This window comes from Trachypithecus francoisi, unplaced genomic scaffold (genome assembly GCF_009764315.1).
Source record: "Trachypithecus francoisi isolate TF-2019V2 unplaced genomic scaffold, Tfra_2.0 Lachesis_group11, whole genome shotgun sequence".
NCBI classification, from domain to species: domain Eukaryota; kingdom Metazoa; phylum Chordata; class Mammalia; order Primates; family Cercopithecidae; genus Trachypithecus; species Trachypithecus francoisi.
The window spans coordinates 18,995,871-19,067,959 of NW_022681456.1; the positions used below are offsets into that span (position 1 = coordinate 18,995,871).

The 72,089-nt window shown below is 43.6% G+C and overlaps 1 long non-coding RNA gene across 2 annotated transcripts; it reads right to left on the reverse strand.

Annotated features, from left to right (window-relative positions):
* Positions 1-24,061: 24,061 nt before the first annotated feature.
* Positions 24,062-53,877, reverse strand: LOC117089352. 2 transcript variants are annotated; one of them, XR_004439562.1, is made up of 5 exons: positions 53,668-53,877; positions 43,007-43,154; positions 40,043-40,196; positions 35,994-36,317; positions 24,062-24,131 (listed from the first exon to the last, which is right to left on the reverse strand). It is a non-coding gene; the product is annotated as an uncharacterized LOC117089352 (long non-coding RNA). The 2 variants fall into 2 exon arrangements; XR_004439561.1 differs by having other exon boundaries at positions 35,994-36,988.
* Positions 53,878-72,089: the final 18,212 nt, after the last annotated feature.

The following is a 72,089-nucleotide window of genomic DNA, read 5'->3' on the forward strand; positions in this document are numbered from 1 at the left end:
TTTCAACTTTGGTGAATCTGACAATTATTCCAAGTGTCTTGGAGCTCCTCTTCTTGAGGAGTACCTTTGTGGTGGTCTCTGTGTTTCCTGAATTTGAATGTTGGCCTGCCTTGCTAGATTCGGGAAGTTCTCCTGGATAATACCCTGAAGAGTATTTTCCAACTTGGTTCCATTCTCCGCATCACTTTCAGGTACACCACTCAGACATAGATTCAGTCTTTTCACATAGTCCCATATTTTTTGAGGCTTTGTTAGTTTCTTTTTACTCTTTTTTTCTCTAAACTTGCTTCATTTCATTTGATCTTCAATCACTGATACCTTTTCTCCTACTTAATCAAATCAACTACTGAAGCTTGTGCATGTGTCATGTAGTTCTCATGCCAGTTTTCAGCTCCATTAGGTCATTTAAGGACTTCTCTAAACTGGTTATTCTAGTTAGCCATTCGTCTAACCTTTTTGCAAGGTTTTTAGCTTCTTTGCGATGGGTTCAAACATCCTCCTTTAGCTCAGAAGTTTGCTATTACTGATCATCTGAAGCCGCCTTCTCTCAACTTGTCAGTCATTCTCCGTTCAGTTGCTCTGTTGCTGGTGAGGAGCTGCATTTCTTTGGAGAAGAGGTGCTCTGATTTTTAGAATTTTCAGCTTTTCTGCTCTGGTTTCTCCCCATCTTTGTTGTTTTATCTACCTTTGGTCTTTGATGGTGATGCACAGATGGGGTTTTGGTGTGGATGTCCTTTCTGCTTGCTAGTTTTCCTTCTAAGTCAGGACCTTCAGCTGCAGGTCTGTTGGAGTTTGCTGGGAGTCCACTCTAGACCGTTTGCCTTGGGTATCACCAGTGGAGGCTGCAGAATGGAAGATGTTGCTGCCTGATCCTTCCTCTGGAAGCTTCCTCTCAGAGGGGCACCTGGCCATATGAGGTGTCAGTTGCCCCCTACTGGGAGGTGCCTCCCCATTAAACTACTCGGGGATCAGGGACCCCCTTGAGGATGCAATCTGTCAGTTCTCAGATCTCAAACTCCATGCTGGGAAAACCACTACTCTCTTCAAAGCTATCAGACAGGGATGTTTAAGTCTGTGGAAGTTTCTGCTGCCTTTTATTCAGCTATGCCCTGCCCCCAGAGGTGGAGTCTACAGAGGCAGGCAGGCCTCCTTGAGCTGCAGTGGACTCCACCTAGTTCCAGCTCCCTGGCTGCTTTTTTTTTTTTTTTTTATCAAGCCTCAGCAATGGTGGATGCCCCTCCCCCAGCCTCGATGCCACCTCACAGTTCAATCTCAGACTGCTGAGCTAGCAGTGAGCAAGGCTCTGTGGGCGTGGGACCCTCTGAGCCAGGTGTGGGATATAATCTGGTGTGCCGTTTGCTAAGGCTGTTAGAAAAGTGCAGTATTAGGGTGGGAGTGTCCCGATTTTCCAGGTACAGTCTGTCATAGCTTCCCTTTGCTAGAAAAGGTAATTTCCTGACCCCTTGTGCTTTCCCGGGTGAGGTGATGCCCCGCCCTGCTCCATGGGCTGCACCCACTATCTTACAAGCCCCTGTGAGATGAACCTAGTACCTCAGTTGGAAATGCAGAAATCATTGGTCTTCTGGGTCACTCACACTGGGAGCTGCAGACTGGAGCTGTTCCTATTTGGCCATCTTGGAACCTGACCTGCCACTGACCCAAATCCTGACCTTTTAATGTATACCCCCAGAGACTGATTCAGATATAGACCCATGCCTGTGTATTAGACAAATGAGCATAACGATTATGCCTGCTGGTGTCTGGGGCCATGGGTATCTTCAGAAGGCTGAAACCTGCCCAGGAGGACATGGGATGAAGCTGAGGACACCTCTGGGACTTTGATTCTCTAGCTGATGCCTGCTCTCAGGGCTTGACTGGCCCTTTCCCTGTCCTTGCTGCTCGGACTCTGGTGGGCTCAAGCAAGAGGTTCATAGCACCATTAGAACATCCTTCCACATGGAACCCCTAACTGGTAACATCCACTCTCAAATATTGACAGCTCCCACCCCATCGACAGAACTCTGCCTCCCTGTTCTTTTGCATCTTTTGATATCTCCAAGGTCACGTGCAGCCCGTTCCTAGATTTGGGAGCTTCTGAATGACAGGGGATGACAATTCAGATACTTGCCGTCTTGATTCATAAGACAAGCTTAGCTGTCACTCTTGACCATTCAGTGATACTTTTCTGTCAAGATCCTCACCCCAAATACTATCTCCTGGAGCCCCCTCCTTTGGTAGAAACTGGGTTTTAGCTTTATGGACCTAAAGCTGAAACTGCACTTATATGCTTCTCTGGATTCCTCTTGGTCATCTTGACATTGTCTGGGAAGCCTGGGAGCATCATAGAGGCCAATAACAAGCTTTCTAAGGTAGAACTAGCTATTCCAGGTTGGATGGGGTCACATCTGGTCACTCTCAGTCTAGAAGGGTAAGCGACGAAACTTCTTGCTCTATCTTCAATACTCTACATCTATCTTCTGTGCTCATTAAATCCTGACCATACTCTGAAATGCAGGTGTGTCCTTGACATAGAGGCTAAGGAGCTGCAGTTGGCATCTGGGCACAGGGAGGCAGAAGCTCAGAAGGGGTAGTATGTGCCCGAGACTCAACATGGGGGACTGAGCCTCAGGGCCCCACAGTACAGAGAAATGGCTGTTGTAGACTTACCTGAACAGTCCCTCCGGGTCCCCTTATTTCTTAGAAATCTTAAACTTACCTGTCAGGTGAGAAGTAATTTGGCTAGTAAGGGCATGAATGAATATTGACCTGTTTGAGGGACTACGGGGCTCCTATGTACTGTGCCTCTATCACTGGGTACCATTGCTCTTTGAGTTCTCTCCCACTTGTGGAATCCACCTGTGGGTACAGAATTGGCAGAAGCTGCCCGTCAGGTCCCTCACTTATGGTACCACTGTTCAGACTGGATTTCTCCTGCATTGGGTAGAAGGACACCTTGTCCTTGCCACTGTGTCACCTGTGTCACCTGTGTCAGATGGACCAGATGATGAATGTTCATGGACGACTATTCTGGTTTGCCTTTGCTTTGTCAGCATAAATGAAGATCACTTATGAGTAGGAGCCTCTACCTGATGCTCTGGACAATGTCAGTAACAGCAAATAGTACTGTTTAAGGCTATATTTTCATACGGAATGTCAATATGGAACTCTTACAACACTGGGGAGGTGGCTATTTCCTTAAAATGAATGGCATAACGGATAGGTCATAACCTTAATGAAGGCAACATTCTGAGGTGCTTGTGCAAAACTAGGTGGTGTTACACTGTGCACTGGGCCACTGGGTGACCTGTAAACGGTCCTAGGATGACTTAAAATACTGTTGTAGAAGACATCAATCATAGAACAGAAGCTCTTGCCCTCAAGTGAGCCTTACCCATGTCCACTGATTGACTCCTGGTTTTTTATCTATTGTATGCCTCTATCAACTATATCCCTATCTCAGTTTGAAGCAAACAGCAGACCTCAACTTCACGTGTAAATACTATGGTATAACTTTCTGATCTTAATCATAGTACCTTTTGACACATGAAAGAACCCAGCTAATCTTTTTGGCATGAAATAACCTGTAAATAGTCAAAAAGTTACAAGTGTAATTCTTTTGGATGACTCTAAACAGGATCTGAATTGTCCTTATCTGTGGCTGTTCCTATGATGAGTGACCCTTCTAAATCGTAGTCTTCATCTTGTTTCCTGGTTATACTACTTTCTAAACGGTTGATATCCTATAGACCTCACACCCCTACAGTGGCCCCATGTTCCTCTGTTCATGTCCCTCTAAAGATCTGTCTTCACTACCTGTTTCAGCTTTTTCCATTTGAGACTATCTTCTCCATCAAAAACTTGCAGGCCGGGTACAGTGGCTCACTCCTGGAATCCCAGTGCTTTGGGAGGCCAGAATGAGAGGAATGCTTGAGCCTAAGTTCATGATCAGCTTGGGCAATGTAGTTGAAATCTGTCTCCACAAAAAACACCTAGCCAGGTGTGGTGGCATGCACCTGTAGCCCCAGCTACTCAGGAGGCTAAAGGAGGAAGATCACTTGAGCCCGGCCTTGAGGCTGCCCTAAAGCTATGATCATGCCATTGCACTCCAGCCTGGGCAACAGCAGGACCCTGTCTAAAACTTGGAGTAACACAGGGACTCCATTTAGAACCCAAACAATGCTTTCCTATGTATTTGTGGCACTGAGTACTGAGATTAAAATAGGATGAGTCACCAGGGCACCTCCTTTAGCAAAACAATGAGTTAGCTACAGGTTCTTCAGTTGTAGCTGTGAACTTGGCTGTAACCTCAGTGCCCTTCTGACTGTCTCTCTTCCTTCCCTAGATCCTCAATGCAGGAGGCTTACCATTAAATCTGACTCTTAATATTGAACACTTTCTGGCTTTAGATTAAAGGTGAGGAAAGTGCATGTGGAAACAGGAAAGCTGTCTCCCTTGACACGGACCTGATCAGGTACCTGATACCTCTCAGGTGAGCCCCACTTCCAGCTGTGACCCCTGGGAGACACTTGTAGTATCACATACTATCTTGATCCAAATATTTCTGGAGTCAAAAGACAAATAACAGCTGAAGATGCTACTGTAGGGTTTCTCATTTGTTTTCCTTCTTGAGGGTAATGTCTGAGCGGCCCCCAGAATGAAGTCCCTTCCACCTGGGGTCAGGTGGGCAGCCATTAGGTTAGACGTCTTAGCCATCATAAGCTTTTCCAGAGGCATTGCTGGATTGCTCACCACTAGGGCTCTCCCTGAATGACCATCTCTGGATATGGGGGTGTTGCTTTAAAATATGAATACTTAAATGCAATTACAACCAAATCTTTCCAGCATGGCTGGTAGTCCAAGTCTGAGCACCTCTGTAAAGATCCCCATGTAGCCCATCAGAACTGGTTAGCAAGGGGTATTTTGCAATTAGTTCAACCTTACATCAAGTATCCCATCTTATTTCTCTAACTACCATGGACCTGCCATTTGCAACTTCTCAGAGATAAAGAAAGGAACTCTTCTGTTCACAGCAGTCAAGATTCAAAGACTAAACTTATATTCCAACTGCAGATCCCTGAAGACCAACCATTGAGGGAGGCAGGAATCACTCTGTGGAAGAGACAGGTAAAAGAATGCTGTAATGTTCACCCCTCCCAACCATGCAAGATGTAGCACCCATTCTTTGGGATGTTCATCAGACATTACCTCCTCTCCCTGTTGGTGGGGGAGTACATTAGCTCAGGTGCTAAAGTCCTTGTTAGCTTGTCAAGGCAAGGCAAACGTAGGTGACACATCAGATGACTTAGACCTCAATGTGAGGCTGAGGATCTTGCAGTGAAATGAGAAGCACTTAAGGCTTTGTATTGCTTGCTTCTCTAACAATCACATAAGGAAGCCTGAAAGGCCAAACCATGATAGAAGGGCCTGTCTCATTGCAGCCTCAGCTCAAAGGGGAGAACCTTTCTCATGAAAGGCAAAGTCCACCTGGGCTTGTTTGAGCCCAGAGCAGCAGGCTGTGAGGTGAGGCCTTTGCCCAATATGCCAATCCTGGCACTGCCAGAGTCTGATCTTGGCTCATCGTGATTATATGCTCTGAGAATCAGATGATGGGGCCTTGAAATACCAGCTGCCCCACAACCCATGTATTCAAAATGCTTGGTCAGTAAAAGGTCTATCTTTTATTGTATTATCCATATGAATATGGTATAAACAAGGCACACTGACTTTAGTCAGGCGGGGTCTTTACCCCTAACTTGCAAGCACTTATGCCACCTACTAGGAAAGTAGGATCTTAGAAGGTCCACACCAGCTTGTCCCATCTTGTCCCATCTTGTATCTCTTCCTGACCAACTAATCCCAAATACAGAATAACCTATAAGATACAACCTGGAAGATACCCAGTATCCTTCTAAGAGGTGGATAGAACCCTTCTTGGCAGGAATTCCATGGAGGTCATGGGTAGCTCCTGGCATCCTGCCTAGAGGTATATGACAGGGTGTCCCACAGCTGGGGATGCTGAAATTGCCACATTAAGCTGAACAATGTCCCTTTGTCATTCCTTCCCCTGCTTTGTGGCTACTATATGGGATAAGTGAGATTCTTTGTTTTTCCTGTTTTGTTAGATTCTGATAGTGATGGGGCTTACAACCTAGCAGCTTAATTCCATAATCCAGTTCATACTTACCAAAGGCTGTCTAAAGATTTCCTTCCTGTACTCTTGATAAGCATTGTGGACTCAGGGTGGCTCGGGTTCTGATGGCTAAGGAAGAATCTATGACTTGGCACTGGAGAGTTCCTGGTCAAAGGACTGCAGCTATTTAGATGTGTTCAAGATCAGAGCAAGATGAAGGCATCTAGTGAAATGCTACTCTCATAGCTCACATGGATGAGCTGGGTGTTTGGCCAGCCTAGATTTCCAAAACTGAGTTGAGCCAGCATTAATCAGGCTTTGGTGTTGTCTGCTCTTCTATCTAGGCTCTCCCTTTGCCCTATGGCATCAGGTATGGTGGCAACCACATCAGAGTTGCACTAAGCATCCATCCTGAGACTGGTTACTGAGAAACTGACTCTAAAAACCTAGTCTCAAACTCCTGTTGACCCTACAGGCCTCAATCTGAAAGGGCCATCGCTTTCTCTCTCGTCTGTACCTGAGCTACGATTCTATGGTCTGGCGTTCATATGCAGGAAACTTTGCTTTGCACTAGCAAGAATAAGTCTCAATGACCTCGGCATTATTCCTCAGTAACATCAGGGAATTTCTCCATAGGAATAAGCTTCCCTCGAATATGAGGCCATATAGGGTGAGGCTGGGTATCCCTTGCCTGACTCAGCCTCAACCAATTGGTGACATCAGACACTGTCATTCCCCAACTGGTATTCTTCAAAACCTTGATCTGGGTGAACTATGATGTATAAGCGAGAAATACCATATTCCGTCTCTAAGGATCATATTACAGACAAGTGCCTGTTTGCTATAGACAGCCTGGCATGTGTCCAGGTCCACTGGTTTCTTGGGTTGCTTGGGCTCTTGAAAACTGGAACAACTTACTCCTTAAGGAGAGAATTGGGATAGCTGTGAAGACACCTGGGTTTCCACGTGGCTGGTACAGATGTGAACTCACAAGCCTTGACTATCCCCTTCAGTCCTCCATGTTCATCCTTGGTGTCAGCTCCTGAAGCTGTGTGGATTAGGTTGGTACAAAAGTAATTGCAAGTTTTGTGTCATAACTTTCAATGGCAAAACCCACAATTGCTTTTGTACCAACTTAATACTTAACCGACGAAGAGACTCAGTCCAGACATGTAATGGGATAGAAAGAGGTCCATGGGACACAGATAATCTTTCCACATCGAATTCCCAATACAGGGAGCCTGGGAACCTCTGCCTAAGGGTAGAATTTCCTCTTCACATTGAAAGAGACTCTGCCTTCTGTGTCTCTATAGTCAGACCTCCAAGGTCACAAGCAGTCCTGTGGCTTTATCCATGTTTGGAGGTGGAGCTGCTGAACTAATAGGTTATGACACAGCAGACACAGGTCTTCCATTTCCTGCAGGCCAGTGAATTCTCACCTGCCACCATGGCCACTGAGGCAACCAAGAGTTTTCTCTAAAGAACAGGAACTGGGAGACAAAGTTGAGGGGCTTGGGAAAGATTCTTCCTGGATCCTGGAGGAAGCCTTGGAAGCCCAATGGGAAGCCAAGAAGGAACTCTTAGGCCAATCAAAACTGGATCATGAGTGGGAGTTTTATGGCTCATGACCATCAAGCTTAAAGTGTAGGAAATGAAGTATCTTACATTCCTCTCCCTGTTTTTGTTAACTCCTGACCATCTTGTCAAAAACACAGCTGTGTGCTTAGTAAAGAGGCCAATGAGGAACTACACTTGGCATCTGAGTGCAAGCAGAGGTAGTGTCTGCCTGAGACCCCAGCAGGGGAAACTGAGCCTCAGGCCCTGGAGTCCAAAAAAATGCTGCAGACTCATCTGACTGGTTCAGAAGGATCTCTTTGCAGCTCCCTCAGAAAATCTGAACTCCTTCCATAGGTAAGAGTTAGCAAATAGGGGAGTGAATGTGGAAATCTGTCATGGGAGTGCAGGGCTCCAGTGTACACTTCCTAGGGTGTCCTTGTGGGTGCCGTTGCTTCTTGGTTCTTCACCTGGACTCTGGAGTCTTCACTGGGTAAGTAGACTTCAAGGAAACTTGCCAGTTTTGTCAGGCAAGCAGCTTGCTGGTGTCGGCACTGTCCTGGATTAGACTCCCCCTACCCCTGTTGAATAGGGGAATACCTCTTCACAGCCACTGTTGCTTGTGTCAACGGACCTAGTGCTGAATGTCAATGAAGTACTCATCCTAGGTTTGACACTGCTGCTCCCAATGTAAATGCAGACTTCTTGTAATGAGTGGGAACCTCTAGCTGGCCCTTTGGGCACTGATTAGCAAAACCTTCAGAATAATGAAATACATTCATGTAGAAAATATTCGCTGGGGACTTGCATAAAACTACGTGGGCTACAGGACACACTGGTCTTTTGAGTGACTTGGTGTAAGGGTCTCTAGTTAGCTCTTGTTACAGAAAAATCCAGAATATCTTTAGCCTTCAAGCATGACCCATGTTCTACAACTGACTCAGGCAAGTCTTACATGCTTCCCCCCACTGCTATTCTAGCAGTTTTGCAAACACTTGACCTCAAATTTCGGAGGAACACATATGTATGTATGATGTCTCAAGTTACTAAAGACAACACATTGATGAAAATAACCCCATTATAATTAAACCTATGGGTCCTCAAACTTCCAATTCTCAAACATCAGAACTCTTGAGTACACAAATGAGGATCCAAGTGTCATAACATTTGTGACTAGTCAATATGACAAGTGTCCTTTAAATCATAGGGGTTTTCTTTTATCTCGGTCCTATTCCTTCTTTGAAGGATGGTTAGCAATGTGTAGATATGCACAGCTCAGAGGCTTCCTGTTCCTCTGTTCACATGTCCTTCCAAAAGTTCTGTCTCCCAACCGTGAATAATGGAGGATGAATACTGCCTCATACTATTTCCTCCAACCTCCAGAGAAATATGTGATCTTAATTATCACTTAATGCCTCTGTGGCTATTCTACCAAGGTAAAGTGAGAGAAGTAGCTGACATGTAAAAAGATGAACTAAATTGAGATTGGAAGCCTTGCAACGAAACAAAGTTCTCAATAGGCTTTTCTAGTCTGTCCTTAGCTTCTCTAAGAATTCTAGAAGGTAAAGCCAGGTGACAGCAAAAAGGCTGCTGTCCTGATACGGGTTCAGCTCAGAGGAGGGCCTCACTCTTCAAGGTCTATCTGGGCTGGCTTCTGAGCCCAGAGCAGGCAGGCAGGGGAGGCCTATGGCAGTGTCAGGGTTTGTGTATTGGTCAGAGGCGTCTGGCTTCTGTCACTGTGTGGTCTGAGTCAGTGGATAATGGAGCCCTGGGAAGACATATCCCAACTGCCCCATGGGGCCCCGTTTGACTTTATCGGTCAATAAAGGGTCTCTGTTCCCATTGTTCTGTACACATAAGACGTTGTAAGCGGGGGACACTGATTTCAGGTAGAATCTTCATGACCTCTAAGCATTTCTGCCACCTACCAGGAAGGTAGAATCTTACAGGGTGGTCTGTACTAGCTCTCCCAACCACGTCTTTACATTTTTGATCAGTTAACCCACAATGGTGGATAACTTGCAGGACTCTGACGGTGGACTCCTCACTGGTTCCTTGAGTGCAGGCCCTGGTAGAATGCTTTTTGGCAAGAAGTCAATGAAGATGAGCTCTTGGGTGTCCTCTCTGGAGGTGATCTTCTTTCCTCTAACATGGTTCTTCTCCCTGTTTTGTGTCTACTAAGGGGGATAAATGTATGAGATCCTTGGTTTCCTATCTACTTCACTGATGTATGTAATCTAAAATCATCCGCCTACAAACCCCATCCATAGATGTTAGAAAAACTTAATCTCCACTCATGAAGAAAATTCCTAGGTTTCTATTCCTGGAAAACACTGTAGACTTATAAATTGTTTTTAATGTGTTGTGATTTTTGACTTCTAAGTTAGCCTATGTTTGGCAGATGTTCCCTTAACTGGAACTTGGTGAACTTGATCCAAAACCCTATACATTTCATTGCTTTAGGGTGAAACATCCATGTTTTTCTACCATTTTTTCCTTCCCTGGAGGATAAATTAGCCCCTTACCTAAAAGGCATTTTATCACACTTGAGCATTCAAAGAATACATAGATGCTAGCTGAGTTCACTGTTCCAGACAGCAAGTTTGCCCTTTTATTATAATTTTTTATATTTTTACTAAAACTGTTTCCCTAAGAAGTAAATATTCTTACCCAAGAGTGTAAGTTTTGAGCAACAGTTGCCATGTTCCTGCAGAATCAATGGTTCTGTCACTTCCCAAGAAGCTTGAGGACTGAAGGCCAAGAGGGAAGAATCTTACTGTCCTGACTTCAAATTGTAGCATTGGCAGTTGCTATACTTAAGGGCAGATGCTGAACGTGTTCATGACAAAATGAGGACCTCTAGTGAAACAATCATTCTTACCACTTCCATGGATAAGCCTGGGAATTGCCCAGCCAGGGTTTTCTAAACTGTCAGCCTCAATGAGGCTCTAACACCAATGCTTGGCCTCTTAGTTCCAGGTTCTAGTGTTAACCTATAACCTCAGGTGAGATGACCATACCAGAGCATCCATCCTGAGTGTGGTCTCTTGGATGGACATCCACATTCCAGCCCAAATCTCTAGTAATGGACTCTGTAGGTATAGATCTGAAGGGGACATGGCCTTCTGAGACTAAGATGATTCTAAAACCTGGTACTGATATCTTCCCAACTGGAATCTGCTCCTGTAGGCAAGTCAGTGACTCTAACTCTAGGGTAAAACTCATGGAATTTCTCCCTGAAAGTGTTATGGTTCTCAAAGACAAGCCCATATGTAGGAGGAAATCTTGAGGGTTCCTTACCTGACTTGGGCTCATGAGCCAACTGTTCATACTATTCCACCACTTATGTCTATTCCTCACCTTCTGATCTTAACCTCATTTGGGTGAGCTCATGACAACTTCAGAGCTGAAAACAAGATGCTTAACATGCCCCTGACAACTGATCCAGGTATACATCTGTGCTTGTGTATCGCTCAAGTGAGTATGACCTCTTCTATGTCTGGTATCTGGGGCTGCCATCTCCTGAATGTTGGAAGAACCTGTTTGTGGAGACCATGGGATGGAATAGAGGACACCTAAGGCTTTGATTCTCCAGTTGCTCACGTGTGTATGCTGGCTTGACTGGTCCTTCACTATCCTTGATGTACATCCTTGGGGACTCATTCTGGTGTAGTTCAAGCCATGTGTACACCCAAGGAATCAGTTATTCCGGAAAAGGAATGGAACAGGAGCTCCAAGACCACTGGAACTATCCTTCCACATAGAATCCCTAATTGGGAAGAGAACCTAGGAATATGGATGCCCACAGGTTGAAGGTTCCTACCCCACTGACTGAACTCTGCCTCCCTCTTTGAGTCATCTTGTGACCTCTCCAAGGTATAAGCCATCTCATGGCCTTTCCTAGACTTGGAGTGAAAGCTCCTGACTGATGTCTGAGGTACATACAGGTTCCGACTTACTGCCAGACAGACCAAGCTAAGCTACCACGTGTGGCCACTGAGATGTTATTTTCTTTATCATGTAACTGGGAAGGAGGCTCTGGGAGATGCACAATACTGGGGTTGAGAAGGACTTGGACAACAAGGGTTCATCTTGGGTAGAAGGAAGTATACACCTATTATGTTCTAGGCTTTGACTCAGAACAGTTGTTAAAGCTACTCTTACACACTTCTCTGGGTTCTTGCTCATTCTTGGCCCTCTTAGCTCTGTCAGAAGCCTGGGAAAGGCCAAAACTTGCTCAGGAGGAACCATGCTGCTCCAGGTTGGAGGGAGTCATGATTTATGGTTCTTGATATACTACTAGAAGGATAAGCAGTGAATACTTAACTGTGTTTACACAAATTCCCAGCATCTAATTTCTCCCTGCAGACTAAAATCCTGACCATGCCTTCAGAGAAATGCAGTTCTATCAATGCCAAAACTGGCAAGAAACTGCCCTTGACATCTTTGGGATGAGGAGTCTGAGGCTCTAACATGGTAAACTGAACCTCAGGACCCCAACAGTGTGGAGGGGAAGAGCAGCCACAGGCTCATTTAACTTGTCCTCTGCCCCTTACAGTTTTGTGAGAATCTCAACATGTTTCTCCGATGAAGTACTTTGACAGCTGGGGATATGATGGAAATCTGTCTTGGCAGGATACGTTTTCCTTTACAGGTTAACAGCAGATTTAATCAGCAGAAACCTCACAAGCCAGAAGGAATTGGGGCCCTATCTTTAACCTCCTGAAACAAAATTCTCAGCCAAGAATTTTGTATCCAGCAAAACTAAGCTTCATAAAAGAACGAGAGTCTTTTTCAGATAAATGCTGAGAGAATTCACCACTACCAAGCCAGCACTACAAAAACAAAAACAAAAAAAATCCCACCCTATAGCTAGGAAAGGCCACAAAGCTGCTTCTGATCTTGGGGATGCCATAAGAAGATTCCAGAGAAAAGGGAGGCAGAGTTCTGCCAATAGAGTAGTATCCCTCAACCTTGGAACTAAGGGGATTCCTAGAGGACTAGACATTCCCAGGCTCTTACCAAATGAGAATGACACTTCTGTGGCAAGTATAGGTTTTTTTGTTCCCTCTAAGGCCAGAGAAGTCTCGGCCATCACCTCGGCCACCAGGCACGTAAGGGTTTTCTGTTCCTGAAGGATGGGGATCTGGGAGACAATATTAAGTTGGCAGGGACTTTTGTAGCAAGAGTTTACTTAGCTGAAACAAGCGTGTATTATCTAGGTTTTGACTTAATCTGGTAAAGCTGTTATTGTATGCTTTTCCTGGCTTATCCCTTTCTTGGTCTTCCTGGCTCAGTGGTGGGAGGCTGGGAGCCTCAGAGGAGAAGCCTGTAAACTTTCTCAGGTAAGACAGCAGCTATACCAAGTTAGAGGGGGTTATGATTTATCAGTCTAGAAGTGTAAGGGGATAGAACTTTACATCCTCAAATCCCTGCTTTATTGAATCCTGACTGTAGTTTGAGCAACATGCAGCTGTGCTCTGAATGAAGAGGCTATGAAGGAACTATGCTTGGCATCTTTGCACAGGGAGGCTAAGGCTTAGAAGGGCAGAGGGAAGTAAGCATCTCCCTGAGATCCAACCTGGGAAACTGAGCCTCAGACCCCACGGTACAGAGAAGTGCAGTTGCAGGGTCACCTGACCAGTCACCTGGGGTTCCCCTTCCAGTTCCTGAGAAATTCTGAACTCACTTCTTGGGTAAAGATCTGACAACTGGGAGCATAAACATGTAAATCTGTCTTGGAATGCAGAGCTCTTGGAATGGGTGCCGTTGTTCCTTGGTGAGTTCTCCCTGACCTTGACTCACATCTACCTGCAGCTACAGACTTGGTGGGAGCCTCCTGCCATGTAGGACAGGCCTATTTCTGGTGTCTACACTGGTGCTGAGTTGCAAGTTCCCTTCTGGATAGGGGAACTCTGTCATTGCCACTGGGTTACATCAACTAGAAAATGACCCAATGGTGAATGTTACTGAAGTCACCATTCTTGGTTTGCCTCAACTACTCCATGTATATACAGATCCCCTCGTGATTAGCGGGGCCTTGTGTTGATACAATGGAAACTTTCTATTGAAAAACACATAAGGAATTCAGAATTTTGATCAACATCATCTTTCATATAGAAAGGAAACTCTTGTGACAATAATGATGGCTGGACCATGTGGCATGTGCCTCTAGAGATGTTGTATTAGTCTGTTTTCACATTGCTGATACGACATACCTGAGACTGAGTAATCTACAAAGAAAAAGAGGTTTAATTGACTCACAGTTCCACATGGCTGGGGAGGCCTCACAATCATGGTGGGAGGCAAGGAGGAATAAAGGCATGTCTTACATGAAAGCAGGCAAGAGAAGAATGAGAACCAAGTGAAGGGGATTGAACCCTTTATAAAACTAGAAGATCTCATGAGAACTCACTGCCATGAGAACAGTATAGGGGAAACCAACCCCGTGATTCAAATATCTCTACCTGGTTCCACTCTTGACACATGGGGTTATTAAAATTCAAGGTGAGATTTGTGTGGGGGCACAGTGAAATCATATAAAATCCCTTTAAAAAGTACCCAACACGATCTGGAAGTATGAAGACATACCCAGGCAAGTGTTCCACATTGTACTGTATAAGTCCCCTTACCAGAAGTGTTCTCCCAAAAGTCTCAGTCTTCCATTTTCCCCATCATGCATCATTCTGAAGTAAACAATTTGTATGCGTGCTCATAAACAGAGCCATGCTGAGTCTCACTTTTTCAAGGCAATGAAAAACTTCATGGTGAAACCTTATCCCATGAAACTGACAAATTGTTTAAATCCACTTAGTCTCTGAAATGGCCCTAAGGTCATACAGTAAGAATTAATCTAAAACTTAAGAACTTGGTTCAAACTCAAGATCTATACCTGCTTTTCAGCTCAGCTCAGTGAGAAGGTACACTCCAACATGAGACAGCCAAGAGCAAGGGACTCCCCTGCACCCACCCAGCTCCCATTTAGAGGGCTACTTTTCATGGAGGGGCAGAACATAAGGATTTCTTGTACTGCTTCTAGCCTACCTGTTGCTGAGGCTAATCCCATGTGTGCTTGGCTGGAAGGTAGGGCTCTTGTCTTCTATCCAGCTCCCATTTATGGGATAGAGGCTTTATCTTGGGCTAGGTGTTGAGAATTCTAGGGCTCACAAGGCAGGGGTTTCATACCAAGAGGCAAGTTAAGGAAACCTGGAGTTGTTCTTCACCTTTCATCAAACTCTCCTAAAAAGGGATGTCTAGGCTTCCCATTGTTATCCCTAGCACTAGTCACAGCTTGCATTTTTCCTTAGTGTAGAGAGAAATAGAACAACAGAGCTCCAAATCCCTCCTCAAAAGAACTGACTTCATATGCAGTGGTGTGGAGAAGTTCAGACCAAAGGCCACTCGCAAGCACTATGGAGGCTATGGGAAAAAGAGGCATATTAGACACTAATAGCTTCACTGAAGATACAGGCTAACCTGGAGGGCTAGCTCTGAGACAAACCAGAAGACAGCTGAAGGAAGCCCTCTTGGGGTGCGAACTTGCTTCAAACACTGCATGTAGATAACTAGAAGACAGATCAATCATGCTTTTGAAGCAAGGAGGGTTTAGGTACTTGATCAAGTTTTGGATAAACTTGATCTCCAAGGAGATGTCTACTACACAACCGACCATCTTGATTCAGATTAAGTCAAGAACTCAGAAGAGGTAGAATAACTGAGGTTGCTGCTATAGGATTTCTGGTCTTGTCCCCTTGCTTATACCTATGCTTATCAACCCTTTGGAGTAAAGGTTTTGGCTCAACCCCTAGAAGCCAATAGGTAGAGGCCATAAGTTCTTGTTACTGTTGTAAGCTTTCCAGAGGCATTGCTAAACTGTTTACCACTTCAGCTTTCCCGGATGTCTTTTGCCCATTTTTTACAAAGGTTACGAAGGGTAAACTTTGGAAACACATTTGTCTTCGTAGTCTCCACCAAATCTATTTCTATTGGCTCTCAAATAATAGCTGACATAAACTTCTTAAATGCCTGTGTTTCATGATGGGGAAGCAGACTGGTTGGCCATGGAAGTTTTGGGATTAGAGAAACTTGACACTAAGGAAGAACAGCTTTGTTTTCTGATGGTCTTATTGCCTCCTGGAAAAGGAGATCAAGGACTCTATCCTGTTTACATTTCTTAACGTTATTATCCTGATGTACCAACTTATGGATTCTTGGAGATCAGTAAGGGGATTACTCTGGAATGAAAGAAGCAGGGAAATGCTGGAATGTCCCCTTCTCTGAAGATGAAGAAACTTCTCTTGTGGGACCTCTAAGAACAGCTAACATGAGCCCTGATTCTTCTAGTCCTTCCTAATTTATGGTAGTGCAGTTACTATCTAATGTTTTTGTGGTTACCAGGCCAAAGAATGTGAACTAGAGCTGACTTAGCATGAAATGGACTAGCTTCATGATCTGAGTTTAGAAGCATTACAGCAAAACTAAAAGCACTCAACAGGCTTCTTTAGTTATCTCTCCAGAAATAATTGAGGTAGCAGCTTGGAAGGTAAGATGTTAGTAGAAAGCAGCTTTCTTAATGGACCACTATTTCAATAGTTCACTTTATTAAACTAAGTGTACCTGGACTTTGAGCCCAGAACAAAGTCTGAAGCTTGTGGCTGGTGCCAGGTTTTCAGCAACTGATGGGAAGGGTCCAGTTTCTCACTTCATGTTCATCACCAACTCCATCTGCATGACAGCTTGGGCTGCCCTGTAGGTCTCTCACATCAAAACATCCCCATCACTCAAGGTGCTGTGAACACCACCTGTGAACTTGCCTTGCTCCATATGTTCTGACAATCAATCCCACATGGAGGGTATATTATAGATAGCATTTTCTTTTGAGTGGTGTCATGTCCAAGCACTTCTACAGGTCCAGAAGGTAGGATCTTAATATTTACACTAGCCCCTTCCATGCTTCTGTCACATTCTTATGACTGACTAATCCAGAATGTGCAATAACTCAAGACGTCTAACGTGGACTTTTCAAAGTTACTGGTGGTTGACTAAGTGTGACCTTGGTAACATCCCTCATGGGGAGTGGGTGTTTCTTAAGGCATCGTCTAGACACACACATAAGAAGCCCCACTATTGATGAGACAGAGGTTGATAATATAGTTTAACCCCTATCCATTGGAAAGCTGGCTTTTTCCTTTTCTTATGTCTGGGATGAATCTTGATCCTATGGTTTACCTAGTATTTTACCTATTTTCCATAATATTGAAGCTACTTTTAAATAAAATTGACTTGACTTAGATATTGTCATCTTCAAGAAGGCTGGAAGTCCTTAATCCTAGCCAAACATGGCTTCAGGAAAGACTTAATGCCAAAGTATATGCTTGGCATGAATGTGGATATCTGTCTTAAAGAGGGTAGGGCTCCAATCTACATTTCCTTGGGCATCCTTTGGGTGCTATTCCTCAGTAACTCATCCTTCACATTGACTTCAGAATCTCTCTGCATGTGCAGACTTGGTATGAGCTTCCATCCAGGCTTCACTGGGCAGGCCCCTTGATGGTATCAGCACTGTCCTGGGTTGCAGCTTTCCCCTCCCATTGAGTAGGGGAATGCTCTGTCACCGCCATGGGGTCACTTGTGCCTGAAGTCTAATAGTGAATGTCAAAGTGACCAAGTTTGGTGTCAACTTCCCTGATATTGACTCTGTGTCAAGCACAAGAGCCTCCAATTGGCCTATGGATATCCTCTTGGCCAAAATGAAAACAAAATCATTCAGATCTTCTCAAGGTGAGATTTCAGTAAAATAAGTTCTGCAACTCTCTAGAAATACTTCTCCTTGAACCAAGGAATGAAATAGCTGTCTGCAGTCCCCAAGAATGTTGACCTTTCCTGTAGTCCCTGAACCTATGTAAACCAAAACTGTCCTGGCCTTTCAGGTGGCCTGGAAGTTTTGTTTAAACTTAAGTCCTCAGACGTGTCAAACTAGATAGTAGTTATAACTTTCAAATGCCCACAACCAGCAATTACCATTCGTGGCTAGTCTTGTTTTATATGTGCCCCCACCTACTTTTCCTGAGTCGTTTGAAGCCAATGTTAACCCTCAACCTATTCAGATATCTCTAAAGGATTTTTAACCATCATGTAATACTTCAATACCTAAAAAGAAGCTTAACCAGTTTATCACTAGATATAACCCATCAGTTTCCAAACTTCAAAGTGTCATACATGTCTTGACTTGATTTGAATCCTGATTAAAATAAAGTCAAATCCTGATTCAAATAACCTTAAAACATAGTTGGTTGTTACATCTTTTTTCCTTTTGCTACCTTATCTAGTAAGTTGCTACATCTTAAACTGCAGGTTTCTTTTTCTTCCCGTCACATACTTCTCAAAGATGGCTGATTGTCCCACAGACTTGTCCCACTTTGTATATCTTATTGCATGCCCATGCTATCGTCTAAGTTTATTCTACTTTTAAAAACCTGATTTACACTTGCAGAATAAACAGGTCTATCTTTCTCTAACTTTCCTTCTGAGAGCGCCTTTATCCTGGGTCTTGGAGTAGGAATCGCTATGGGGGAGTATCAAGTCAGAACCCAGAGAAGGTAAAGTTGGTTATTCTCCCGTGTCTGTGTGGCACTGAGCATTAGGCTTAGGATAAGCACTCATCAATCACTGGGGCCAACCTTGAACAGATTTGACCTTGTTGAAGATGCTGCAGTGGCAACTGAATCTGGTTGTAGCCTCACCTGAGTGCCTTCATGGCTACTTATATAAGGTTCCTTCTCTATGGAATCTTATCACTAAATCAGATTTCTGAACATTGACAGCACAAATGTTGTCCTTAGTTTGGGGAGTGAAGGACTGCATGTGGGTAACTTCTACAGAAATCTTTCCCTTGATGCTGGGTTGGTCTGGTTACTTGAAAGAGTTATTGGTTCACCTAAAACATCTCCATGGAGACCTGTATCATGTAACACAGGCCATATTCAGCCAAATACTGACTTAACCTCTCAGGCCACTACTGTAGGACTTCAGCACTTTTGCCTTTTCTTGAAGGCAATGTCCGCAGACCCTTGCACTGAAGGGTTCACGAGAAATTGGTGAAGGATTAAACCAAGAGTCCTTGCTGTGTCTTAAGCCTTTCTAGAGGCATTGCTGAACTACTCTTAAGTTTCTTCCTGAATGACTTTCTTGTCCATCTCTAACATGGCAGGGGATTACTTTGAGGACATACATTGGCAATCTCTACATCTGCCTGTCTGTTGGTCTCAACTAACATAGCTGACACCATCTCTTAAAACACCATGTTGACTCATGGGGAGGCAGACTGCTTGGCTATGGGGATTATAGCACTAGAAACCTAACACTTCGAGTAGTCCTGTCTTATGGTCCTAGAGCTACATGAAGGGAGACAGAATTATTCTGTTAACTTAAGTATCTTAAATGCCCAGTTTCCCTCAAGTTCTCAGAGTAAATTCCTAAATACAAATTAGGGTTGGGTTGATCTTATAGAAGATCCAAGGAAACTTTGGAATGTCCACTTGGCCCAATGATGGAGGAAGGCAAAAGTCTAAAACTGAGCCACGTTTTGATTTCTTCTGTCCTTTGAAATACTTTGAACTCCAGTCTACTTACAGGATGCCTTTGGGGATACACTTCCTATCATAATGAGAATGTAGCTCACATATTGGATAAAGTAGAATGTATTCCCTGATGTGTTAGAAATCTTGCAATGAAATTAAAGCATGTTTTCCTAAATTAAGAAACCTAAGTAGCATCCTAGAAAGTAATGTGCCAATAGAAGGGCTGCTATCACTTTTTTCGGATCTGCTTTAATAACCAGTGCCACCAGAAAATAACCAATACTCCCTTGTCAGTAACATGCTCAAGTTGACCAACTATTTGTAAACCTTTTTGTATACAAGTACAGGTGTCTTTTACACTACAGTCATGGGGCTCAGGTGACTGCTATAGATATGACCAGTGTCTACCTCTCCAGAATAAGCAGGGCACAGGAAACCCTTAAGTGGTAATGGGGAAATAGCAGACCCAAATAGCCAACTTTAAGGACCACCTTCCTGATCTCCACTCAAAAGGAGATCCTTATTTCTAACCAGATTACTCACCTCAATTCTGGTTCTTGGTGAGTAGGATGGTTTCCTCTAGAAAAACATAGTTACGTGTGGATGACTTGTTTTTATACTTAAACATAAAAATCTAAATGAAAACCCAAGCAATAAGATTTTTTTTTTTTTAAAAGAGAGATCAACCAGCTTATACTCTGAACTTTGCCTTCAGGCAAGGACATTATGATAGGACTTTTTAGACCTTAGAAACATTTTAGACCTTAGAAGCAGGCCTCAAAACAATCTAATTCCCCTACTGCCTTTTCATTGCCTTTCTCTCCCCAAGGCAGGAATCTTTCCCTGCCTTCCTGTCTTGGAGTTCGCCATAAAAGGAATTATCAGACCTACATTGTCTGATCTATAGGTCACAAGACCCCATCTGAGAAGGGGTCCTGCCCCACACTTTGGAGGAAGGAATGCTACAGAGACATTGGGAAGAATTGGAAAAGTTAGGCCTTGCTGAGTTTCCCTGCTCAGATAATCTTTATAATCTCATTAGGAGACACAATCACATTTCTACATGGTTGTCCATCACGCCCATCTCATGTCTCCAAGAGGACCAGATTTGGGGAGCTTTTAGACAGCTGAACATGTGGAGTTCCCTGCAAAGTGTCCCAGGGGGAGGGCATGGCAGCTTCACACCTCTTCTGCCATACTTAGTCTACGTGTGTCTGTTTCCTTTGTAATCTTTACAAAAGAAACATAAGTTTCCCTGAGTTCCCCAAGGTGCTCTAGCAAATTCACTGAACCCAGTTCATGGTAGATCCCAATTGAAGGCTAGTCAGTTCTGAAGGCCCAGACTTGTGCCTGGTGGGAAGAGGGGGGCAGTCTTTTGGGACTGAGCTTTCAATCTGGATGGGATGCTATCTCCAAGTGGATAGTGTCAATTTAAATTGGATCCTCAGCTGATACCCACTGCAGGACAGAATACTTGGAGAAACCCCTACACACTTGGTTACAGAAGTCTTTTGGGATAAGTATTGAATGTTTTCCCCAACAGAGGCATTTAGACTCGAGCATGGGAAACACAGTAAGAGACCAAGGGCATTTTCTTCAATCTCTGGTTCTCTTTGTCTCTTAACCTGAATGAATTTCTACTGAATGGAAAGTATGACCTCTTAAGAAATAGAACTTCCAAGATAAATCCTAACCTAATCATCAGACCCTCCCCTTTCATCAACCTCAAAAACCCTCCAGATATACCTGTCTGGATAGCTACATCTGGGCAAACATACCTGATTCCATGGAAGCAGGGGTCACTTTTTTCACCCCCATCATCACTAAAAATCACTAGAAAGCTTCAGTGATTAGAGGAAAAAGGTGAATGTGAGATTAAAACATGTTCCCTCCATCCTGGCCAGCTAAAGCAGGAGTTAATAACTGGGTATGAAAAACAGACTTTGACAATTCTACCTTTTACCTAACAGCTACTAGGACAATTGGAAGAGTTGAGAGTAGGATGAAGCGGCAAGACTTTGAAAGGTGGTCCACTTAGCTTCATTATGGAAGGGCTCAATGCTAGCTTCATTGACGTGTGTAAATGAAGGCTTGTGTCACTGAAGAGCTCACAGATGTGACCACAGATGGTCTTCAGTTAACCTTCTCCTGGTCAGTAGCCCAGGGAATGGGGAAGCTTGCCCCATGGGTGACCATGCCAGCAGGGAAGTTAATGGCTGTGGGTTTTGTGAATCTGGCTAGGCATTTGGTATTGTCCAGGACTATCTTGGGATCATAAACCTGAATCAGGCACTAATATCAGTGGCTTAGTCTTTCAATGGCTGCCTCAATGTATTTCAGCCTTCTCTTGCATGGCCTTGGTGCTGAACTTGGGATGACCTTCTGCACCATTCTAGTTACCAAGAATAACCACCTTTGATCCTAATCTATTGCTCCAAAGTATTCACACAATGCAAGACGAAATGGACTACCCTGAGAGGATCTCACTATGTCAGTTCTTCCATATTTCTCTATCAAATTCCCACTGGGCTTTCATGACCTTGGCATGCATCCTCACCATCCTGATGCCCATATACAAATAGATTTCATAGTGAACCTCCTTGATATTCCTGCTGCAGTACATCTACTTTTGCACTGCAGCAATATGAACCTTGAGACCCAGGGAAGTCACTGGAAAGCAAACTAAAGGGATGCCCATCTGCTATGAGAAATACATTCCTGTTCCATTCCAAATCAGGGATGCTGGTTGTTCACCATGTCTTTACCTATTTACAGGTATGCCTTAAACTGACCTTTTATAGATTTTGGGGTATGCTTAGACTTCACAGAACACCAGCTGGCTGGGGTCCTTGTAGGAAGAGTCCCAAAATGGCAGCAGGGATGAGATGTCACTGTTACAGGTTTCAGATTGAAAAGCACTAGAGCCATCAACTCCACTCACTCTATACACTTGGGCCCACTGTCCTGGGGGTGGACCTCACAGCATGATCCTCTTCTGATACCATCAATCCAAACATACATGGCTTGAACTTTCCCACTGTCTTAGTCCATTTTGGCTGCTATAACAGTGTGTTTCAGACTGGGTGACTTAAGACAACTTCTCGTACAGTTCTGGAGACTAGGAAATCTAATGCCAAGGAACCAGATCCAATTGTATGAGAGCTGCTCTGATTCCAAGATGGTGCCCTGTTGTTGTGTCCTCACTCAGTGGACAGAGCAAAAGAGCCAAATCTTGTATGAAGCCCCACTCATGAGGGCCTGAGCCCCCATGGCCAAATCGCTTCTTTAAAGGCTTTACCTCTTAATACTATCACACACTGTCCTTAAGTTTCAATACCCAAATCTTAAATGGGATACGAACTACACCCACCCTGAATCAGGAACACGTTACTTGTTTGACCCATCTGTTCAGGTGGAAACTTGAGGCGGCCATGGTGGAAGGTGTGTTCTAGATGGCAAAAGTGAGGAGAAGCAGCCTGGTATGCTCCTCAGTACTTGATTTCCCTCCCATCTTCAGCTCTTGAAGGGCCGCTATCTAATGAAGCTGCATTCTACCATGTCTCATCTAAGTGTCTTTCTCAAAAGCAAGGTTCATTTGGGCATATTCCTGTGTCTAGAGCAGACAGGTAAAGACTAGGGCAGCACCTACTCTTCACTGATTGGCAGGAAAGGTCTGGTCTTGTTACTACTTGATCACCAGCTCTGAGACAGCTGTTCTTTGGGGCCCCCATATTGAGGAGTGTCATGCTCATTAGGAGACACTATAGACTCATGGGGAAAGGTATCCTCCAGGTTGTATGAGGTTTAGAGGAGGTGTTAGGACAAGTGTGGCATCTGCTTTGCAGGTGGGGGTCTCCACCTTGGTCCCCTCTAAGGCTTGAGGCTACATGTACGGATTGGAAAGCAGGATCTTGAAGGAGACTGATAGAATACTACCCCCACATGGTTTTTTCTAAGACTTAAGTTTTTGAAGAATCCAAAGTCATATCAACTTGACACACTGAAATTGTCTCCTTGTTTTGTTTGAGCTTATCCAACATCTATATAGTATTCCTACCAGAGGGCCTTTCTAGAAGCAATGCATCAGGTTATCTTGTCATAAGTTACACCAAATTTGGTTAGGAGGAGCACTTTCAAGCTTAGCTGTGCTCTCAATGTTTCTCTTTAAGCACTTTTCTCATGATTTTATTAACCTTAGACTACCATTTTTGAAGCTGTCCTGGTTCCTTTATATAAGATAACTTTTGGAAATGAGGACCTGAATATTAAATATAATAGAAAGTTCTATAATTATTTGAAATGCACATTGTCAATAGCAGAAAACCAGAAATACATGAAATGGTAGTTCTTAGCTATGGTGAAGGAAACCTGCATCAAGTCTTTCCAATCTTTTTAATCTTCAGTTCCAAGTATAACATCAAATATTGTTGGCTGATGGAAAGAAATCTGGCTTTCAGATTTCCATACTGAGAGAAGTCTTAGGACCTGGAGAAGATGCCAGCTCCAAAATATGCTTGTGGTAATCATGGCAAGGTGACAGATTCCAGGAATATGGTCAGGCTTTCCTTCTGCAGGCTCCTGGAATGGTCCAGGAATTTTCCCAGCATTCATTTAAGCTGAGTAATCCTAAGCAGAGGACTCCATCCTGCAGTGTTTTGGCTTCCAATTCCAGCCTCAAATGTCACCTAAAGTGATAAGGCAAAAGACTAAGCCATACTAGCTCTGGCTATTACAAATCTGGAAGTTATGAACACACAGCAATCATTCATTCCCAGCTAAACCCTCTTATGTCATGGTCTCTGTAGCTCGGGTCTGGAACTAGGTCTTTGCTACTCAAACTTCATCATTTATCCTGAGAAGAACCATTCCTGTTGAAAGAATCAGGCTGAAGGATGAGTAAGAATGCTTTGTAATTCTGCAGTGCCTCAAATCCACTGCCCAGTATGGTCAGAAGCACTTCCCTATGTTTTTTTCCCTAGAGGGGTAGGATTAAATGAAGTGTGCATGATATTATCACTTCTCTCTTCCAAAATACAGCTCTAGGTTCCTTGACTTAGGATCCAGTGTCTCCTTTGGGAGGGTCAATCCATCTGAAGTCTTAAACTTACACACATTTCCCTACCTTCTACTCTTGTTCACTTTGACCACATGTGGTTTTGCTTAGACTTAGGTCTAGAAACTAGATTATCTTGATTTTGGGCCAGTTAATCACAGAATCAAATACTAGTTCATTCAAAATGTGTGAGTCTTTGCATCTGTTGCTTCGGTATTGGCCACTGGGCATCTGATACCCCAATTGGACCTCATGGAAAATCCCTGAACTGGGCTGAGGGAGCAGTCCTTGACTGTCAATTCTACCGAAATCTAAGACTGACTTAAACCCAAAGCAGTGGTCAGTCTCTTGCTGCGCCTCTAAACTTCTTGGAAGATCTGTAGACAATAGGGGTATGTAAGGAAGGTGCCTGTGAGAAGATTGTCTCCAACATTGCCAGTGGGAAACACATGCCCTTTATCTGCCTAGGCACTTGTCATTTTCACTGGGGACAGATTGTAAAACCTGGGAACTTCAATTCTGGAAACTTCCCAGAGGTCTTCAGTGTGACCTCTTGAGATGGTTACCAATAACTTTTTTATTAAAGTTGGTGTTGGCTCCATTCTGGAACAATTCAACTTATGTCATTGTCCTTAGAATTTTGCTTTGTTTTTGTCTAGATTGTCATAAAAGCAAAGAATGATAGTCTTACCTGAAAAACAAAAAAAAACTAGTCTGTTTCCAAATGGTGGAAGACAGTAGTACTTATAAGGAGAGTTATTGGCCATGTGGTCAGGGAGTCTGATCATATGGAGCTTTGAGCAAGTCAGGATGTTGTCTGAGAACCCTTTGGAAGCCACTGGAAACCAGGAACTTGTTTGGTGTTGAAAGTCTGACTTGTAGAAACTCACGTTGGTTGTTTTGTTTTATTACACTTTAAGTTCTGGGATACATGTGCAGAAAGTGCAGGTTTGTTACATAGGCATACATGTGCCATGGTGGTTTGCTGCACCCAACAACCCATCATCTACATTTAGGTATTTCTCCTAATGCTATCCCTCCCCCAGCTCCCCACCCTCCCCGACAGGCCCCAGTGTGTGATGTTCCCCTCCCTGTGTCCATGTGTTCATTGTTCATTTCCCACTTATGAATGAGAACATGTGGTGTTTGGCTTCCTGTTTGTGTTAGTTTGCTGAGAATGATGGTTTCCGAATTCATCCATGTCCCTGCAAAGGACATAAACTCATCATGTTTTATGGCTACGTAGTCTGTGGTGTACATGTGCCACATTTTCTTTCTCCAGTCTATCATTGATGGGCAATTTGGGTTGGTTCCAAGTCTTTGCTATTGTGAACAGTGCTGCAATAAACATACACGTGCATGAGTTTTTATAGAATGATTTATAATCCTTTGAGTATATACCACGTAATGGGATTGCTGGGTCAAATGGTATTTCTGGTTCTAGATCCTTGAGTCACCACGCTGTCTTCCACAATGGTTGAACTAATTTACACTCCACCAACAGTGTAAAAACATTTCTATTTCTCCACATCCTCTCCAACATCTGTTTCCTGACTTTTTAATGATTGCCATTCTAACTGGTATGAGATGGAATATCATTGTGGTTTTGATTTTCATTTCTCTAATGACCAGTGATGAGCTTTTTTTCATGTTTGGCCACATAAATGTCATCTTTGGAGAAGTGTCTGTTCATATCCTTCATGCTCTTTTTGATGGGGTTTTTCTTGTAAATTTGAGTTCCTTGTAGATTCTGGATATTAGCCGTTTGTCAGATTAAAGACTTAAATGTAAGACCTAAAAACCATAAAAACCCTAGAAGAAAACCTAGACAATACCATTCAGAACATAGGCATGGGCAAAGACTTCATGACTAAAATGCCAAAAGCAATGGCGATGAAAGCCAAAATTGACAAATGGGATCTAATTAAGCAGCTTCTGCACAAAAAAAGAAACTATCATCAGAGTGCAACAGTAACCTACAGAATGGGAGAAAATTTTTGCAATCTATCCATCTGACAAAGGAACTCATGTTTAACAACTAGGCTCTAAGAACACTCAGGCTTATATAAAAACCATATGCTAGAGGTTTTTGCCCTTAATAGTCACCAGTAGCTGAGACCCAGCAAGAGATTAGGATGCTCAGGCTGGTTTCAGAAGAGGGGTTTGTCAGAGCTGGACTCTCAAATAGACTTTCTTGAGATAGCAGGTAAATTTTCAGGGCATCCTCCATTTACCTAACAAATAACTTTCTGGCACTTGAAGCCAGGAAATTCACAGAAGGGTATTAATGGGCAAAGTCAACTGGCACCTATGTGTTGTTCCCAACTGGGGTAGGGACTTGACAAGGCCACATCTTAGCCCAAATTAATCTGGGCTCCATGCTGGGACTGCTGCTTCCCAAGGAGAAAAAGATCAAATTTTCAGTAGATGTCAACTTAGACTGAGTATCTGCCTGGTCTTCACAATATTAAAGCTATTCTGAAAGACTAGAAAGAACTGCTAATGCCATCATTGGATCCAAATCAAGACCTATCTGTATTCTCACTGCAAATAATCCAATAGAATCATGGAAGAACTTTCTGTTACTCAAAAATTAAATGCTTACTATAGATCTGTTCTAGATGCTTCCCATGCTCTTAAGCTATAAACTGGCTGATATGAAAATCCCACTTCTAGAAACTTAAGCTTAGGGCTTAGAATCTGGTGTCACATGATACATGTGAAAGAACCAGGATTTGCACCTGAGTTCAGCTTCCAAGGCCTGTTCTCTACTCTTGGCTGAGATTTCCCTGGCTAATAGGAATCTAGAAATCAGCAAGAAGTTTTTGTACTGAAATTATGTTCCAGTGGCTGTAGGCTTACACCTACTTATTTCAGCAGCTGCAGAAAATGATTCTCGTGATTCTGGGATTTTGTCTATGGTATCTCCAAAACACAAACTCTTGGAGAGACCCTTCTAATGATAGGGACGGGAGCAGAGAAATTCTAGGCAGAAAAGGGGGGTAGGTCTGCAACAAAACCCCACCTGTAAGCTGATAGACCTGAAACTATGGCCCAAAGTGAGACCTTTTGTCCCTGTTTTCCAGCTTGAATGTTGCCTTTTCCTAAACTACCCATGACCTGCCCTGCCCCCATCCTGTGCCTATAAACATCCCAGACTCAGCTGGCAGAGAGAAGTAGCTGGACATCAGGGACTATGGCCAGACATCAGAAGTGGCTTGGCTTCAGAGGGATAGCTTGACGGCATAGCTTCGGAGAAGAATCCAGCCAGAGACAGCCAGATTCCAGGGGAAGATTACCAACCCACCCCATCCCTTTTTCAGCTCCCCTTAGGGGTGTGAGCCACTTTCATTGGCAATAAAATCCCCTGCATTTACCATCCATCAGATCACTCATGCAACCTCATTTTTCCTGGATGTCAGATGAGCTCAGGAGCCACCAATGTGGATACAAAAAGCTGTCAGCTGGCCCTTTGCCCTCTCTGGCAGAGGGCAGCTGCCTTATGTGAAAGAGTGGAGGGCCCATTGAGCTGTTAAAACTTAAGACCTTCCACAGACGGCAGACCTAAAAGAGCACTGTAACACACCCCCTGGGGCTTCAGAAGTCACAGGCACCCTGCCTGGATGCTGCTGCAGGGCCAGAGCCAAGTTCTCTCCTGCCAGTCAGTGCTCAAAAGTGCTCGCTCTGGCTCCTGCACCCTCTCACCTGCACTCCCCCTCCCATGAGGGGTGGAATGCAGTGAGTCTGAGTGACTGGAGTGTGATCCTGCTCACACCGAGGCTGCCAGTCAATTCCAGTGCTCATGCACTTCAATCCCCACCTTGTTCACTTGCATGCTCCTTCCTTCGAGGAGTTGTGGCAGAATGAGTAAACAAGACACCCCTGTTAGTCCCACGAAGGGGTCAGGGAAGTATCCTGCTTCGATAACCATGATCTAGGGAGGAAAGTCCTCATAGTCACTCTAAGCAATGGTAAACCCAACCTTGAGTTCAAATTACTGATGAGAACTTAACACTCATGGAGCCCAGTTTGATAGGCAAGACTCATGGGTGAGACTTTTAGTAACTTGCCAAGATTGAGCCTATGTGTTAGGAGTTGAAAAGAAATTGGTAGTCGAATCAAAAACCTGAGTCTCATTCAAAGCTTTCCATTATCGCTTATCCTTTTACCTTTAGTTTCAACAGTCACTTCAATACAAAACAGACAAAAGAAGCATACAAATGTGGCAAAACAACCAAAACTATCACAACAGCTGGAACTGTGGCGATATTTTGGCACCCAAACTGCTTTTAAATGTCCTGTGTCTCCGTAAGCCTGCTGCAGTTCTTGGTATCATTCTTAGATCCACCAAACCTTGCCCAAGTCATCTTCTGACAAACATCCTGACCTTGCCTACTCAATTGTGTGGTCACTCCTGTTTGGTAACTGTATATGTAAATCTTTAATGGAAAACTTCAAAAATCACTTAAGCTGCCAATCCAGCAACATCCTTTGGGATCTGGGAGGACTGTGTTGCATTCTGCTTCAGATTAATTCAGTGGAGAACTCTGCAGGGGAAGTCTTACCTGTGGATTTCGGGGAGTGATGTCCTATTGCAACAGTCTTGAGCAAAATTTAGATGACCTGTGAGAGCTCTTAGCAACAACCAAACTCAAGGGCAGCTGAACTTGCTTTGGGAAGATACCTAAGAACCACTGCCCATCTTCCTCCAGGTGGCTCAGTCTCACAGGCAGCTCATGCCTGGTGTCCAGGGCCATGGCGAACACCTTACATTGTTCCTTAAAGCATTCAGCTACTGCCTCAAAGGGGCTGAGCATCTTGATTTGGTGGCTGAGGTTGTCTGCCAGCTCCCACTGACCCTAGCTGAGGCCTGTGCTTCAGCTTTTTTCTGTAGCTTCTTTCTACATACTGCTCTGCTTTTGAACTAAGCAAGATTGTTCTCCTTTACAGTCAGCAGAGTTGATAGTAATTGGGACTCTACTTCTATCACTCTTTGAACAAACTTGGGCTCTCTGAGGGGCAAAAACGATGTGGACTTGGTTTCGACATTGTCTTTTCTAAGTGGAGTCTTTCTGACCACAGTTACCATGAATGGCTGAGCCAGGTCTAGGGAGTGGGGGCTGGGCTGTGCCCTAGACTGCAGGTCAGGCTTTCTGAACCCATTGCCATCAGCTCTGCTTTCCTGGAGCAGGTTGTATTTCCTTTCGCCTTCAGATAGCTTCCCACTCTGTGGTGCTTTTGTGTGGTGTTTCTTTTTTAGGCAGTCTGTTGCCCAGGCTGGAATGCAGTGGCATGCTTACTGAGCCTCAACCTCTGAAGCTCAAGTCATGCTCACCTAAGCCTCTTGAGAAGCTGAGACTGCAGGCATACACACACCTATGTCTGGCTAACTTTAGATGGTCTTTAGTATATCAGGTGTAGGAGTCTTTTGTGTTCTTATACTGTGAATATCAAGATTCAACTACTCTTCCACTTTGTACTCTTTTCACTTTCATTTTGGCACCACTAGGATCATTGGGACAAGCTGCAGAAGGCTACCAGCTTCCCAAGAAATACAACTTCCTGCCTGCTACTCCAAGTAGTAGGGACCTCTACCCCCTCACTTGTGGGTTGGGCCATATTGCAGAGCTGCAGGAGGAACGGCCATGGGCTAAATGGGTGCGTCCCCCCACCCTAAGATGGCTTATAGAGAATGTAGCGCTGAACTTCAGTTCATCTGTCTTGAATTTCAGAGACATCAGTCTTGTTCAGTGAATTCTTGCTCATCAACTCTTAAGAACTTATCTAGAATATGAATCGGAGTTGGCCTGTAGATGAGAAGCTTGGAAAGAATCTTTTGACCCAAGATGACACCAGCCCTTCCTGAATGGGGCCTTCTCTTCTACTGAGTGCCCACGTAGAAGACATGGACAAAACCTAACTGCTCTTGTGCATGTAAGACTTGATCAGCAGTGTTCAGGCAGAGTCATGAGTTTTCATAAAGAACTCAGAACTAGATGCTGTAGGCTTTTCAACCATGCATAGGAAATCTTAACAGTTGAGTCCTCAAATAGAGGTTCTTGTTTTGTGCTAGCCTACAAAATCTCAGGAGACGTCAATGTCTCTGGGACTTATGTTGAAGCCATGTGGCATGATAGGCTCTGGTTGCCTAAAATAGATTGGATTGACACTCTGACTAATGCCTTCATGAGTGCCAAAGTAATGAGACTACTGTTGTCAAGACATTAAAATGACTTCCCGGCCAGGCGCGGTGGCTCAAGCCTGTAATCCCAGCACTTTGGGAGGCCGAGACGGGCGGATCACGAGGTCAGGAGATCGAGACCATCCTGGCTAACACGGTGAAACTCCGTCTCTACTAAAAATACAAAAACTAGCCGGGTGAGGTGGCGGGCGCCTGTAGTCCCAGCTACTCGGGAGGCTGAGGCAGGAGAATGGTGTAAACCCGGGAGGCGGAGCTTGCAGTGAGCTGAGATCCGGCCACTGCACTCCAGTCCGGGCGACAGAGCGAGACTCCGCCTCAAAAAAAATAAAAAATAAAAAAAAATAAAATGACTTCCCTCACCTTAAAAACAAACAAACAAACAAAAACCCATACCTTGAAATTTCCAAAGGTATGCCTTAGTAGTTTTTCTTAGAAACAAATAGGCTGGATATTGTGGCTCATGCCTGTGATCAGTGCTTTAGGAGGCTGAGGTGAGAGGATCACTGAAGACCAGGAATTTGAGACCAGCCTGGGCAGTGTAGTAAGACCCCATCTCTACAAAACACACACATGTTCAAAAATACCAGCGTAGGCTGGAAGCAGTGGCTCATGCCTGTAATCCCACCACTTTGGGAGGTCAAGCCAAATGGGTCACCTTGAGATTGGGAGTTCAACACCAGCCTGGCCAACATGGCAAAACCCTATCTCTACTAAAAATACAAAAATTATCTGGGCGTGGCGGCACATGCCTGTGATCTCAGTTCCTCACGAGGCTGAGGCAGGAGAATTGCTTGAACCCAGGAGGCAGTTCTTAGTGATCTGAGATTGTGCCACTGCACTCCAGCCTGGGCAACAGAGGGAGACTGTCTCAAAAAAAAAAAAAAAAAAATCAGTGTAGACAGTAAAAGGCAATAGTATATTCTTGTGGCTAAGTACCCCTCTCATTGAAACCTAAGGCCCAGTTGAGCCTTTTCCAGAGCAGGCAGTTGAGCAGGATTGGTGGCAATGCCTAGGCCTCACCAACTGGCAGGAAGGGGCCCCAAGTTTCCCTTTCCTAGAATGAGAGGCTTTGAAGGAGCAGAGTCCTGGCTGGAACTTCAGTTACTTGGTGGAGTCTTTATGTGCAGAATAGTTCCAGCCTTCACAGAAACTCCAAAGCCTACAGGGAAAAGCAAACCCAAATTCCAGGTACTATATAAGGTGAGTACAGGAATGGTTCCTGTCTTCAGGAGGGAGCTCAGCACCTGGATCCTCTCCATGCCCTTGGACCACTTGCTCGTGTCCAAGTCTGTAATGAAGTCAAGATTTGTGATGGGTGGTGTATCAGTTTATTAGAAGTCAACATCTGTGGAAAGGGGAAAGGAGGCTGTATTGCACAGAAGATGCCAAGCCATGATGCAGTCCTGATGAAGCCTTGGCCTCCCTGTAGGGAGCTCTAGAGCAATAATTTTTCCAGTACTGTTCCGGGGCAAGATGGTGGAGCCTCTGTGCTCTCACCCCTTCTAGTCACTGAATGTACGTGCAGCTTTGGTATATGTCCTTTGTGTTGTAGTCATAGATATGCTGCCCAGTCTCCCATCTTAGAAGTCTGTTGGGCTTCACAGGCTTTTATTGGATACATCACAACCTCTGCATCCTCCATGTTCTGAACTATCCAAGACTTCTGAAGGAACCAAAGAAATCTGGGAAAGACAGAGCTGAAGGTACACTTCCCGGGTCCATATAGAAGTGGTGCAATTAAGGAAGAGTTCTTCTTTCAGAAGGGACTTCTACTTGGGTTATCTCCAAATGCCTTTAGAACATGTTGGCATTGGGAGGCAGCATTGTCTTGAAAGGAACTGGGTCAGTGACGAAAAGCTTAAATATCTTTCTATGCAGTATTACCCCAGTAACATGGTTTCTTATCACTCACATCCAGGAAGTGTATCTATAGCCACATCTCTAAAGTTCTATACTGGGAATCTCCCTTAACCTCCACAAGATGTACCTGATAGTGACCCAGACCCTGATCTTCGAGCAACTCCAACCATTGCCTGACAAAGACGAGGAAATCAAGGGCAAAGATTCAACGTTCTCCCTGGGTGTGAAAGTATCAAGTGGTGCCCCCAGTGACTCATGAAAACTCCAGACACCCTTTTCCATGCCCTCATGATATAACAACTCATGCCTCATAAGCAGATTTTGCTGCGCGTGCAGGTATAACTCCTGCCTGCCAGTCTACTGGCAGAAACCTGGTCACTGCTATGGGTTGAACATCCCTTATTCAAAATGCTTGGGAACAGAAGTATCTTCAGGGTATTTTGGATTTGAGTATTTGCATTCACATGAGAGATCTTGGGTGGGACAAGTCTAAAAACAATTTCATGTACACCTTCACCTGATGGTTACTTTATGATATTTGTGCTTGAAACAAAGTTTATACCAAACCATCAAAGCAAAGGTGTCACTATCTCAGCCACCCATATGGACAACCTATAGTTTAGCATCACCATCATTCTTGACTTTGAGTTTATATGCCACTGATAAGCAATCACAATAGCATCACCAGAATACCTGCATCAGCTATTAAACAGAAGTGGGCTTTCAGTCTACCTATGATGCTGTTTTTGATTAAAAGGTTACACTGTATTTTCTTTTCATGAGAAAACATCAAGCTGTTGAAGGACCAGGAAATGGGTCCTTTAGCATGAGACATTCTGCTAAATGGGTTTTTAATGCTTCCTCCAGCGTCATCCACCTCATTTAAACCATCACTTTTATTGATACATACTCTGCTCTAGTTTTAAGCCCATCACACAACTTAACAGTGTCATCTGTAGGTACTACTTCTATACTATTACTTTTGCTGTTTCCACAATCACCTTGATTCAGAGCCATTTCAGCTATTTCCCTGGCAATGAACAACTTTCCAAAAGTCAGCATCCATTTCTTCCAGCTTACTAATGGACTCTGAAGACATATTTTTTGCATATGTAAGGGTCATTTCCCACATGAAAATTCTTCAGAGTCATTACCTTGTTCATCACTGAACATAATTGCAGGCCAGAGGTTGTATGTTCAGGCACACACTGATCACTGTTCCAAGCACTGATAACAGCATGTAAGCATTTGCTATGCTGGGTTCCTTTTGAAAACCTACACCCATGCTTCTGTTAACAGCTACTAGCATGCTGTTCAAAGTGTTCATTTACTGGTCTAAGGCTTATCCTAGTCATGTGGCTGAATTAATCCAATTGTGTTGTGAAAGTACATGGCATAAACACTTTTCAATAACTTCAGCTGGAAGATGAACAGAACAATTGTCAAGGAATAACAATCTCAGTGTTGTCATCCAGTCTAGCTTCCCTGCAGTGAGTATGAGTTACTGACACAAAATGATAAACAGGGGAAGATGTTCCTAAATTACTCCCTTTTGTTAGCACAATAATGGACTTGTAGGAAACTCAGTGAGGACACAAGCTTTTGCCAGTCATAACAAGTTTACACTATGTCTTCATTAGCACATCCCGGTATAGTTACTGTCCTTGGCATCCTCAATTTCTACAAGTTGTCCCATCAGCTGTAGTCTTTCTGGGGCAGTAATGCTAAAACAGTATTTTGTCAGCATCATAGACTTGTCCTGGCATCAGACTTTCACCAGAAGTGACCTTGGCAGAATGACTAAGGAATTTCTTCACTGCTTCGTGATCAGATGTCTTTATTGCCACAAATGTTTGAAAACTTACTGTCATGTCTTTTAAACTGCTGTGATCAGCCTGTTGAATATTAAGTTCCCCCTAATTTCCAATCCATGGTGATTTCTGCTTGTTTCATAATTAGCACAGCATATGTTCACTGCCATGCTGACAGATCTACTCTCAAACATGATTACCCTCACTTACAGCTTTATTTAATGTTTTCCTACTATCCACTACTTTCAGCGTGAATTTCACTAGCTTATTTTTGTTTTGTCAGGTCACATGGTGGTCATTCCATATGGTGGTCAATACTATACTCTTCTGTAGGATGCGTCACACTCTAACTGCTGTGCAGTTTCTCCAACAGCTTGACTTCTGTGCTGTAGATAAACATAAATGCTGCCTTTTTATCACTGTTATCCACAGGGCTGTCTATAGGACTTGACCCTTCTGGTATCTCTCTCTACCAGAGCTTAGTGCCAAGACCAGCTCAGTCAGGGAGACCCTAACCCAGCAGTGCTAGGGGAATTAGACACACATATAGAAATATAGAGGTGTGAAGTGGGAAATAAGGGGTCTCACAGCCTTCAGAGCTGAGATCCCTGAACAGAGATTTACCCACGTATTTAGTAACAGCAAACCAGTCATTAGCATTGTTTCTATAGATATTAAATTAACTAAAAGTATCCCTTATGGGAAATGAAGGGATGGGCCAAATTAAAGGAATAGGTTGGGCTAGTTAACTGCAGCAGGAGCATGTCCTTAAGGCACAGATCCTCATGCTATTGTTTGTGGCTTAAGAATGCCTTTAAGTAGTTTTCTGCCCTGGGTGGGCCAGGTATTCCTTACCCTCATTCACATAAACCCACAACCTTCCAGCGTGGGCATTATGGCCATCATGAACATGTCACAATGCTGCAGACATTTTGTTTTGGGGCCAGTTTATGGCCAGATTTTGGGGGTCCTGCTCCCAACATGTCCCCCTTTGATTTGCAAATCGATAAAAGCAAGGGCAGCTTTATCACAGTGAGCTACTTCTTGCAGGAGTCAGGATCCACATCTGCAGACTATACAAAGACAACACAGATTAAAAGCACAACCGTCACTGAAATCAGAGCTTCCAAGTGTTTTCATCCATTTTAATGGGTTACTAGCTAATTTGTCTGCAGCTCTTTTAAGCACTCCAGTTCCTGGCATTAAGGTCAGGTGTGCCTGGGATACTTTAAATATTTGTTCTTTAAGTTTGCAATATCCAAAGCCAAGTTTTTAGTCTTTCTAGATGCTTTGTTATTCTTTCCCTAATTTTGATCTTAAGAGCTACTAATAGTTTCCACAAATCCTTATGTTGTTTAGCTCCTACAGCGGGCCATATCATTAGGTTGAGGAGCCACTATGCTGCCATGGTTCCAGATAATAGGAACTCTTGCCATACTTATCACTTCTACCAGCTGACCTTTGTGTTCAGATCAGCTGAACATAGTGTGGTCATGGCATGCAGACTGAGATGTGCAATTCAAGCTAAACATCCCCTTAGGGGACCAATCAATAATGATTCCATAGGAATCGTTGTGCAGCACCTCTGCCTGTTCTGCAATGCAATCTTCCTAAATGAGTATGTTCATTTTTTCTAACTGGGTCAGATCCTCTCTACAAATAGGTTTTGGAGGGTGGTATGCCTCAATTATAGTAGCAGATTTATTATGGTAAATACTGAGATCAGAAAGCATGTGTAACTCTGTCATAGAGTGATTAAATCCAGGCATTATTACCAGCCAAGATTGACAAATATATCCAATACCTATAATTGTTCTGTGTCAGCCCTTGTTGAAGAAATATTCACGGCAGTGGTGATAACTACTATCATAGCTATCATTATTGTGTCTGGTTGTCCTGCTTTCCTCAGGTTTTTTTCCACCATCTGTGACAGCTTCTTGACCTGTTCCCAGGTGGGTGGTTGTGTTTGGGTGTTGCTCGTGACAGTTGGGGTCCTCCTCAGCGTCCATCTCAACATAGCTGCAACCAAGGGGTCCTCGGGATCCTCCAGAAATCTCTTCCTTGGCATCTGGCTCATGATAAGGTTTCAGGTGTCTTGATGGTATCCAAATCAGCTGTTGATTTTGGTCTGGAGAAACACAAGCATAACCTCTACCCCAAGTTATTTTACCTATTTCCCAACTTTTTGTTATTGGATCTCTCTACCAAATCAGTTGTTCTACTTCTGTCTTTGCAGCTGGTTTCTGTAGATGCTGTTCAGCTGCTGGTAACATCTGGCCTTTGGGCAGGCTCAAAAAATTTAAAGTTAATAATGCTAGATTCAGTTGTGTCTATGGGGTTCCATATTCTATTTCCCCCCCCCTTCTGCTTTTGCAACTGCTGTTTTAGGGAAAGATTCATTCTTTCCACTATGGCTTGTCCTTGAGAATTGTATGGGATACCAGTAATGTGTTTAATATTCCACATAGAGAAAAATGTAGCTAGAGCTTGGCTAGTATAGCCTGGGGCATTATCTGTGTTAATAGAAGCTGGAATGCCCATCACCGCAAAACACTGCAAAAGATGACATTTAACACAGGCAGAAGACTCTCCTGTTTGGCATGTAGCCCAAAGTGAGAAAAGGTGTCCACACATGTATATAAGCTAGTCTCCCAAACGAGGAAACATGTGACATCCATTTGCCAAGGAGAGTTAGGTTCCAATCCTCAAGAATTAACGCTGGTAAAAGATGAATGTACCACTTGGCAAGTTGGGCATCGCTGGATAATAGTTTTAGCTTCTTTCCAGGTAATGCTGTATCTACGTTTGAGACCAGAGGCAATAACATGGGTTAAATTGTGAGAGTGTCTAGCATTAGTTATTGCATTAGCAACTACGTGATTAGCCATTTGATTCCCTTCAGTTAAAGATTCTGGAAGGGGTGTATGAGCCGTAATGTGAGTGATGTGAAAAGGATGCATTTTACTCCTAACTGCTGTTTGCAGTTGGATAAATAAAGTCATCAGTTTTCTACCTGCATGAAATCGTAATCGAGCATTTTCAATTAACTGGAATGAACCACATATGAAGAATCAGAAATCACATTAATAGGCTATCAAAAGCATTCAATACCTCAGTTACTGCTACAAGCTCTGCTTTTTGAGCTGAAGTACAGGATGTCTGGAAAACTACCTTTTGATCCAGAATAAGATGATTTACCATTATAGACCCATCTGTAAAACAAAACACTTAGGAGGCTGCAGGTTGTTTACCACAGGAATTGTAAATGCAAACCATTTACAATCTTGCTCAGCTACAGGGATAGTAAAGAAACAGTCTTTTAAATCTGACTATTAAAGGCCATTTTTGGGGGGTGGGGGGTGGGGAATTATAGCAGGAGAAGGCAATCCTGGCTGTAATGCTCCCATAGGTTGTATAACTGAATTGATGGCTCTTAAGTCAGTTAACATTCTCCATTTACCTGATTTTTTTTCTTGCAAAAACTTGAATTCCATGGGGAAAATGTTGGAGCTATGTGCCCATTTTCTAATTGCTCAGTAACTAGTTTCCCTAAAGCCTCCAGTTTCTCTTAGCTGCCATTATTCTATCCAAATTGGCTTATTTGTTAACCATTTTAAAGGTATAGGTTCTGGAGGCTTCACAATGGCTGCCATCAAAAATTATTTCCTAATCTTTAGCAGGAACTTTGTTTTTCCGCTTGAAGCAGTTCTTGCAAACCTTGCAAATTTTTTTCTAGTCCCATACCAGGGACATACCCCATTTCATGCATTGTATATTGACTTTGAGGGCTATATAATTGTTCTAGAATTAGAACTTGTGCTCCCCATTGTTGTAATAAATCTCTTCGCCATAAATTTATAGGTACAGAAGTTATAATTGGTTGACTAGTCCCAGGTTGTCCATTGGCCCTTCGCAATGCAAAATATAACTACTTTTATATACTTCAGGGGCTTTACCAACTCCAACTATGTTACATTGAGCAGGTTGAATTGGCCATGCGGACAGCCAGTGCTGTAAAAGAAATGATTGAAATGTCCACTCATGTATCTACCAAATCTTTTAAATTTCTTTCCCTGAATACTTATTTCATAGGTAGGATGTTTATCAGTAATCTGATTTACCCAATAAGCTGCTTTGCCTTGCTGCTTTGTGCTTCTAAATCCTCCTGTTGGTTTAATTTCACTTTTTCCCATTCCCACATACGGCATAACGAGGAGCTATGCTATATGCTCTCCTGGCTCTGCTTTCCAAGGAACAGATGTAGATATAACAATTTGAATTTCCCCATTGTAATCTGAATCAATGACTCCTGTATGTATTTGTACCCCTTTTAAACTTCAACTAGACTTTCCTAAAAGTAATCCTATTGTCCCTGCTGGCAAGGGTTCACAGACCCCTGTTGGGACCCTTGGAGGGGGTTCCCCAGGCAGAAGGCTGTTTTTGTACAGCATAAATCTGCAGCACTACTGGCTGTGGCAGGGGAAGACACTGTACAGGGTTGAGGGAATAGCCTGAGCTGGAAATGCCCCAGTTTAGAACGGGGCCCGGGACGGGCCCCTCATGGTGTTTCCTGAAATCGGGTTCCCTTCTTTATCAAACTTAGAGTGACACTGATTAGCCCAATGGTCTCCTTTTTTACATTTTGGACATGTTTTAGGATCAGCAGTTTTCTTTTTTCTGGCAGCCTGACTCGCTAATTTTTTTCTACTTTTTTAGTATGACCATGCTTTCCACAGTTAAAACAAGCTCCAGGAAATGGTGTATTTCCCTTATTCACTCTCAGTTCTGCCAATGCCCATGCTAGCAGAGCAGCTTTATGCAAATTACCTCTGATACTATCACAGGCCTTGATATAATCAACTAAATGCTTTCCCTCTAATAGGTTGCAGAGCAGCCTGGCAATCGGGATTAGCATTGTCAAAAGCTAGTAACTGCAACACTATAGCCTGAGCAGCTGAATCTGCAATGATCTTTTTAAGAGACTCCTGTAACTGAGCTATAAAAATCAACGTATGATTCTCTTGGTCCCTGTTTTATAGCAGTAAAGAAAGGATGTTGTTCTCTACCTGAAGTGATTTTTTTCCCAAGTTCTAATGCACGCTCCTCTAAGCAGTTCTATGGCATCGTCCTGCATGACCAGTTGTGCATCTAAACCAGCCCAGCCACCAACCCCCAAAAGTTGGTCTGCATTTATATTAATTTGAGGTTGGGCCTGGGTGTTGCAAGCAGCCTGAATGGAAGCTTCATCTGCCCACCAAGTTTTAAGTTGTAAGAACTGAGCAGGAGTTAGACAAGCTTGAGTAAGAGCATCCCAGTCAGTAGGAATCATCTGACTGGAAACAGCAACATTCTTTAACAGTCCCATTACAAAAGGAGAACCTGCTCTGTACTGACTTATAGCTTGTTTAAATTCTTTGAGTAATTTACAGCTACATTTGAGCCTTTTCCTTTTAATATTTCCCTGTTGGTCTAGTGAGCATAATCTAACAGGGAACTTTCAAGCCTCTGTATCACCCTCTCTTCTAGCTTGCTGAATTCCTGCCTGAATAGAACTAAGAGCGGTTGCTCGTGGTGCTGATCGAACAGTCACTGGCAACTACTTTTCACCCAGTGTCCTCCAGGAAAGAAAGATCTGGAGGGTCTTTTTATTCAGAATGAGGGGGTACAGAAGGGTAGTGATGAACTTCTCCCTCCTTTGCCACTTTAACTGGCAAATAAACATGCTCTGTAACCTCTTCTGTTACTTCACTAGACTTTCCTTCTTCATCAGTGTGAAAAAGTTCCAAGGTGGAATGAACCATACCCCACACTTGTCCCATTGTTACCCTGATGCTTCCGAGCTCCCCCTCTCACCACAAGGATTGCTTTAAGAGTACTCGGGTGTCCTCCAGCTAGTTCCAAGTTCTCCAGCCATCACCCTGGCGACCCTTTGACCTGGATTCGAGCCCCCATGATGGACGCCACTTGCCGAGACCAGTGCAGCTGGGGAGACCCGAACCCAATGGTGCTAGAGGAATTAAAGACACACATGCAGAAATATAGAGGTGTGAAGTGGGAAATAAGGGGTCTCACAGCCTTCAGAGCTGAAATCCCCGAACAGAGATTCACCCAAGTATTTATTAACAGCAAACCGGTCATTAACATTGTTTCTATAGATATTAAATTAACTAAAAGTATCCTTTATGGGAAATGAAGGGATGGGCCAAATTAAAGGAATAGGTTGGGCTAGTTAACTGCAGCAGGAGCATGTCCTTAAGGCACAGATCCTCATGCTATTGTTTGTGGCTTAAGAATGCCTTTAAGCAGTTTTCTACCCTGAGCGGGCCAGGTGTTCCTTACCCTCATTTCCGTAAACCCACAACCTTCCAGCATGGATGTTATGGCCATCATGAACATGTCACAGTGCTGTAGAGATTTTATGGCCAGTTTTGGGGCCAGTTTATGGCCAGATTTGGGGGGGGGCTGCTCCAAACACTTAGAATAATCTTTGCATAGCTCTTGTCCCCCTGTAGGGCATTGTGGAAAATCTGCCATTGGTGTGCCCAGCCTGCACACATGCTATCTTATTACCCTTTGTGGGCATGCTTGTATGGGGGAAATCTGCATGTGCAGAAAAGATGTATCACAGCTAAAGGGGGCTAGGGGAGGGTCTTCCCCCACTTTGGAACACAAATGGTGTGCCTATGTTTTGACTGACCTGACACATGTGATCAGATGCACAATTTTCAACTTGCATCAGGTCAGCACTCAGTTGTGGATGATGCAACATTTTAGGTTGCCCAGCCTGTACATGCTTGGTCACTTTGAATCTGACATCGAATGCTCTTAGCGTATATTAGAAACCTCTCCTACTTTACTGTAGAACCAGGATCTCTTACTTAGCAGAACCTAAGCTTGTGGGGATGGGGACCACAAATTCTGCTAGTAGGTTCCTGGAAGAGAACATAATGAGCCACCCCAACTCACACCCATAGTTCCTAGACCCCTAGATAACACATAGGAATAGAAGGAATAGAGCTATAGACTCTAGTTGGAAACTTGACAGAATAGAAACATACCTTTTATATTAAACAGCAAGTTGCTCTGAGAAGAGCATAATGTACTATTGCAGAAAAAGTGATGGCTTCCTTGAATCATATTTTCTATAGTTATTAGTGCTTAAGTCTCTTAATACCGAGAGCCCATGATGTGACCAGCCTGATTTCCTGATGTTGAGGGCCAGCCTCATGAGAAGTCTGCATCTGGTTTTTGTCTTTTCCAGGCTCAAGAAGTATCTGAAAATGACCTGGCCTGCCGCCTCTCAGCTAATCAAAGAACTGTGACAAATGTAAAAGAGAGAGGCAGAGGGAAGTGATCATCTGATGGTTCTGGTCTGCCCTGAGATGTTTATCTGTAATAACGACACCAAAACCTGGACTACGCAAGTATATAGGATGACCCTACAACTGAACATGGGTTAAAAACACCTTCAAATGACCTCTACTTTTTCCCAATTTGGTTGAAGTGGCATCCCTCCAAAAAGTTTTATGATTCTTCATGAGGAGCCAAGTGGTGTCAAACCTAGTTACTCTGGGATAGGTGTTAGGGATGAACTCAATGGATGGGACCTAGGGTCAAATTCCTATGCACTCAAACTTCATGTTGGCTATGTCTTATGATGGGGACTTTGGGCAACTGTTCTCAATGTGTCTGTGAGCCTGCTATTTAGTTGGATACAGAGCTCCAGAACTTTAATCCTGGTCTGGCTGTATTGACTGGCTTGCCCAACAACCTGTTTCACTTGAGTCCATGGCCTCTAGAATTTTCTAAAACTCCAATTAGTTGAGGTAGATATAAAAAGAATGAACAATCAGTCTTTACAATAAGACTGCTAGCTCCTCATTCCCTTGTTAATCAAGGTACTGGTATCTCTGAAGGCCATGTTGTAACCTACTGAATTAAACATGACCACCAAAAAGCAAAACCTAAGGATGTTTAAAGCTGGAACCATCTTTATATATTCAAATGAATACATGCAGAAATACTATGACCATCTGAAAAATGACCCTCTGAGTTCAGATGACAGATTGTGAGCTTGGTCATTCTAATTTTCTAAAGTTAGAATGACTCCAAGAAGACAGTTTAAACGTTTTGTTTCTGCTTTTGCACTTCAAGGGAGTGCTTTTCTCATACTTCAAGGCCCAGCTGGGCTTATTCTTATGCCAAAAATAGATTGCAGAGCAGGGCTTTATTAGTGAGCCTTACTTTCACCAGCTGCAAGAAGGGGCCAAGGTTTTTCCTTGGTGTATTGTCCTCTGAAAGGCATTAGCACTGAATGGTATGCCCAGAGTCGGAGACAAGTAGGCATACCTATAGCCTACTGCACCCCAAACTGCCCCACAAGTTGGCAAACATGCATCAGAGAGTCTGTAGCTAACTGTGTATGGTGGCCTGTAGCCTCCAGACCTGTGGGACACACTGGCTACCTAGGTGGGCAGGAAAGCCCCCATGCTGGGTGAGATGCTGTCTTGGTGCCCAGGCCCACACCTATGGTATACAGCCATGAGGCTGTGCCTGTACCTCCAGTCTTCCACAGGCGCTGTAACTCTTGCAGTGTTCACCTAAGTACTGTGCAGTCTGAGGGACCTGTGCTAGTCTCACATGGTGCTTACACCAGCCTGGATGCTGCCTAACTGCCCCAGTCTCTGGCTTGTGCTTGGGTCAGTCATCTTAGTCCCATGAGAGAGATGTATACCTTGAGAAATGGGCTAAACTTCTCTATGGTATCTTTGTGAGCTCAATTCCCATGAGAAAGGGTTTAATTTCCCCACAACTTACAGCTGACATCCAACGAGATATTCTTTTATGGGGTTTGCTTTTCAAATGCAGCTACAGGTCCTTCAACTTGTTCAGGCTCAATTTTCAGATGCATATTCAATCAATTCATGTATGGACTCAGCCAAATGTGGTCTTGTTAGCCTCAGGTCTAGAAAGATAATTTTGGGATTAAAGATGACTTCACAGAAACTTATATCTTCCTTTGAATTGCTGTTGATAAGTCATGTCGGCTCACAATAGATGCTGTCTGTAGCCACTGGAATTTATCCTCATACAGTTATAAGACTTTCAGTTACCATAGAGCTTTAACCTTTAACTGCTTAAATTGTAGCTTTCCAGTAGCCTTTGACTTACCAATCACCCTACTTAAGGTGGAGAAGCAGTGTTGACAAAAGGACAGAAACAAGTCTGAAACAACTCGGAAACTATAGGTATTGTCTGAGTGTCTATGTAAAGGATACCGGCATGTGTCGTAGCAGTGTCTTTGCAATACTGATGCCATCTTCTGACAAGGAACATCTCATGCTAACCTTACCAAAATGAGTCTGTATAGTTTCTCCCTTTTATAAAAGTTAAAATATTCAAAGAGATAGAGGGCACATTAACTTATGTCTCCCGCTCATTCTGAACCAACTGACCAGCATGTGAGCCAACAGGTGGCCTTTGTGAGCAGCCTGGAGACTTTTCAAGGCTCTGCCAGCCATGTGAGCATGTTAGCATTCAGCCCCAGGTTCAATGTTGACTGTAAAATGATTGGCTTCATCTATAGCCTTGCATGCTTTGTGACAGGTACAATTCATAATGATATGGTCTTCATGTGGCTTAACAGAAACTGAAAAATTTTGTGTTTCCAGTCTCTGTAGCCCACCTCTGGTACTGAAGAGGCCTTTGACTTCCCAGTAGTAAGTGTATGGAATCCCCGAGACTGGGCATTTATGTGAACAGGACCAGACTACGGATGGTGGTACTTCAACTCTACTTCTGCACAGAATGGCCTTTTCCCAAGAATTATTTGCTTTAACAATTTTATAACGTGGCCATGTGAAGCTGGCAGTGTCACTTCCTAGTGCCTAGTGTAGCTGAAGATCCTCTGGATACAAGCTCTTGGGCTTTGTATGGCTGGGATCGACCATCCCAATAGAACAACCTGAATCTCACAGGGAGTGTCTACTCTTTATTAGAAACGCAGGTTGTCATTTTTTGGCACTGTCATTAATAAGACATGAATGTCTTATTTGTTGAATGAGTTCTTAACAGAAATGACAGCAGTTGAATAAGTTCGTAACAGAAATGATAAGCCCAGATGGAGGGTGGTTTTGTTATCTGCAGGTGAACCACTAGAACCTCCGACCCGACCTTGGATTCAGATCACTCTTTCCTCAGATGACTTCAGACGCTTCCCCAGACTGAGTTCTGATTGTAGTGGCTCTCGATCACCTCCAGTTTGCCATTTGTTTTCATTTCCTTCCTTTCCATGGCTTCTGTTTCTGAAATTCTAGGTTGATCTAAAGTATCCTGAAAGCAGAAACTTCTGTGGCTGTTGCTAGTAAGATTCCATCTTTTCAGTCTCTTGTATGATACTGTTGACATACAGCAGCTTCCCTGGAAGAAATAGCTGTTTTCCTTCAACAGGTATTGCTTTTATCAGAGCTTATGATCAGCTAGAAAAACCTTTAGATGCTTGCTTCTATCGAAATGGCTTTAGGCATTATCTCTAAAGATCAGATTAACCTCTTGTAACCAGGAACTTCACCCGGAACAATGTTAGTTACTAAAATATGATCTTAGACCCTGTTTGAGTATTCTATGCTATTGACCTTATTTCAGAATTATAAGCCTAAAGGAAAAACACTTCATAACTTAAGGAGAAAATGACAACTATCCTGCTAACCACTGCTTTCAAATCACTTGCTTTCACTTTTGTGTGCAGTTTTGAACCACAGATAGGAATTTCTCAGGCAGTAAACCGTTCTAAGCCAGGGGATTTGGGAGTGTAGGGTTCTGAGGTGGGCATCACTAGGACCTTATTGGTCTGGGTTCATTCTCCAAGAACCTGAAGAGACAAGTATATAACAATTTGGAGGGACACTGGTAACAAGAGTCTGCTAGGTTGTACAGGTCTCAGATTTGTTGGCCTATCACTGCCTGGGAGTCTGCTTGCATGAAAAGAACAAAGACCATTAGATTTATCAGACTGTGAGCCTATAGACTTGAAATGTATCCAACAGCTGAGATCTAATCAAGGAGTTAAGTTTATCCTTTATACCTGAGAGTCTAAGAGCCATTTAATAAATACCTACCAAAAACCTGCCTATCTTTATCCCATCATTCTTTAAGCAAGTACATAACAGTAATACTGCAGTGATAGTGACCACTGGTCAGACTAGAAAGTCTTAACGACCAACAGCTACCCCCAAGAGGGATTTTTCAAAACACTTTAGAAAAGTCTAGGCTTCTCCTGGCCAAAATGGAATTACAGGATTAGATTTATCTTCCTGCCTGAAAAAACTAAAAACAGATAAAACATCAAGAGTCTGAAAACTGTTCTATCAAGAGCACAAGACTGATGCCTAAGAGGGGAAATAAATAAGGTGACCCTGTAACTTGCCCAGTTTACTGGCTGGAGAGTATCTAGAATGCAGCCCAGGAACAGGCAACACAGCCTAGCAATCTCCCTGAGTTGAATTCTGGCTGGCCCAGGTAGCTAGAATTAGCAGGGCAGAATGCTGGAGGAGACAGCCACACACACAACACCCCAGAGAACCACAGAGGGTCGTCCTTGAATCTTCAGCTGAATGCTGAGCTCCAGGTGCATGTGAAGAAACTACCTTAGGCCAGGGAAGAGCCACCCAAAAGGACTTTAAAGGAAATGATCCTTGGAACTCACATAGCACTTGAAATAATTTTATTCTTAGCATCCAGAATAGAAACCTAACTCATGGGACATAGGACAAAGTACTCAAAGGTGTTGCCTCAGTAATGGAATAAGTCCTGGGCTAGAGCCTATCTTAATCCTGATAAAACCTAAAAGCAAGGCTCAAAAGGATCTAGCTGACCAAGTAACTATCTTAGAATAAGGTATAAGAATAATTCTAGAAATACAAAAATATCCAAAGTCACAATTTCAGGTATCCAATCAAATGTTCAGGCATATGGAGAATCAAGAAAATACAACTCCTGACTGGGTGTATTGACTCATGCCTGTAATCCCAACACTTTGGGAGGATGAGGCAGATGAATTGCTTGAGGCTGGGAGTTTGAGACCAGCTAGAGCCAACATATTGAGACCTCATTTCTTCAAAACTGTTAAAACTTAGCTGGGCCTGGTGGTATGTGCCTATAGCCCAGCTACTCGGTCTGAGGCAGGAGGGTTGCTTGAGCCCAAGAATTTAGGGCCACAGAGAGCTATGATTGTACCACTGGCACCCCAGACTGGATGACAGAATGAAACCTCATCTCTAAATTTTATAAAAGTACAACACATCAATAAAAAACAGGTCTAGAAATCATAACTAGAACAGGGACACTCAGATACCTACATCCCATACGTTCGAGAAAGAAAACTGAACATGTTAAACGGAGGCATGAAAGATTTGAAAGACAAGACTAGTGACTTAAAACTTGAAGGTATAGCTTACTCATACCCAGGCTCTATGATATGGCCTGCTCCTAGGCTACAAACCTGTGTGGCATATTACTGAATACCATAGGCAACTGTAACAAAACAGTATTTTCATCTTAAAGTATAGTAAAAATAGGGTGTAAAGGATAAAGTATACCTGCACAGGGCACTTACCGTGAATGGTGTCTGCAGGACTGGAAGCTGCTGTGAGTCAGTGAATGTAAAGACCTAGGATGATACTGTACACTACTGTAGACTTCATAAACATCATATACTTAAGCTACATTATCTTCATAAAACTTTAGTACCAAATTATCTTTAACTTACTCTTTAACTGTAACTGAAATTTTGGTAATACTTAGCTCAAAACACTGTAGAAACATAGAATGTCTTTATCCTTATTCTATAAGCTTGTTTCTATTTACTCTTTAGATCTTTAGGCTAAGATGTAAGCACACAAAGTAGCCTTGGCCTACATAGGGTCAGGATCCCAATAGCACGTTCTCTGCCTCTACACCTTGTCCCACTAGATCTTCAGAGGCAGTAACATGGATGGGGTTGTCATCTCCTATGATGACAATGCGTCCTTCTGGAATGCCTCCCAAAGGACCTGCCTGTGACTGTCTTAGTTAACTTGATATGTAGAAGGAAATACTCAAATAGTAGATAAACCAGTAAGCAGTCACTGAAGTATCATGTATTGCACATAACTGTATGCTATACTTTCATATGACTGGCAGTATATTAGGTTTCTTTTCATCAGCATTGTTGCAAACAGGCATAATGCATTGCACTACAATATTATGACAGCTATAGCATCACTAGGCAACAGGAATTTTCAGCTCCACTAATCTTATGGGAACACCATCTTATACACTGTGGCATGTGGCTGTAATTGGAGTCCCCGAAGGGCGGGGGAGGGACAAAAACATGGCCAAAAGGTTCCAAATTTCATGAAAACCATAAACCCACAGATCCCAGGAGCTCAGTGAACTTCAAGAAACATGAATTGTTGCTTGTTTTTAAGCAATCTTATTTAAGATGTTGTCCACTGTCTTCTGGCTTGAATTGCTTCTAAAGAAATGTTTCTTATTCTTCTATACATTACATTTTTAAAATTCCCTTAACTAAGCTATACTATAAGGTACTGAGAAAATCTGACAACATACTTATTCCTAGTGAATCTTACACAAAAGCAAAACAATTCTTTCAGCTTCTGTTTTTCCCTCTTTTATCATTGGCAGACTTCTATGATGGTATAAGAAATGCTAAAGAAATTCAGGTAAGAGGGAAAAAATACCAAGTAAATCCCCAGAAATAGTAAATATGTAGGTCAAGACTTATTTTAAAGATAACTCAGTTTAAAGAAACAACATATCACAGGGTTTATAACATGTAGAAGTAAATTGACTATAGCACAAAGTCTGGGAGAACAGAGAAGTATAGCTTCTTGTATGTGAAGTGGCATATTCAAGGTAGACAGGGCGTTTAAGCATATACTGTAAGCCCTAAAGCAACAAAAACAGTTATAGCTAAAAAGTAGACAAAGGAGATAGAAGAATAAAAGCAGGCAGAAAAAAACAAAAACAAATTACACAAAAATAGATGGTATACTTAAATCCAAACATGAGATAAATATGACCCAAATAGCACTACTAAAGTGCATGGATTTTCAAAGTTCATAAAAATAAGTTTCTTGGAGGCAGCCTATGGTTGGCTCTTTGTCCAAGGACACAAAAGGTCAATGATGGGAAGATATACCACACTAACATAGGTCAGAAGAAAGCTGGAGTGGTTATGTCAATATCAAAACGCCTTGGAGCAAGGAGTGTTACCAGGCATGAAGCCACTCCATAATGACAGTAAGAATTAGACTAGATATCTATGTAAATGTACAACTCTTAGTAACAATGACTTAGAATTATAACTCTTCAACTTGGAGTTGATATACTCAATTCCCTTTCACTACTGCTTATGAGCTGTAGCTGTAGAGCTTTTTCCAGTGTGTCAAAGCTGAGGTTAGAGCAGCTAACAGAACTAGGGTAGTGTAACAAAAATGCTATATTAAATTGAATAAGCTAGGCTTTGGTTAAGCACCTTGCCTTTTAAATATAAAAGAGCAAACTGAACACTTGGCCTATTGGTGACATTAAGGGAAAAAGAAAAATGTACAAATATGAGAAATTCTCAAGACAACACAAATGGACAGCAAACACAAGGAAATGCATGTTCTTATATACAACATTGGATACATTTGTCACACTGGTTTAAAAAAATGCAGGCAGCCAGGCATGGTGGCTCACACCTTTAATCTCAGCACTTTGGAAGGCCGAGGGAGGCAGATCACTTGAGGTCAGGAGTTTGAGACCAGCCTGATCAACATGGAGAAACCCATCTCTACTAAAAATACAAAAAATTAGGTGGGCGTGGTGGTACATGCCTATAATCCCAGCTACTCGGGAGGCTGGGGCAGGAGAATTGCTCGAACCCAGGAGGCAGAGGTTGCGGTGAACTGAGATTGCCCCATTGCACTCCAGCCTGGGCAACAAGAGCAAAACTGTGCCTCGAAAAAAATCCAGGCTGTCAAGAATGGGGAGAGGCATCACCTACCAAGGAATATGAAGAAGTGTTGATCCTTAAACAGGGATAGCAAATTTTTAGGGATACCAGGATCTTTAGTCCTTCCTGATTACACATCATATATACTTACCAAAACGTATGTAGTTCTTTAGAAATTGAGATTGTGCTGTTTCCAGGCCAAAATTAGGAACCCACTGTGTTGGGATCTCCAAACTCTACCCAGTGTCAATGATTCACAAGTAGGACTCACAGTGCAGCCATGGCTGCACTGATGGCTATTACTTAACACAATGAAAGATCCAAAGCACAATCAGCTAAGAGAAAAGGCACTGGGGCAAGGTCTAGAAGAAAACACAAGCTTGAGTGGCCTCTCCCAGTGTGGTCACCCAGCACAGGCTTAACTCCCCAGCTATGAGTACAACTCATGATGTGTCTTCTGCCAGGGAAGCCTGTTAGAAACTCAGCACCTAAGGTTTTAATTGAGGTCTAGCCACAATAGGCATCCTCTGCTTTAGTACCTATTCAAATTCCAAACGCCAAGAAAAGGTGTTCATATTGTTTGCACAAGTGACTTGGGCACAATGAGTCATTCTCAACAGGGAGTGGTGGGAACCTGCACACAACCCAAGCTCAAGTGAGTATCCTGCTATAGTAACACTCTTCTATGCACCTGCCTTCCCAGCTTGGGCCATTTCCCTTTCTCTGCATCCTTGGAGTCCTTTTGCCGAGAATCTGTTCATTGAAACTTGTCTTTTGGATGTGTTGATGTTGTTCTGTTGTGAATTCTGGGTTCTACAAATAGAAATCTCACAGGAGCCCATTATAGAAGTCTCCAGGGTCGGGATTATGATTCTCTTTGTAGTGTAAGTTGTCAAGGAGGCACCTCCTTGGGATAGTGTTCATCTTAGCTCTCAAGTCATGCTGGAAGAATGGGCAACATGGCTCTGCCACACAACCTCTCAGTAGCATGAAACTTCCTAGCAGAAATCTACTTCTAGCAAAGCTGTATGCTTGTAGTAGAGCCCGAATGAATTGTAAGAATTGGTGGAGCTAGTCAGTGAGCGTGATCCTAGGCTGTAATCGGTTTTTGAGGAATTTCGCATGTTGGTTCCATGCATGATAAATGGTCAAGAGGTACTTTGCAGATCCTATTGGGAAAAGGCTGAATAACAAATCTCAGAATTGAGAGGACTGTCAGCTTGTGAAGATGTGACTATGGTAGGAGAGATCCACATTTGAGCTTTCATGTGAATATTGCCTCTGTTTCTGTTCTGAAGCAGGTACTATAAGCATGCAGAGTAACTCTTGGTGCTGTCCTGTGGACCTAGTTGTCCTAGAGAAGATCCTGTTCAGACAAATAACACAGGCAAACACTTTTGGCTACTGAGGTCTTTCCACAAAGAAGGGAATCACACTGACCTTTTCCCTGAGATGTGCCCTTCAAGCCAGTGGCCCAGAGAGAAGTTCTAAGGGATGACAGGCACAGTCCTCAGACTCTGAAACATAGCTGGAGACTGACTAGTTCAAATCCAGAATCCTTGGCTATGAGGATCCCTGTAAGGACAGATGTGCCACCATACTTGTCAGATTCTTACTCTTCATTCATAGGAACTCATACCTCTAAGCATGTTCAGCACTAAAGCCAGTTCTAAGTTCTAGTTTCCAAAGAACAAGTTTATGGTCTCTAAACCCTGCTCTGTCAATGTCTCAATCTGCCGGTTTTGCTGTTACCTGTGTCCCTTTGATGTGGACCTATGCAACTTAGGATTTCCAGGCTGAGCCTGGACTCTTTCTTCACCTGTGTTATGCATGAAACAGAAGCCAATAAAGCCCACTCTTTCCTCACCTGTGTTATGCATGAAACAGAAGCCGATAAAGCCCACTGAGTCCCCAGAGGAAAAGTGTGGTGCAGGACTGCAGTCCATGACCATTTCCACCAAGTTTTTATTTACCAGAGGCTGACTAAAGATGCCAAGGGAACTGAGTTCTCATTTCCCAGCTTGGTATCCTTTTTGTGGGGAGCTAGCTCTGACACTACTCAGCAATGTCCTCCCCCTCAGGGAGCAGCATGAAATCCTAGAGTCTGTGCCAAGCTTCTGCTGGCCAGCCTTTGACAAGTCTGACTCTTCTCATTGTTGAACATCCAAATAGCAACCAACAAAAGGATCTTCACTCCCCATAGAGAGCACAGCTCTCCAATAGTCCTGAGTGTATCCTCAGACCAAGAGGTTTCTTGGGCTGGAATAATCTTCTGACCTATACTTAAGATCAAAATGAAGATGGTTATATGTTCCATCATGGCTGCTGCAAATGTCAAATGTGTTTAAATTTACATGCATCTCTTCGAATTTATCCTTGAAAGTGGGATATGGACTCCCGCTATCCAAAGTTTTAGATGGGGAAAATGCAATCCCAGCCAACCTAAAAACCCCAGTCAATTTTCCCCCATATGTCACTAAAACCCTCTTAAAACCCATTACAATCTAAGGAACTCAAAACAAGCAGTGATCTGTGTACACTACACAATGGTGCTATAGACAGGATAGCATGGATTATGACTTCTTTCTATACCACAATAAAGTACTACCAAAAGAGATGGTGTAAATGCAAATGCTAGCATACTTCAAAGTAAAACTGGGCTTCATCAGTGGAATGTTTAGTCACTTTGTCCTTCAAGTTTAAGGGGAATTAGAGTTCACTAGAAAACAGATGGGAAAATTAACCAAGAGTCAACCACCTCTGAAGTCAAGGAATGGTGTACAGTCCTGTGGCCCAAAGTAGATGAATGTGGCCTACCATCTGAAGCCATAGAACAAGAGTCAGTATGTTGTCTTCCCTCTGTTTGCAATTATGTGGCTTGAGACTGTATGCTCTTGCAAGTGAGCATAAGAGAAGCATTGTATTCAAATCTGCAGTCATGCCTGCAGTTCAAGGATTTTAAAGGCCTGGCATTATCTAGCCTATTTTGCTAATGAGAAGTATCAAACTGAATGTGTTTTTCAGTGGCAATTTCTTGGCCCTTGCTAATGAGAGTTGGGTTTAGTTGACAAATGTTAAACAGTCACTATTTAAAATTCTGCAGTCTCAGAAGTTTTTGTGGGTATAGTATAATTCTCTAGAAATAGAGAGCTAGACCTTGCTTAAATAATTCTTGGTTCCTGGATCCTCATAGAGACAGAAGAAACAGAAATAAAAATCTTAGGTATAGGGACTTCAAGTTCTAGTCATCCCTATGTGAGTGCAGTGGAATTCTACCGAGATACTCCTGAGACTATACAACCAAGTTCTTAGTAGTGGGGTCCTTCACCTGAGTGAGCTCAGCCCCCTCCATGGAAACCTGGGTTGTCTTCTGTCCTTTGGGGCTCTGGAATGGCCCTCAGTGGGTCTGAAAGTAGATTTCTAAGCAAGATGCTCTCTGGTTCTACCCAGAGGCCTTTACAGGATGAATTACTGGGATTAGTGTGGTCAACTTGGTTTTGCCAAAGGGGCATGAATGTAAGCCCTCACTGGGGAGGGTCTGCCCTTCTCTGAGAACTTCTAACAATGTCATTTCTCATAAGGACACCTCCACTTGAATGTGATACATGAAGTTGTCTTTCTTTCCTTGGATCTGATTCCTGAACCTGTCCTTGTGGACCAAAGCTCTTATATCCTCGTCAAATGGGAAGAAAGAAGCTTTGAGTCCCAGTTACTTCAGGCAATGGTGTTCTGTCCTTCATCAGGAAGTCTACTGGCCTGTGAGCTGACCTTTTCATAATAGTTAACTCACCTTGTGTCTATCTTCTCTCTAAACACCATCTGCATGGAATCCCCTATACAAATACCTCGATCAGGATCCTAACTGGAGATAGAATCCATCTCTGATTACCCATAGGCATGGGCAGGATTGAGGGAACCAACAAGAGACATTGGTGTGTCCCTTTGCTCTCTCAGGACTTCATGACCACCCAATCCCTCCCAAAGCTGAGAGGACAGGGGAAGTAAAGAGTGCTCTTGGGCCTGACTGAGCTATTATCATGGAAGCCGAAGTCATAAAGGGAAGTGGCCCCTGGCTGGGGAGAAGGCAACTGACTAACCTCCTTTCACTTGTCCCTCCATCACCTGCTGGTGCCTCTCATTGACTATATCTACTCACTCTCTTGCCCTGTCTTCCAGGTGAAGACAAACAGGTGATCCTCTCTGAGCACAGGACATGGTAAAGAAGTTCTCAGGGAAGGGCCAACCCTCTAAAGATGTCATTTCTTACAAGGACATATCCACTTCAATCTGATACATGAAGTTGTCTTTCTCTCCTTGGATCTGATTCCTGAACACTGTCCTTGTGGACTGAAGCTCTTATATCCTGATCAAGTAGGAAGAAGGAAGCTTTGAGTCCCAATTACTTCATGCAGTGATGTTCTGTCCTTCATCAGGAAGTCTACTGACCTGTGAGCTGACCTTCTCGTAACAGTCAACTCACCTTGTGTCTATCTTCCATCTATACACCATCTGCATGGAATCCCCCATACAAATACCTCGATCAGGATCCTAACTGGAGACAGAATCAGTCTGATTACGCATAGGCATGAGAAGGAGTTGAGAGAACCAACAAGAGAAGTTGGTGTGTCCCTCTGCTGTCTCAGGACTTCATGACCACCCCAACCTTCCCAGAGCTGAGAGGATGGGGGAAGTAACCAGTGCTCCTGGTAACAGGCTTCTGGAATCCTCCTGACTGAGCTGCTGTCATGGAAGCTGAAGTCATAAAGAGAAGTAGTCCCTGGCTGGGGAGAAGGCCACTGACTACCCAACCTCCTCCACTTTCTATCACCTGCTGGTGCCTCTCATTGACTACATCTACTTGCTCTCTTGTCCTGTCTTCCAGGTGAAGACAAGCAGGTGATCTTCTCTGAACACAGGACAGAGTGAAGTTCTCAGGGAAGGGCTGGCCCTCCAAAGATGTCCTTGTAAGAAATGACATCTCCACTTTGATACATGAAGCTATATTTCTCTCCTTGGATCTGATTCCTGAATACTGTCACCATGTACCAAAACTCTTATATCCTGGTCCAGTTGGAAGAGGGAAGCTTGAGTCCCAGTTACTTCATGCAATGGTGTTCTGTGTATCAGGAAGTCTACTGGCCTATAAGCTGACCTTTTCATAGGCAACTCGCCTTCTGTCCACACGCCATTTGTGGGGAATCCCCCATACAAATACTATCAGGATCCTAACTAGAGATAGAATCCATCTCTGATTACCCATATGCATGGGCGGGGTTGAGGGAACTAATAAGTTGGCATGTCCCTGTGTCTCAGGGCTTCATGACCACCCCAACCCTCCCAGAGCTGAGAGGACAGAGAAGTAACCTGTGCTCCTGGGCCTGACTGAGCCGTTATCTTGGAAGCCGAAGTCATAAAAGGAAGTGGCCCCTGGCTGGAGAGAAGGCAACTGACTAACCTTCCCCCACTTGTCTTTCCGTCACCTGCTGTTGCCTCTCATTGACTATATCTACTCACTCTCTTGCCCTGTCTTCCAGGTGAAGACAAACAGGTGATCCTCTCTGAGCACAGGACAGAGTGAAAAATGATAGACTAGATCTCTGGAGGCAAACCAAGTAATCAGCACACCCACTCAGATCCTGCTGTCAGCCTATTTTTGGCCTATGTTCAACTATAAAGAGGAGGATTGACTCCTTCTAGTATCAGAAATGTATATGATCCTCCCTACCATTGGAACCCGTTGCACTAGGTTGGCCCCTGCATACTTAGAGCCTCTGTTTTTACTGTGGTCGTCCTGCCTGACTTAGTCATAAGGAGATTCCCTCCACACTGCCTGATACAGTTGTCCTATCCAATCTCACCACCATTGCTGCCATCGTTGGTACTCTCCTGCTGGGGCCTCTTCCTGCTTAAGTTCTTTTCTGTTCTGCCTCTGTGACTACCATCGACTCTATACCTCCTGTCTCGACTGCTACATTAAAGCCCATTGCTGACAAGAGATCAAAAATTAAGTGATATTCTCAATGCAATGAGAATATTCCTGGTTTTTCTCAGTTCTCATTGGAACGTAGTTCGCCGACTGTTGTTCTCTGTACAATGAAAGTTGCATGCGAGAAGGCGAAACTATGGCTTAAAAGGCTGAAGGTGAAGGGATCTGAACTCAATTCTGGGACGGCTACTTCATTAACAGAAATTAGCATCTTGGAAGTATCTCCTATACCTAGGGCTTGTTCTTTGTGGGTACGGAAGATGCCTGGGGGTTCTGTCTACATTCCTTGGGTTCTTTGCCATTTTCACAGCCACTGGCTCCCAAGACACAACCAGTGCTCTGTCATTGAAGGATGGGCCTCAGGCTGCCTTGACTGCACACATGGAGAATCAGGTGTTTTTTGACCAACAACTGAAGGATGCAGGGGTATGAATACTCCAGCTCCAGCATACCCACAAGGCCAACTGAAGAGATGTATGTTGTCTCCAGGGCTCTGCTGTGGAATTGAGCCAGTTACCCTCTGTGGGACTTTGTGTGATATTTATACCCTTGTATACTTCCTTCCCTCACTAGTTCCACTCTTTTGAGTGGAAAGATCCCCACTAGTGGATCCTGAGAGTGTCTGGTAACTTCCATCTAGGTCCTAGAGCAGACCCTATGATGGGAATGCCCAGGGTACCCATGTGATCTCTTTGCTTTCTATCCAGCACTGCAACCAAGCATAATTCAAAGACTTGTAGAGAACAGATGTAGCTGTTAAGCTCGGTTTAACTTTAAAATGGGCCTAGAACTTGTTTTAAAATAGAGGTAGAGGTGGGATGTGAACCTAGATTTATTTAGGTCCATAGTTAAGAGCAAACTATCGAGTATCAATAGCATATATGATGGAAATGAGGACAGAATTACCCTTCATTCTAGTTAGCAATCATCATCTAATCCAAAGGACCCTGGGTTGCAGCCAGCTCTGGCTCCATGTGCTGGGATCATCCCCTATCAGGTAGTTTAAAACCTCGTAAAAGAATATGGATGTGTACCAGGTGAGACTGCTCTGCATGTAGGAGGAAAGCTTATGGGACAGGCTTCTGGAAAGCAGATCTTAAGCTAATCAACATAGGGCAACTTGCGTAATTATGGCTGTACTTTGAAATTCATCATGTTCTAGACTAATCTATACTTTCCTCTATGTGTATGATTTACTATAAAGCTAAAGATTCTATAATTTTTCCTAGTGGGAACTCTGCTCAATCCTCTCGCGATACTGCTAAAATAAAACAGTTTGTCAGCTGAGTAGCACAGGGGATAAGACCTCACATACTACCTCCATTTCATGCTACTAACAATTTGGAATTGATTTTTCCTCTTCCCAGGTCAGCTAACTTGGGAAAAGGGCGATGCAAGAAGTAATGTGTCCACCCTAAACAGCTTGACTCTGTTCTCTTCCTTCCACCCGGCAAATCCCTCAGCTTAAGGCTCTTCCCTGAGGATGACCATGGCACTTCCAGCTGCAGGTCTGGGGTGGCTGCTCATCTCTTGAACCACTTTCCTCCGAGGTAGGTACCAGGAATCTAGCTCAGGTCTTGAGACACTGCCTCTGTTGGTAAGGCCATAAGTCAGAGGGGTCCCATGATGGGGTCAGGCCTGGTCAGCCTGTTGATGGAATTAGAGTAATACCTGGGGGGATGGGGTGTTTGTATTAGTTTTGGCTCTGGAGCTGAAGGAAGAATGCTAGCATTTAGCATCTTGATATATTCGGCACCAGCACATCCTGGGACAGCAATTACATTTCAAGGATTCCTCAGGAGGGCCTGGGGTTGAGCTCCCTGGGAAGGTGTGGCTACCTGAGCAGGCTTGTCCTACCTGATGTGGGAGGATGGGGTGGGAGGGGGGAGCATGGGGCATGAAATCAACGGGATGGAGGGAGGCTTGGCATGAGGCTACAACTGGTGTTGCATCTGAAACCTTTTATACACACTTGTGCATACTCAGATCCCTTGTTTACTGCACCCCACCACCCTGATTTCTCCCTGGGAAGTACATTGATTTGTGCTAGCAACTGCTTACTGGAGGACTCAGCTTAGAGTGGACACTTTCTCCGGATGTTGGGTGAAGCCTGTGTAGGATTAAAGGAGAGGAAGCAGACAAGGAGAGCCTCAGGTCATTATGCAGATATAAGGTCTGAAGCCCCAATGATGTGCTCCAAAGACTGCTCAAAGCTGTGCTACATTGGGCAGAAATGGCCAGGCACTACTACCTCTACCATGTTCAGTCATCAGCTGGATTTGCCTGGGGAAACCACAGTGACAAGTGCTGCGATGGATCCCAAAGGCACTGCAGCTATCTGCCAATCCTACAACTGAATGCCAAGGCTTGCCTTGAAAAGCAATTCAAGCAGCCCATCTCCAGGGCTGTCACATATGGAGCTCTTTAACCCATCCTTTCCCCTCTGAATGCTGGGAGAAGGTAAATGCTGGCAGTCTTCCTCCAGCTTCAAATCTAATTAAGTTCACTGGAGAATCTAGGCAATGCCTCCAGATAACATTCCCACTTCCAGCCTGGACAATGTCACACAGTAGTAGCCCTCCTACAAATCTGTGATGCTAATAGCAGTCATGTTATAAACAAAGTTTTGGTGCCACAAAATAAATAGCACTCGAATATTAAATTTTCTTTTTAATCCTCAGCAAGGCAATTCACTGCTAGAGAAGGGTGTGCCCTCACAGATGGAGCAGTGGTGAGTGCACACTTGGACAAGAGAGGGGAAGGGGTTCTTATCCCTGACACGCATAGCGCCTGCTGCTGTGTCGTTTCCCTATTGGCTAGGGTTAGACCACAGACGCTAAACTAATTCTGATTGGCTAATTTAAAGAGTGACAGGGTGAGTGGTTTAGTGGGAAAAATGGTTATGGCAGAGAAGGAAATCGGAATGAGCCAGGGTGGAGAGATGGGGGGCGGTAACCCGGAATGAGCCAGGGTGGAGAGACGGGGGCCGTCTCCAACCCAAAAGGTTGCTTTACAAGGAAGTTAAGTTTAAAAGTAGAATGCAAAGAATTGAACATACTGACATTCTCTGAAGAGAAATTTAGAACTCATATCTAACAGCCCCTCCTCTTGCATTTCCTTACAGCTCTTTCTCTCCAAACTTCTTTAACATGTCTTGGCTTAGTTGTTCTGCTTGATTTTCCAAAAGTTTCTCTGGATAAGATGGAGGATAGTTAAGGGAGGTTTTAGTAAGTGTAGTTTCTATGAGCCTCTGCACCAACCCACTGATACATGGTATGACACAACACCCAACAAGAATAAGTATATCTATTACGACTGCGAGGGAGGTAAAAATTGAGGGTATTATTCCTTTCCATTTACCGAACCACTTTTCTAGCAATCCTGGAAATGGGTCATTTACCCCTGAGTTGCTGGCTAAACTCATTAGATAGAGCAGTCAGACCTTGCAATGCCTTTGTTATACTTCCATTGGGGGGGTGGTGTTTGGGATGAAGGTGCAACATTGAGTTTTAATCATGATGCAAACTCCTCCCCTTTCTGATAATAGCATGTCTAAGCCTATCCTATTTTCCCAAGCCGCCTGGCTAGTAGCCCCTAATTGCTCAGCTATTCCTTTAACAGCAACTCTAGTGTAGTTAATTGCTGTTGGTTGTAATAGATGTAGTTTATCCAATCTAAATTTTTGTTACCCACCAAAATATTGACTCAAATCCTGCAGTTATTTGATTTCCCACCTATGAGAACATGCAGTGTTTGGTTTTCTGTTCTTGAGATAGTTTGCTGAGAATGACGGTTTCCAGCTGCATCCATGTCCTTACAAAGGACACAAACTCATCCTTTTTTATGGCTGCATAGTATTCCATGGTGTATATGTGCCACAGTTTCTTAATCCAGTCTGTCACTGATGGACATTTGGGTTGATTCCAAGTCTTTGCTATTGTGAATAGTGCTGCAATAAACGTACGGGTGCATGTGTCATTATAGCAGCATGATTTATAATCCTTTCGGTATATCCCAGTAATGTGATGGCTGGGTCAAATGGTATTTCTAGTTCTAGATCCTTGAGGAATCACCACACTGTTTTCCACAATGGTTGAACTAGTTTACAGTCCCACCAACAGTGTAAAAGTGTTCCTATTTCTCTACATCCTCTCCAGCACTTGTTGTTTCCTGACTTTTTAATGATTGCCATTCTAACTGGTGTGAGATGGTATCTCAATGTGGTTTTGATTCGCATTTCTCTGATGGCGAGTGATCATTTTTTCATGTGTCTGTTGGCTGTATGAATGTCTTCTTTTGAGAAGTGTCTGTTCATATCCTTTGCCCACTTTTTGATGGGGTTGTTTGCTTTTTTCTTGTAAATTTGAGTTCTTTGTAGGTTATAGATATTAGCCCTTTGTCAGATGAGTAGACTGCAAAAATTTTCGCCCATTCTGTAGGTTGCCTGTTCACTCTGGTAGTTTCTTTTGCTGTAAAGAAGCTCTTTAGTTTAATTAGATCCCATTTGTCAATTTTGGCTTTTGTTGCCATTGCTTTTGGTGTTTTAGACATGAAGTCCTTGCCCATGTCTATGTCCTGAATGGTATTACCTAGGTTTTCTTCTAGGGTTTTTATGGTTTTAGGTCTAACATTTAAGTCTTTAATCCATCTTGAATTAATTTTCGTGTAAGGAATAAGGAAAGGATCCAGTTTCAGCTTTCTACTTATGGCTAGCCAATTTTCCCAGCACCATTTATTAAATAGGGAATCCTTTCCCCATTTCTTGTTTTTGTCAGGTTTGTCAAAGACCACACATCTACAGCCATCTGATATTTCTGAGGGCTCTGTTCTGTTCCATTGGTCTATATCTCTGTTGTGGTACAAGTACCATGCTGTTTTTGGTTACTGTAATCTTGTAGTATAGTTTGAAGTCAGGTAGTGTGATGCCTCCAGCTTTGTTCTTTTGGCTTAGGAATGTCTTGGCAATGTGGGGTCTTTTTTGGTTCCATATGAACCTTAAAGAAGTTTTTTCCAATTCTGTGAAGAAAGTCATTGGTAATTTAATGGGGATGGCACTGAATCTATAAATTACCTTGGGCAGTGTGGCCATTTTCACAATACTGATTCTTCCTATCCATGAGCATGGTATGTTCTTCCATTTGTATCATGTTTTATTTCACTGAGCAGTGGTTTGTAGTTCTCCTTGAAAAGGTCCTTTACATCCCTTGTAAATTGGATTCCTAGGTATTTTATTCTCTTTGAAGCTATTGTGAATGGAAGTTCATGATTTGGCTCTGTTTGTCTGTTATTGGTGTATAAGAATGCTTGTGATTTTTGCAGATTGATTTTCTATCCTGAGACTTTGCTGAAGTTGCTTATCAGCTTAAGGAGATTTTGGGCTGAGATGATGGGGTTTTCTAAACATACAATCATGTCATCTGCAAACAGGGACAATTTGACTTCTTTTCCTAACTGAAGACCTTTTATTTCTTTCTCTTGCCTGATTGCCCTAGCCAGAACTTCCAACACTGTGTTGAATAGGAGTGGTGAGAGAGGGTATCCCTGTCTTGTGCCAGTTTTCAAAGGGAATGTTTCCAGTTTTTGCCCATTCAGTATGATATTGGCTGTGGGTTTGTCATAAATAGCTCTTATTATTTTGAGATGTTCCATCAATACCGAATTTATTGAGAGTTTTTAGCATGAAGGGCTGTTGAATTTTGTCAAAGGCCTTTTCTGCATCTATTGAGATAATGATGTGGTTTTTGTCTTTGGTTCTGTTTATATGCTGAATTACATTTATTGATTTGCGTATGTTGAACCAGCCTTGCATCCCAGGGATGAAGCCCACTTGATCATGGTGGATAAGCTTTTTGATGTGCTGCTGGATTTGGTTTGCCTTTATTTTATTTTATTTTATTTTATTTTATTTATTTATTTTTTTTTTTGAGGCGGAGTCTCGCTCTGTCGCCGGGACTGGAGTGCAGTGGCCGGATCTCAGCTCACTGCAAGCTCCGCTTCCCGGGTTCACGCCATTCTCCTGCCTCAGCCTCCCGAGTAGCTGGGCCTACAGGCGCCCGCCACCTCGCCCGGCTAGTTTTTTTTTTTGTATTTTTAGTAGAGACGGGGTTTCACCATGTTAGCCAGGATGGTCTCGATCTCCTGACCTCGTGATCCACCCGTCTCGGCCTCCCAAAGTGCTGGGATTACAGGCTTGAGCCACCGTGCCCGGCCATGCCAGTATTTTATTGAGGATTTTTACATCGATGTTCATTGGAGATATTGGTCTAAAATTCTTTTTTTGTTGTGTCTCTGCCAGGTTTTGGTATCAGGATGATGTTGGCCTCATAAAAAGAGTTAGGGAGGATTCCCTCTTTTTCTATTGATTGGAAAAGTTGCAGAAGGAATGGTACCAACTCCTCCTTGTACCTCTGGTAGAATTTGGCTGTGAATCCGTCTGGTCCTGGACTTTTTTTGGTTGGTAGGGTATTATTGCCTCAATTTCAGAGACTGCTATTGGTCTATTCAGGGATTCAACTTCTTCCTGGTTTAGTCTTGGGAGAGTGTAAGTGTCCAGGAAATTATCCATTTCCTCTACGTTTTCTAGTTTATTTGCATAGAGGTGTTTATAGTATTCGCTGATGGTAGTTTGTACTTCTATGGGGTCGCTGGTGATATTATTATTTTTTATTGTGTCTATTTGATTCTTCTCTTTTTTTCTTTATTAGTCTTGCTAGTGGTCTATCAATTTTGTTGATCTTTTCAAAAAACCAGCTCCTGGATTCATTGATTTTTTTTTTTTTTTTTTTTGAGGGTTTTTTTGTGTGTCTATCTCCTTCAGTTCTGCTCTGATCTTAATCATTTCTTGCCTTCTGCTAGCTTTTGAATGTGTTCGCTCTTGCTTCTCTAGTTCTTTTAATTGTGATGTTAGAGTGTCAATTTTAGATCTTTCCTGCTTTCTCTTGTGGGCATTTAGTGCTATAAATTTCCCTCTACACACTGCTTTAAATGTGTCCCAGAGATTCTGGTATGTTGTATCTTTGTTCTCATTGGTTTCAAAGAACATCTTTATTTCTGCCTTCATTTTGTTATGTACCCAGTAGTCATTCAGGAGCAGGTTGTTCAGTTTCCATGTCGTTGAGCGGTTTTGATTTTCTTAGTCCTGAGTTCTAGTTTGATTGCACTGTGGTCTGAGAGACAGTTTGTTATAATTTCTGTTCTTGTACATTTGCTGAGGAGTGCTTTACTTCCAACTATGTGGTCAATTTTGGAATAAGTGTGATGTGGTGCTGAGAAGAATGTATATTCTGTTGATTTTAGGGTGGAGAGTTCTGTAGATGTCTACCAGGTCTGCTTGGTGCAGAGTTGAGTTCAATTCCTGAATATCCTTGTTAACTTTCTGTCTCGTTGATCTGTCTAATGTTGACAGTGGGGTGTTAAAGTCTCCCATTATTATTGTGTGGAAGTCTGTCTCTTTGTAAGTCTCTAAGGACTTGCTTTATGAATCTGGGTGCTCCTGTATTGGGTGCATATATATTTAGGATAGTTAGCTCTTCCTGATGAATTGATCCCTTTACCATTATGTAATGGCCTTCTTTGTCTCTTTTGATCTTTGTTGGTTTAAAGTCTGTTTTATCAGAGACTAGGATTGCAACCCCTGGTTTTTTTTTTTATCTTCCATTTACTTGGTAGATCTTCCTCCATCCCTTTATTTTGAGCCTATGTGTGTCTCTGCATGTGAGATGGGTCTCCTGAATACAGCAAACTGATGGGTCTTGACTCTATCCAATTTGCCAGTCTGTGTCTTTTAATTGGACCATTTAGTCCATTTACGTTTAAGGTTAATATTGTTATGTGTGAACTTGATCCTGTCATTATGATATTAGCTGGTTATTTTGCTCGTTAGTTGATGCATTTCTTCCTAGCATCAATGGACTTTACATTTGGACATGTTTTTGCAGTGGCTGGTACCTGTTGTTCCTTTCCATGTTTAGTGCTTCCTTCAGGATCTCTTGTAGGGCAGGCCTGGTGGTGACAAGATCTCTAAGCATTTGCTTGTCTGTAAAGGATTTTATTTCTCCTTCACTTATGAAGCTTAGTTTGGCTGGATATGAAATTCTGGGTTGAAAATTCTTTTCTTCAAGAATGTTGAATATTGGCCCCCACCCTCTTCTGGCTTGTAGAGTTTCTGCCGAGAGATCTGCTGTTAGTCTGATGGGCTTCCCTTTGTGGGTAACCTGACCTTTTTCTCTGGCTGCCCTTAACATTTTTTCCTTCATTTCAACTTTGGTGAATCTGCCAATTTATGTGTCTTGAAGTCGCTCTTCTCGAGGAGTATCTTTGTGGCATTCTCTGTATTTCCTGAATTTGAATGTTGGCCTGCCTTACTAGGTTGGGGAAGTTCTCCTGGATGATATCCTGCAGAGTGTTTTCCAACTTGGTTCCATTTTCCCCATCACTTTCAGGCACCCCAATCAGACGTAGATTTGGTCTTTTCACACAATCCCATATTTCTTGAAGTCTTTGTTCTTTTCTTTTTACTCTTTTATCTCTACATTTCTCTTCTTCATTTCATTCATTTAATCTTCAATCACTGATAATCTTTCTTCCAGTTGATCAAGTCGATTACTGAAGCTTATGCATTTGTCATGTAGTTCTCATGTCATGGTTTTCATCTCAGTTCTTTTAAGGTCTTCTCTGCATTGATTATTCTAGTTATACATTCTTCCATTCTTTTTTCAAGGCTTTTAGTTTGTTTGGGCTGGTTATGTAGTTCCTCCTTTAGCTCTAAATTTGATGGACTGAAGCCTTCTCTTAACTCATCAGTCATTCTCTGTCCAGCTTTGCTCCATTGCTGGTGATGAGCTGCGTTCCTTTGGAGGGGGAGATGCACTCTGATTTTTTGAATTTCCAGCTTTTCTGCACTGGTTTTTCCCCATCTTTGTGGTTTTATCTGCCTTTGGTCTTTGATGATGGTGATGTACTGATGGGGTTTTGGTGTGGGTGTCCTTTCTGTTTGTTAGTTTTCCTTCTGACAGTCAGGACCCTCAGCTGCAGGTCTGTTGGAGTTTGCTTGAGGTCCACTCCAGACCCTGTTTGCCTGGGTATCTGCAGCGGAGGCTGCTAGAAGATAGAATATTGCTCAATAGCAAGTGTTGCTGTCTGATTCTTGCTCTGGAAGCTTCCACTCAGGGTGTACCCAGCTGTGTGAGGTGTGATGTGTCAGTCTGCACCTAGTGGGGGATGTCTCCCAATTAGGCTACTCGGGGGTCAGGGACCCACTTGAGGATGCAATCTGTCTGTTCTCAGATCTCAACCTCCATGCTGGGAGAACCACTACACTCCAAAGCTGTCAGACAGGGACTTTTACATCTTCAGAGGTTTCTGCTGCTTTTGTTTAGCCATGCCCTGTGCCCAGAGGTGGAGTCTACAGAGGCAGGCAGGCCTCCTTGAGCTGCCGTGGGCTCCACCCAATTCGAGCTTCCTGGTGGCTTTGTTTATCTACTTAAGCCTCAGCAATGGCGCCCCCCTCCCCCAGCCTCGCTGCCACCTTGCAGTTAGATCTCTGACTGCTGTGCTAGCAATGAGGAAGGCTCTGTGGATGTGGGACCCTCTGGGCCAAGTGTGGGATATAATCTGGTGTGCCGTTTGCTAAGACCCTTGGTAAAGCGCAGTATTAAGGTGGGAGTTACCCGATTTTCCAGGTGTTGTGTGTCTCAATTTCCCTTGGCTAGGAAAAGGAATTCCCTTCCCCCTTGTGCTTCCCAGGTGAGGCAATGCCTCACCCTGCTTCAGCTCTCGCTGGTCAGGCTGTACCCATGGACCAGCATCAACTGTCTGACATGCCCCAGTGAGATGAACCCGGTGCCTCAGCTGAAAATGCAGAAATCACCCATCTTCTGTGTCACTCATGCTGGGAGCTAGAGGCTGGAGCTGTTCATATTCGGCCATCTTGGGCACCACCATCTATTCAGGCCCTATTCTTTGCTTGCCTCGCTTACTGAGTGGCCTAAATATTTAACTTTGGGCTCTATATACTGAAGCTTTCTTTTTGAACTTGTAGCCCCTCAAACTGCAGATGGTTAAGAATGTGTGTAGAGAAGTAAATTACCTTCTCTGTGTCTTCACTAGCTATAAGAATGTCATTCACATACTGGAGAAGGCAGATTTGTTCTGGGATGACAACTTTTTCTAAAATACTTCTAAAATTTGGCCAAAAAGATTGGGGGAGTCTGTGAACTCTTGGGGCAAGACTGTCCATCAATATTGTTGTTTCTGCCCTGAGTGGGGATCCTCCCAATCAAAAGCAAATATATCTCACCTATCTTCAGCCAGGGGACATATCCAAAAACATTCTTCAAATCTATTACAGTAAACCATTGATTATATGGAACCTTGCTGAGAAATGGTGTAAGGATTGGGGACAATGGGGTGGGTAGTCTCGACTATTTGGTTAATAGCTCTAAGGTCCTGTACTAGCCAGTATGACCTGTCTGATTTCTTGACTGGCAATATTGGGGTGTTATAAGAGGACATACAGGGCTTGAGAAGCCCGTCCTTAATAAAGCCTTCAATTATAGGTTTCAACCCTATCCTACCTTCTAGGGGAATTAGGGTATTGCTTCTTTCTTCCTACTTCTCCAGGGATTTTTAGCTTGTTGTGAATGGGAGGGACTTGGAGTTTCCCTCAGTTTCCTTCTTTGGACCAGACATTAGGATTAATATATTTTTCATCTGCAGTGGTGAGTAGGTTTAATGAAGTGAGGAATCCTCTTGGGCTGACTTGTAGACCTATCCCTAACTTTAACATTAAATCCCTCCCCAATAAATTAGTTCTTGCTTCAGGGATTAACAAGAACAGAATATGGGCTGACAGATCCTGGTATCTAACTTCTGTGCTTTCTAAAATTTTTGCTCTAAATCCTTCCTCTTTTACCCCATGAGACTAAAAGTTCCTCTGAGGAGGAGACAACATTAGATGGGGGGGGGGGGGGTGATGGGGAACAGAGGAGCGAGTGGCCCCTGAATCAGCTAAAAAGAGGTGACAAGCTAATGTTTAGGTCCCACCTCCAAATTTATCAAGGGCTTCTGGTGGGACTCAAGATAAAAGAGCCAGAGTCTCTGACCCCCCCCCCCCCATTTTTCCTCAAAGTCATGAGTGGAAGGGCTTCTTTCTCCTTTCTTAGTTCAGGACATCCTCTCTTGAACTGGCCTGTTCTTCCACATCTATAGCATCTATCTTGTCCTTCCTCCCTCTTAGTTCTGGGATTCTTTAACCCTGTTCCCCCATACTCTTTAGGGGTCCTGGTAGATGAGAACCTTGGTCCTCCAGATGGAGGCTGGGGTCCTTTAAAAGAGGGGTTTGGACCCTTTATAGTTGCTGGCTCCGTGGAAACTGTCTAGAAGTACCTGGGTTTGGAGCCATTGGTTGGAAGGTAGAAAACATGTTTTGTCTTGTTTTTCTTCGTTCCTTTTCACATACACTTTCTGAGCTTCCCTGAGAAGCTCTAATTGTCTCTTTTGTAACTTATTTGAAATGTCTGGCTAACTTTTAGTGACAAATTGGAGTTCTAACATTCCTTGCTGAAGGAGATTATCCAAATTGAGGCCTGCATACTGCCTCACTTGCTCCCTCAGTCTGTCTAGGAATCTTACAGGCCCTTCATCCTTTTCCTGTTATATATCAAATGCTTTAGAAAGATTTCAAGTTTGGGGTACTGATTCCCGATATTCCTTTTATTATCTCCCTTAGGTCTTGCGTATTTTCCTGTTGATCTGCGTTGTTATTGTCCCACCAGGAGTCTTGGGCAGGGAACTTCTGGTCCATGGTAGGAACATTTTCACCGGAGGGTGCTCATGTTCCCAAACTACCATAGCAGCCCTACGAATCATTCTCCTTTCTTGTCCTGAAAAGAGGATGCCCAAGATGGACATTAACTCGATCCAAGTGTATAAATCAGGTCCTAAGAATGGGTCAATTTGGTCTGCCACTCCATAAGGGTCATCTAGTAGTGGTTTAAGCTCCTTTTTAAAATTCCAGATTTCTGAACTGGTTAAGGGAGCATTTACAAAGCTAACGGCCGCCCCCTCCTTATGGTACCTCTTTCAAAGGGAAGAGGGTCTGGGCTGACCCCTTAGGTATGGAGGGAAATGGGAAATTCTGAGTATCTTTTTTACATTGTGCTACCTCACGGTGGAGTCCTCTTGGAGAGGGGTATTTAGGTTGGGAGGGAACAGGCTAGTGGGACAGTAATTCCCAAGAGTCAGGGTTATAAGGAGGATGTGGGATTTGGGATGGGATCTGAGGTGGCAGTGGCTGTCTGAGGGGAAAGATTGGGGACACTGAGTGGAGGAAGATAGTCTAGGGGATCCCATGTGCTGAAGGCTTTCAGCATGAGAGCTGGCTCCTCTGACTTCGCATTTTGAGGTGCCAGATGAGGTTCTTCCCTATTTGTTCTTAAGGGAAAAAGGAAGGCAGGTCCTTGCCTCCAGCAAATGGAATAGCCTAGTTCTTCTTGAGACACTGGACTTTTATCAATATATCAGATTAGAAGCTGACACATTACATCTTCATTCAACCCAAACTTTGGCCAGAAGATTGAGGGTTTGAGGATGGGTCCCTGAGTCCAAATTAAAGCAATATTTTTTCATTTGTTGCTTTTTCTGATATTTAATCCTTTCATTAGCCTTCCAGTATTTTAACGTGAGACCTAGGGGACTATCTGGGGAGGTATCTTTGTTACCATCTTTATCCCTCTTGGTCCCTGTCTTGCTTGGGGTATTTCCCATCTTGATGGTTTGGGGGGTAAGCTTCAATTTCCCTTACTAGAAATTTCTCACCTTTTGGGGTGAGACTCAATTGCCCCCACTGGAAATTTCTTGCCTTTTCTACTACTGGAGGTTTGTATAAGATTCAATCCCCCCAATGGGGATCTCTCACCTCTTTTTAACCTCTAAGTCACCCCAACCAAGGAATACTTCACCGCCCCCCTGCTGCTTTCTTATCTTGGTCCCAACCACTAAGGAAATACCTTACCGGCTCCCGTGGTATCTTTTCCTCAGTCCATGCACAGGCTTGCATGGCCGTTGTGGAGGATCCTTTACCCCAGGTTGCTGGCCGGTTTCTTTCCACGTTGCAGAGAGCTCGGGTTATTCCTCGCACTGGGTGGGTCCTGATTTCTCACCCCTAGGACTGCCACAAGGGGGCAGGGCAAGCCTCATTGAGACAGAACCAGAGACCGCCCCCGGAGGGGAATGTAATCCCTGAGGGGCCCCCAAATTGTTATAAAGTTGCAGTGCTGCAAAAGAAATAACACTGGAATATAAAATTTTCTTTTTAATCCTCAGCAAGGCAATTTACTTCTATAGAAGGGTACAGTCTCACAGATGGGGCAATGGTGAGTGCACACTTGGACAAGGGAGGGAAAGGGGTTCTTATCCCTGGCACACGTGGTCCCTGCTGCTGTGTCCTTCCCCTGTTGGCTAGGGTTAGACTGAATAGGCTAAACTAATTCCGATTGGCTAATTTAAAGAGTGACGGGGTGAGTGGTTTGGCGGGAAAAATGGTTATGACAGAGAAGGAAATTGGAATGAGTCAGGGTGGAGAATGAGCAGGTAACTGGAATGAGTCAGAGTTGGGAGTGGCAATAGGGGCTGGTAACCCGGAATGAGTCAGTTGGGGGTGGCAAAAGGGGCCAGTAACCCGGAATGACTCGGGGTAGAGAAAGAGCAAGTAATTGAAAAAGGTTGCTTTACAAGGAAGTTAACTAAAAAAGTAGAAGGCAGAGAATTGAACATACTGACATTGATTCTTTGAAGAGAAATTTAGAACTCATCTAACAACATGAGAGGCACCTGAATCACCTACTCGGGAAACAGCTGCATTCCTCTTTAGGCTTCCTCTAAAGGCCAAAATAAGTCTACCAAATTCAGTTTTGGACCTCTTCAAGTATTTGATTTTGGTGAAGACTCAAAGATTTGGGTACAAGTGGTTTATTTGGGAGGTGATCCTAGAAAGTAAAAAGAGAAAAATCAAGGATTCCCTGATGGCTGAGATGGCCTTTGGAAGTGTCAAATCCCTAGGGCTTCCAGGCTGGTGCTGTACACTGGCTCAGCCCACACAGGCAAGGCAGCAGAGACTCATGCTTGAGCTCTGGGTAGCTGGATTCAACTTGGAAGGCATTATGAATATAAGGCCAGGATGTTGGTAGAATGGCAGGTCATATTTTCCAAACATGATCATCACATGTCCCATCTATTTTGCCAGACACCAAGAGGTAGGTTCTACATTTTTACCCCTTGAAACTGCACCAGACTTTTTGACTGCCTCTGATAGTCTATCCCAGAAGTGGCATTGTCTTTCAAGGCTTATCATAAAAGGTGATACATCTTCCACCTGGCACTCATCTTTTGGGAAACCTGCTCTGAGAAAACCGCTGCCATGCTGCAAGGAAGCCCAAGCTTCCCCTTGAACAGACATCTGAAAAGAAATAACCTGTATCGACTCAACAGCCATGTGACCAGGGCTGAAGAATCCACTTCCAGGAATGCTTAGGTTGCCCCTGCTGACAGGTCCAGCTGTCTGTCCCATCCCCCCAACCCTGCTCATATGCAGATCCATGGGCATATGCAGATCCTTCAGGCACTGTTTAGGCAATAGACACATAATATGAAGAACATTCCAGCTCTGAAATTCCAAGGATGAGGTATGGGAAGAGAACTCATCTTTCATATAAAGATTAGAGAGGTAAAGTCTTGTTCTCAAGCTCACAAAACTAGTAAGAGCTGATCTTCAAACACAGATCTAACCCTAAACCTTTTTCCATGCTACTAACATGATTACTGTCTTCAGGATGATCCTCCCCAAAACACAGGTTAATTCTATGCTCAGCACAGAAAATACTTAGGCACTATGTGTCTCCAGCAAGGATTCCTATGAGAGATGAAAGATCCTCCCTATCTGCAGATCCCACCTTGCTGTAAGGGAGGCATCACCTTTCACAGTTACTCAGCCCCAAAGTTACAGATGCAGGGTTGCTGAGAAAAGGATGGTAAAGTTCATAAAAGCTGTAAATCAGAGGCACTTATTCCTAATGAAGGCTAGGAGATGGAAGGGGTTGCTTAGCTTCCAGGGCTTAGTTTTCCCAGCTGGAAAATGGGGATGGATAAGCTGGCACAAGTCTCTGTATCCTGAAAGTCCTCTGGATTTGAATCCTGATCCCTAATCCATTACTCTTCCCACTACAGAGCTGTCTTCAATACCAAGTGGCAGGGGTCTGCTGATGACACAGCTTACCTCGGTCCTGGGTCCCGAACTTTCTCAGCTACAATGCTTGCAAGCAAAGCACGAGGACCCTTGTGCTGACTCAGACTCCAGAGTAGGTCCCCCTTTTCTCGTACCGTGAAGTGCCTGTAAGCACACACACCTTACTATCTTAGAGATAGAAATTAGCCCATTCCAATGCTGTGTGGTTGTGAATGAGTCAGCCTGCCCTCCCCCAGCTCTAGGATCTTGTGGTCTCCTGTTTTAAAAAAAAGTGTGCGCTGGCTAATTAAGGGGCAGACCCTTGAGTTGGAACAGTAGGTGATGGTCTGTAGTCTGCACTAGGAAGCATAGAAAGGAAGCATGCCCACAGATGGGAGAGTTTAAAAGAAATGAGATGTCATCAAAAGGACTCAGTAATAGCTGTCAAGGGACTGAATGTCCATTCTAGGCACTTAGGTGCCTTTTGAGATGCTGATGCGATTGGGGCTGTGTAAATGGGAGGCAAGATCAATGACTCAACCTGAGATTGACAATGAAGTGGAGATAGACAAGCTGGGAAGTCAGGGGCTGCCATAGACTAATGCCTAACGGCATAGGTTTGGTGTCAGGTCCTAGTTGTGCCTCCTACCTGCTAGGAAACCTTGGCCGAGCTGTTTGGGAAAAGGGCTCTGAGATGTCAATCTGTGAAATAGGAAAGTTATTCAATGGTGTGATCACGTAGGTTCTCATGAGATCCAACAAGTCCTCAGTGCCTACCATATCGGATGCTCTGGATAGACTGTTTCAAGGAGATTGTAACTGCTCCCTCATTTGTAGCTGCTACTACTTTAATAGACTCTAAATGCCACTGGGGAAAATCACAGGTTGAGTCTTTTTGGGATACCCTGAAGAGATATGTTTTAGGGGTGCCCTTGGGCTCAACCCATGGAAAGGAGAGGACAGAGGGAGGTGAGCTGCAGTGTGGGCCCAACAGCAACCTTGGCCAACCACATAGAGACCTTGGGAGCTGGGATAGCCCTTCAGAGACATCCTGAGGTGGTCTGGCCAAACCTTCACACCTCCACACCTCTGTATGGGTGTTAGTGGCTGTGAGCTACACAGATGTGTATGATCTTAGACTCAGCCGTTCTCTGCAGCTCAGACAATGGGGGGCTGACAGCCTGAGCCAGCAGCTGAAGGGGGTCTGGGTATATAGCACAAGGAAACATGGTATGCAGGGATGGGGTATGGGAGAGCTTCTCGGAGAAGGTGGCATCTGAGCTGATTTCCAAAGGTCATGTGAGTAGGACTTGGCTACATGAAAGATAGTGGGAAGGAGGACTGTGCAGACAAAGGAAACAACACAGGTAAGGGGAAAGAAGAAAATAGCAGACACTGGATTCACTGCTGTCCTTTGACCTAACCATGTTCCTGTTTTGAGCACTTGCCCTTGGAACACACTTTATGCACCGCATGACTCACTTTCTTTCATGCAGGTCTTGCGAAATTTCCCGGGAAGGAAACACTGAGCTGATGCTACTTTCTAATACAGCAGCCCCTACTACTCTCCCTTTCTCACCCTGCTTTGCCTCCCAGCTCTCCTCAGGTCATAGAAAGATGAGAAGGTAGGTAGTACTCTCCCATGAAAAAGCTTCATAAGGGCAGAGACTTGGAGCACACCTACTTTGTTATTCAA